Raw genomic sequence first — 70,976 nt, 5'->3', positions numbered from 1 at the left:
GCAGCATCAGTACGCCACCCTAAATTATCATGCATCTCAAACCATTTCGGGTTAAGATCTTTGAGTGAAATCGAATCCTATACTGGGAGCCGATCCTGCGATAAGCCCAATTACAACATTACCGTCCCCTGATAATCCCATGATGGGCTGGTGCCCCATCCTGGGTTGTTCCTTTCCTAGCACCCCCGTAGCCTTCGGGATGGGCTCTGGACCCCCCGTGACCCTGAATAGGATGGATGGATGATGATAATCCCAAAATGTGTACAATGTGTATGTAAACAGTATGACAGTTTATACCAGTTAAACCTTTATACATATTTATTTATCGAGAATTACTGGAAAATGTATAACATACTTGATGCCATGCTGAGAGGCTTAAGCACTGGCATGTGTGGCGAAATTCGCGTTAAGGGCAGTTTCTCTGCAGTGCCTGTCGATGCCCATGTGACGCCCAAGACAAGCCCAGTGTCACGTTGTTTTGGTCGGTGCACCGTGCTGTAGGGGCAGCTGTGTCCTTTGGGATTTTCAGCTGCATCATAATACTGTAATTTTCCGTAATATTGTCAATTTCCATAACACTGTAAAGTAGTCCTCAGCATAGAAAATCGTCCGTAGATTTTTTTTTATTATTTTTATTATTTTTATTTTTTTACTGGAGAGCAGGCAATCAACCTCTAATTAACAGGTTTTACCTTAAATAGTTTTGCTCTAAATTGCAAATGTGCATGTAACAAAAATATTCATTTTCATTGAAGATCTGTGGCCATGATTGTTCATAAATTACTGGTGTCACCTTAAAAGATTATGAGCTATGTGTATTTTTCTGTTTCCATTAAGATAGACTGTTATATTTGATGATGTGGATTAAGTGTATTGTTGATTTTAAAAGGTCTGTATTGTGTTTGTGTGTGATGTTCTGACGCCATTCAGGTTGTACATTTGTCTTCTGCTTACTGGAATGTACTCTGGGCCCATTGTGATTCTGTACTGGATAATGGCTTTACCTTTAACCTTATAAACTGCAGATTTAGTAAATGTGCATTGTTTCTTTAAACAGCTTTGCTTTAAATGTGAATTGGTTGTTTTGAAGTCATCAATAACTCCCTGTGGAAATTCTTGCATTGATATCAGCGACTGCGATGAACACAGTCATCAGTCTTCCATCTCTCACTCTCACTTGCTCATGGTCACTTATATATTTTTTGTTTAAACTTTTATATATCTTTTCCCATGCCATTGAAAACTTGAATGTCTAGTAATTTCAGAACAATAGCTTTTTCAATAACAAAGTCCTGCAATCTTGTTTAGTTTATAATGGGTAACCTGAATAAAGGGTTATTTGTTCTTTTTAATTCGCTATTATTTAGTTGGCTGGTGGTCAAAGGCAAATAGAACCTAATAGATAAATGTCTGAAATGAATGCTGGGCATATTTGGTTTTGCTGTTAAATCGTAATGGATTTCCAGTATAATTTCTTTTTCCATTGCTTTCTGTTGAGGGCTGTCGGGGGGGGGCACATTCTGACTAATATCAGGTAGCGGTTAAACAGCATTTGTATCCTTCCCTGAGATTGTGCAACGATCCCTCCATTCAGTGCTAACCATGTGACCTGCGGTGTGCAAAAACCGCGGTCATTTTCACAGGGTGTTCATGTGTGGAGGCTGTCAGAGAATCACGTGTCTTACTTCAGATACGTGTGGGGGAGGGGGGGGGGGGGCTTCATCAATAGCCAAGCTGTATACCTTGATAAAATCTAGTGAAAATGAGCATTTTCTAGATAAATGTGGAAAATGGCCAATCAAATGCGTTCCCTTAGTTTTACTTACCTGTTTCAGAAGCACCAATGCATGAACTCTGATTTATATGCAAATGAAGGCCCTGATATGGGATCGCTTTTCGAATGGATTTCGGCTCAGGAAATGTATCCTTCAGGTGGGTGACAGTTGGGGAGGGGGATGTTGTGGGTGAGGGGTGCAGACATACAGAGCATTTTATTCATAACAGGAGCAAGGGGTGGTAAAATTCTATCATTATCAACAACACAAGGCTGTCACCTGACTGTTAAAGAAAGAGGCTTGTCATCTTTTTGGGCCACCTCGATGGCAGGAACGTACACAGTAGTATTATGGGGTGTTCACCAGAAGGCACCTTTGGAAATCTTCAGTTTGAAACGGCTGATGGGTCACTAAGGGGAAAGCATGTCCCTCTGCGCATGAAGGGGACAGTGACACCTCAATGTGACACATTTTCCAGAAAGGAGTCCTGATACTGGTTATTATGGTATCCAGTTTCAAAGAACATTAAGTCCTTTAAAATTTTCTCATACGTCAGCTCTCCATATTTGAAAGGTTTATGGTCATTTCTGCTGGACATAGATAAGATTATGATGTTGGTCGGCTTAAATATGGGTGATAGAACATCATTGTCTTTTTAAACCAGTCACACACTTATTCATTGGGACTGTTGACTGAAAATTGTATTCTGACAAATTGTTGAAAAATAATTAGCGCACGGGGGGAAAAAATGGTGGATTTAAAATCAAATTTCCCTCAAATGTGATGTACTGTATATGCATTATAATAAATGCCGAATAAAATTTGCAAACATTCTGGGGTCTGTGACCAGTAAAAAGGCACAGAGACCGCAGTCATTATAAAAACTTTCTAATTAAATGAAACCAATTAGGGAATGATAAAATTTAAATGATGACGAATTACCGTAATCAAAATGGAAGCAGTCTAAACACCCCCCCCCCACCCCCCTTCTGGCTGTGAGCAGGTGCAGATGGAGCGGGTCGGGGGGTCAGTGAGGCAGAACGTTGTGTTTACAGTGAGAACCGGCCCACTGCAGTTATAGCACCATTCTCAGAGTATCTTTTGTATACTTTTTTTTTTATCTGCTGGGTGAGCTATTAGAGGAGAGCGGGGAGCCACACAGGGTCAGGCTGGGCTTTGGCGAAAGTGGAGAGGGGAGTGGAAGAGAGAAACCTGCCCTTGATCCAACACCTCTCACACCTTGAGATCATCTTTTATCCTTGATGTTCTTCAAACTGAATTTGGCATGACTTCCAGGAGAGGATTAAATAAGTGTTCCTTAGTCAATGGATGTTTCCAGAGAGACCTGTGTGTCTAGAAATGTAACGGGATACTTACATCATGGCCTGAAGCCGAATGATCAGCTGAAGGGTTAGATGGGCAGTTTATTGACAGTTAAAGAGCTGCTCTGCTTGATGAAGTAAACAAATCAGGGGGCATGTGGGACACAGCAGAAAGATGATAACTTCGCTTTAAGCAGGTTTGGGGCAGCCATTTTCCAAGAGAGATGGTGTGGATGCTGGGCTGGTAGATGCATCCAGAGTCATCCAGCTGTGATCAGACTGGCCGTATTAATAAACAGAGAGTCCCCACATGCAGGGTCGTGTGTCCCATGTTCAATATAGCGCAGAAAATCAGAAACAGTGGGCTTTACACATTTAGGAAACAATAAACTCATTCATATCTTTAAACTCTGAAGCGATGTGAGCTTGTTATATTGACAGGCGGCCGGTTAGATGGAAGTTTGAGAGATATTCAACCAATAGCTGATGACACTGGTTTTTCTGGGCGCCTTATGTCTCTCTTCTCTTCTCTTTCATATCCAGCCTGTTTTTTGTCCCTTTAAACAAACGCTGTTTGCTAAACAAAAAACACCCTGCTCAGAAAGCATGTACAGTAGCAGTGATGCCTTGTTATTGGGACATTGGAACCAGAAAGAAAGTTCTGGAAAATGTCTTGCCTGGATGCTTCTGGTCAGGATGCTCTTGATGGTGCAAGTGTAGAACAGAATCTTGGCAGCCAATTTGAACATCTGAAGCATCCGGAGCTAGTGGAGGCGTTGATGTGTCTTTTTAACAAGGGCGTTGCTGTGCATCGTCCATGCCAGGTCTTCTGTAATGTGGACACCAGGTATTTGAAACTGGACACCTTCTCCACAGGCTCCCTGTTGATTGCGAGTGGGTTGTACTGCCTCACCTGTTTCATTCCCTGGTACACAATCAGCTCTTCCATCATGCTGAGGTTCAGGAGGAAATTGTTTTCGTGACACCAGCTTCCTGTTGTCCACCTCCTTCTGGTAGGCGGTCCCATCATTATTGAAGATCCCGACCCTCGAGGACAGTATTGTCATCAAACTCGACAGTGGTGTTGTGGCCGAATGCTGCCAATGTACAAGGAGTAGAGCAGGGAGTTGAGGAGATAATCTGTCCCCTCATTTTCTCCTCCGTCCTGCCATCCATAATCCTGTTAACAAGTGTCCAATTTATGAGGGGACAGCGTTGCATGTATTTTGCATGCCACATTCACGATAGTACTTTTCTTTAACGGCAACACCTCAGTCACCATCCATTAAACTGAAACAAGCTTCAGGATCAGCCCACGTACCAGTAGTGTGTTCAGGAAGTCTGTAAAATTACTGGCTTGTATCAATTTCAGGGGTAGCAGGATCCTGTTGCTGTGGACCAGCTTTCCTCCAAGGTTTACTGCCTGACCTGAGAAGCCACCAGTCAGGACTGATTTACTCGGCATTGCAAAGCCAGAGCTGTGGCCTCGTTATCCTCTAACGACCTCCTGAGTTTGCTTTATTTGAATTTGAAGTTCTTTTTCTCAACACCCCCACCCCTCCACCTCCCTGAATGCAAGCACGAACTCGCAAGAATATATCGCTGTCTCAAGGCAAGAAGATCAATACTAATTCACCACTAGTTTTGTTAAAGTCTCGCAGGGGAAGAGGAATTAAATCAATTTTTATTTTGAGTGAGGCGAGCTCTCCCGTGTTTCCCCGGAAGGCTCACTAACGCTTACGTTTGTGTATAAGAATCCCTATCGTATTAATCACTGACTGGGTTCATTTGCATGTCTACACGTGTGATTTGTTTAGGGGCCTGTGCATATTCTGCGTCTACAATCTGTACCATCCTCACCCTTCCCTGCAGTAAAGTGGCTGGTACTGAATCCGGAAAGCAGGGCGCACATTTAAGGGCTTTTATTCATAGAAGTTTAGGGGAGAGAGCTGTCTGAAAGAAATGCACAGCCAGGCAATAATTTAGTCAAAATATAAAAAACAGCCTTTTTGCAAATTGCCTGAGTATGAATTGGAGGCTAAATAATGATGTCTAATGATTATTTAATATGGAATACTTTCATTTTGAAATACATGCTTTAGCGAGTTTGTTGCTGGTTTTGAAATTCTTCAGAGTGACTGTAGCTTCGCTGTTTATCTCCCGATCTTCGACTGAGCGAATATCCCGGCGTCACGGTGTCAAGCCGGCCGTCTCCCCGCGTCCTTGTGGGGTCTCACGCAGCGTGTGTGGCTGCCCGGTCGTGTGTTATCTCTGACCCCCGTTGTGTCACATGCCGCTCACATGCCTCTGTGACAGCGGAGTCCCCCCGCATGCTGAAATGCACTTTGTAAAGATGGTCGTCACTGCTCTTCTCTGGTGGTGCGGGTGGGATCTGTGACTCTGCATTCCCAGGAAATCGCTGCTGATCTGCTGGATCTCGCGTGCTTTGGTGTGGTCTGTGAGCTGAGTGGATATAGTGGTAGGGGCTCAGTTGTCTCAGAAAGAGAGACTTGTCTTAAAGAAGTGCAGGATGATGCATCTCCCTGGGCTGCAGTATTGTGGGGAGATCACACATTCACACACATATTTGTATTCATATATTAATGGGGTCCGTCCATTCATTTCTATAGCCATAACACTAATCCCAACTATGACAACCTTAACCCCTACCCAGCCCTAACCTGAGCCATAGGTAACCAAATACAGTACAAGACTTTTGGCATTTTTCTTTTTTTTTTTGATTGCAATCACAGATTTTTATAAAATTGAGTTTCCCATGTGAGGACAGAGAAAATGCTCCCACAAGGTAAAAAGTTACATGATTTGGGGAAATCAGGTCCCCATAATGTATTTATTATAACAATGCTTAGAATTGTTTTGTTTCCTGATCTACAACACATAAAAATTTTTGAAATATCTTTCCTTGGAGAATGGGCTGCTGGCCACCAGGTGGCAGAGCGGTTAACGGGATGGTTGTCCTCTCCCTTCAGGCTCTGCTCTCTCGACTGCCCAGCAACAGGCTCCAAAACCCGCCCATTCCAGGTGAGAACAGCTTGGGTTCGAAGGCGCCCCCTTGGCCTCTGGTGTCAAGGCTTTCGAAGAGACCTCATAAAAAGACCTAATAGGTTTCAGGCGCTTGCTTGAAGCCTCAACACTGTGCTAACAGCTACAGACAGCCCATATATTGCCGTGGGCAGTGATGTTCAACATGAACCTTCAGCTTGGGTTTGACTGCACATCACCAAGAGAGTAGATCTGCTTTTACAAGCCACGGGGGACTTTGTCTGAGCAGTCAGTCACATGGCGAACAGCATTCTCACAGGGGCCTCCTCCCTTAACATAATCAATGTCCATGGTGTCATCTATTCAGACAGTGATTAAAGGCAGTGATTATTCTGCCTCTCGTTCACAGACAATGGTACAGAGAAAAGTTTAGCGTTGAACAAATGAAGCCGAACAGAGCAACTTCTCCCAAAGTTATACGAAGCTATTAAAACTGCAAGTACTAGAATATGACCAAGCATAGTGTCTGTGAATAATGACACTTGTAGGGGTGAATGCTGGCTGATAGCAGTGTGCCGTAGAGAGTTGGATTGAAGTAATCCATTCAAATTATGTTTACTGTTTACAGTGGATTTTGGAAATGAAGCAGGATTGTGGAATGAGACCGGAAGGAGGTCTATCAGTGCAAGGAACAGGTGGTACGCCCCAGGTCACAGGGGCCCGGGGAAGGTCACCATGCCAACTCACCCTGCATGAGGTCTAAGATGTGCTCCTGCAGGAAATGGGCTTTAAAATGTTTTTCAGCCACAGGACTGGAACATTAAGATGTGTGATTACATTCCTGCTGTTGGACGTGTTCAGAATAATAATATCATCACATGTGGGCTCACAGATTAAGAGTCCTGCTGTGCCCCACGCCTGTCTGTGACGTTGGATTCCTGCTGTAGGACTTTCGCTCTCAAGTGTGACATTAACTACAGTATCTTACTGTTTTTTTTTTTTTTTTATAAAGGCAAACTACTCGTTAATAAAGACTCTCTTCCCTTGAAGGAGCTGTTTAACGGTGACGTATGAATTGATATTTTGTCACACCTAGTTAAACATGGCTAATTTAAAAGTCTGCTACAGCAGTGAGTGTATGAATATTTCATGGGGGCAGAGCTGAAATACGCAGCTGTATGCAGAGACATACGATTTGGTCCCCACTTCTTTTGCTCATTCCGTCACTTGTGCTTGATTTGTTATCAGGTTTTGGGTTTTATGGTGTCATACTCCAGGTGAAGCAACATGAATCAGACACGTCCCTCCTCTCTTCCCTAAAGGACACCTGCAGAGTTTGACAGGCTCCAGGCAGCTGGGAAAATCACGTCTGTAACAGTACATCTGGCAGACTGATGTCACTGTGAACCTCCGGAGCCTCGCGGACTTTGAATTAACACCCTGTACTTATCGGGCTCCATGGGCACCGGGGGATTATTCCAGCCTGTGCGAGACGTATGAGTTTAGGGTGTAGCTGTCGGCTCTGTGTGGATAAGCTAGTGGACGCTTCTGAAAATCTAACAGCCTGGAGCCCAAAATATTAAGAACGGACACGGATCCATTGCTGATTGAGACGTGGTGAGTCCTGAGATGTGGCACCGGTTCTGCTGGGGCGACTGTCAGGTGGCTCAGCGGTGATGGACCTACGCATGTGACCTGAATGCTGTTCTGTTGTTGGACTGTTGGGTGGGAAACTCGACCCTGATTGAATCTGCGAAACACAAACAGGAATATAAATGATGCGGTGAGCTGCTCCCTCCTCAGCAGATGCCATCTTTCGTGGTTTATCCTCCTTTTTCCTCCTGTTTTCCGTTTGCTGAGGCCTTCAGGCTTCTTCACCAGAAGGATGAGTACCGTAGTAATAATACCATGCTGTCATGCGGTAAAATGTGGCTGACTGTACGCTTTCTTTATGGGTGATAAATATGAAACAGCCAGGCCCAGAAAACAAGATTAGGGAATTTGGAGGCCAAGTCAACACCTCGAACAACCTTCTTCCATTGTTGCCATTGCTCCATGGTGCAGTTCTCACACTTGCCCATTGTAGGTGTTTTCAGTGGTGGACGGGGATCAGTATTGGCACCCATACGCTATGTGACACCTTTCTGTTACCTACTCTATCACGTTTTTCAGCAATTTGTGCTACAGTAGCCGTGCTGTGGGATGTAGGACCAGACAGACTAGCCTTCGCTTCTTAAACGCAGTGGTAAACCTTGGGAGCCCATGACACAGTCACCAGTGCACCGGTTGGCTTTCCTCAGACCACGTCTGCTAAGTACTGACTGCATACTGGCAATACCCCACAAGATGCTCTGACCCAGTCATCTAGCCATCAAATTTAGCCCTTATCAAAGTCAATCAGATCCTTATATTTGCCCATTTTTCCAACTTCCAACACAACAACCTAAAGAACCGACTGTTCCCTTGACTAATTTATAATGGCACCCTTGACAGGTGCTATTGTAACGAGATAATCAATGTTATTCACTTCAACAGTCAGTGGTTTTAATTTTATGGCTGATCAGTGTAAGCAGAACTCCCCAAACATGGCAACCCCGCCCCCTGGAGTCACAGCAAGGGATTAATCTCTCTGCTCAGTGGCCCAGGACACGGTTTTGATCCCAGGTTGGTGGTAGAGCTGACCATGGCATGCAAGATCAGAGAAGCAAAGGCTTGTGGGTATTCACCGCCTCTTTCTCCATGGGGAAATGGCCGGGGTCTCTCCCCTATTACCCTTTCTGTGGTTTCATTATTATCTGGCTTATTGCTTAGAAGAAAAGTAGTGATTCTTGGGGACATAAAATTACTTGTCGAGGAGCTGGTTCTGAGCTCCTGGAGCTGAATCTGCTAGATTCACCATGTTAGACCTGGCCATCCACCTCACAGACCTGTGATCCAGTTCAAGCAAACAATCTCTCTTTGTCACCTCCTGTTAGTCCGTCCATCCATCTTGAGGCTGTGTAGGGTTATCTGGAGCCTAGGGCATTAGGCGAAGTTCACCCCGAATGGGATGCTGGTCCATTGCAGGGTGAGAACACAGGAGGCAGTTTGGAGACCAAAATCAACATTACAGTGTGACTTTGGATTGGGGAAAGTAGTGTAAGAAAAGCCACAACAAACAGTTAGGGAGGATGTAGACCTTGCATACAACACAGGGGTGAGAGCCAAGACCGTCCCCATGGAGATTCGAGCACATTGGCTAGATCAGTTTAATTATCTTAATCACCTGCTACTTCGTAAGGTTCTTGTGTGTGTGTTGAAGAGCACTGCATTCTGGGAAACCCAATCAAAAAAAGGCTAACTGCCAAATCCGTTACGTGGCTTCAGTGACCCGATGTTTATGGTTCACTTTTGCATTTTCCTGCTGGTCAGTGTCAGAAGAGGCTAGTTTGATTTTGCTTTCGAACCGGCTGTGATAAGGAAGCTTCTGTCCTCGGAATCCAGGAAATATTTGTGCAACGCTGCAACATTTACCTTAAAAACAAGCGTGTGAGTTTTATAATGCGGAACAGCCATCGTGGCTTTTCCAGGTGAAACAAGACACTTTTGCCTGATGTTACTTCAAGTCTCTGCTTGGTCAACAGCTTTTTTTTTTTTTGCTGTAAAAGCCCCTAAGAGATTAGCGCTTCATACGGAAATCTTCATTACTCAGGTCATAGCTAGAAACTCTCCTTCTAAGAAACACTGCATAAGGCTGCAGAATTTATGGCGTGACTTTAGTGCGGCCGTGTACAGTATGTGAATTGGTCATTTTTCTTAATATATATTTTTATTTTTCCGTAAGATTTCAGCATTGCAGCCTGGACTCATGCATGAAGCCTAAGCAGGTTCACTGGAGTGAGGCAGCAGGAAGTCGGCTTTAATGGCAGCCCTCCGTCACACCCCCGCCCCAGTGCACCCTCGCCAAGCAAGTTTGATATATGTTCTCTGGTTTGCCTGAGCCCAGTGAGCTCTTACACAGTGTGATCTGGAACTCTATTTGGGAGTTATATATGAGTTTTTCATACAATCAATATATGATTCATACAATCAATCAATATATTTTTAACAATGTTCTCAAGACTTGAGGAAAACCTGGCTGAAACTATATAATTTATTAATGATATAATCTAGTGGTTAGAGGGTACCAACCTTCCCTCCTCTCTGCCGTGCCCCCCCGGCCTCCCTCCTCTCTGCCGTGCCCCCCTGCCCCTTCCTCCTAAGCCAAAGCCTAATGAATTTCCTGCCTGTCAAATAACTTAAATTATGGGGGACCCTGGAGCTGGTGGATCCCAGTGACTCCACTCACCACCAGCGCAGACCCCCTGCTCCCCGGCTGGGATTTCGGCATACAGGTGGTGCCATTATTCTGCCTGGACATCCGCTATGCAGGACCATGAAGTCTGAGATATGGGCCTCGGTGCCTGTTATCCCGGAAACGGTTTATTGGCAGCGTGTGGTCGGAGGCCCTCTGCTGGTCAGTCAGATTTATGCCACAGGTGGAGCTTGGATTCCCCCCCCCCAGGAAGGAAGTCAGACGCCATTCGTCCCTCAGAGCTAAGCGAGCTCCCGCCTCAGTAAACTGAGCCCCTGCTGAGGAAGGCGAGCTCATTAGAGTACATAATCAAAGATGCAGGGTGATCAAAGTAGCAGGGGTGCGGGGGGGGGGGGGGGGGGGGGTTTGGACGGTGGCCCTGGAAACCCAGAGACCTGCCTCTGATCAAGTGGCCTTGCAGGGTGGAACTGAATGAACGATGCTTTCGATTTTAGGAAAAAGCCACAGATTACAAAGGCTTTCCGATTCGGCCTGGAAACCTTCCGTTTGCTTTCACAAGCAAGCTGTTGGGGAGGGGAGAGAAAAGTTACAGGTTCCCCTTTGTTTGGTGATTATGTATGTGATGCAGTATGTGTATGGGATCCTGAGAAGAGCAGGCACATCGCTATTCAGCCTGTAGTGTCTGACCCTGGATGTGGTTCCTGTTTATGCCAGTGACTCTCTATCCTCCGGTTTTTATACGCACTGCCTGAAATGTTTATAGATGAAGCAACTTGCATGCACATGGTTAATTCTGTCACATTTGCCATAAGTCAAGGAATTTATTTGCAAAATAACCCCGTGGCAAAAAAAAAAAAAACAACGATATAGGCATAAAGAACTAAAGAAAAAACGTTTCTTTCCAGAAACCGGTCTATCGAAAGCATTCGATTAAATTTCTCTTACAAGGTCTGTGTCAAGGTGAAGTTTCTGCCCCCTAATGACAAAGGAAAGAATATTCCGGTGGGTGAAGGCAGCGAGCGAGCATGCTGGGGGTGGAGCTGGGGAGTGGGTCAGTCCACATCGTGCCATGAAAGATTACGTTAGGGTGTGGGCATCAGGCCTGGAGAATCCTCAGGGTGACACGGTCAGACCTTTCAAAAATGATGTATTTCGTACTGATTCAACGATTTCAAGATACCAGTAATAAAGGACTAAATGGGTTTTCTGAGTACTTATACATACACATCAGAAGAGCATCAGCAGATGCTGCACACACTTTTGCTGCAGTACAGATTATTATTATTATTATTGAGTCCATAAAATTGACACTCATCCTCTTTTAACTTCAAATTTTCCAAGCATTATGATCTTTTATAAATGAACCAGGGGACTCTTCCACAAAGCAGGATTTCCCAGTTAACGGGATAACTTAAGCCAAACCTGAGAACTGTCCAATAGGAGGAGAGGTAAGTAACATTCTCGTTGGACTGTCCTTACATTTCGCTTAAGTTATCTGGCTAATGCAGGAATCCTGAAATACCCCCTATGTCTTCCCATAATAAGCCCAAAATTAGATGGCTTCAATCTACCTATTTTTGCTTTGAATAAAGGTTCAGGGTTAATTTGATCAGGAATCCGGCCGTTTTTTCTTCTTGTCCTTGTCAGCACCAGAATTAAAAGGCAGACTGTCCTACTTCTTTATAGCCCAGCTTTCACATCAATGAAAAGTCGCACTTATGATTTTAGTTCATTAAGCTGTCAGCAGATTTTTCTTCTAGATTGTCCATAACAGCTCTGTCAGGTACTAGTCTGCAACATTTTTCTTAACTCCTGGATCATTTGTTCTTGACCTTCACTAAAGTAAAGTTAGCTGTCCATCTCCTGGTTGTAACCTTTGTTTTCTTCCCATTTACCTGCTGTGCCATCTTTTTGCTTTGTTCTTTAACTCCGTTACCCATCCCAGTCCTGGAGGATCCACATTTTTGCTCCTGCCGAGCTCTGTACCAGAGCAAAAAAAAAGTGGTAGGGAGCTGGAATGGAGCATGGAGTGGAATGGAGTGTCTTGATCCTCCAAGATCAGATTCTCTAGGAGGCGAAGATGCAGGATGTCAGTCATCTATCAGCGAGCCCAGATCGCCTCCTTAAGCCTAAGCCTAAGCCTAAACCTAGCCATAAACATAACCCTTCTCATGTTAGCATATTGATCCCGCCTATATGCAGTACAGAGTAATCAGTGACTGATGGAGGCCGGGGAGACAGTGTCTGCAGGGAGCCTGCCGGCAGTATCAGTCACCACAAATGTGCTTCTGGAAGTTCAGTCGTATTGTGAAAAGCAGCCTGAGGTTTTATGAGGTGTGAACAGTAATTGGCAGCTTTGCCATTCATTTGAATGTGATGCAGTTAAGTTTGCATCTTTAGTTATTGTGGTTTGTGAAAGGGGTCCATAACTTCAGCACCAGTCAAAATGTTTATATTTTATGATGGGGGTCCCGGTGCTGCGTCCTGCCTTATGCGCTGCCCAGCCCCTATTCTTTCTGGGAAAGACTGTAAACCCCCATGACCAAGGAAAGGAAAAGTGGTACAGAAAATGAATGAATGAATTAATGAACTTTATGACGGGTTATTAATTTCTAATCTGCCATAAAAATATAGTCCACAGGTACTGTAGCTCTGAATGCTGCATAGTTCAATTCACCATCCTGTCCTGCAGAAAGGAATAAAAAAAATCGACGGAGGGAAGGCTGAACTTTTATCCTGCGAAAACCACAAGCAGCACTGAGGGAAGGTCGATTGTCCGTCTTTAAAGCTAAGACTTCTGGTAACTTGGGAAAGCGCTTGGCACTCATTTGTCCGAATGTATCGTTGCCGAGTTACAGTAGCTTCTTGCTGTGCTCTGGAAGGGGATACGAGTCTCTGAGTTTAGCGGAGAGCTGCACGGACTGTGTGTCGTTATTATACAGTAGGTCACTACAAGGAAAAGTAGTATCAGTAAATGCTCATTATCCCAAAACTGCCTTCAACACCCAGCACACAAGCAGAGAGACTCCCACTGCATGCATACGGCGGCGTACTGCCGTCCGGCATCTGATTCGTCATTTGATAGGGCTGATGGTTTTCGCCTCTTTCTTCCTTGGGCTGTGTGTATCGTTGAGAAATCATTGTTCTTTTTAGTTCATTATATTCATACTTTGCTCGCAGATTTCCTGCTCCTTGGTAACTTCCCTATTAAATGGGCTAATGCTCTTTGTCTTGGGGGAGAATGCTGGATTGAACTGCAACTGTCAGCACTGGCTTTCGGATCCTTGAATCGCAGTGAGGGACAGTAGAGGGTACGACAGGACTGTCGGATTGATATATGAGACCCTCCTTAAAAAAGACCAGAAGGCACAAATATATGAAATTAACAAATGATAAATGTTTAGCAGTCTGTGTGTTTCTCATTTTATTACTTTTCAAAGGTAAACATGCTTAGATATCAGCTCTAATGTTCAAAACTCCAGTGGGGAGGGAGGGGGTGTAATTAAAAGAGTCACATGAGAGAGATGGACTGCACAGCGGTGGGAGGGGTCCAGCTTTTCCCAGAGGCCTCTGGGTAGAGGCGATAGCACGGTTGGCTCTAACTGGCATGGCGCTGTGATTGCCGGTATCATTTGCAGGGACACGCTACATAAATCATCGGGGGGGTGGACCCTGTCATCGGTCATCTTCAGACCCTGTCGCGTGTAGATGCCGCATCTCGCTGCTTTGTCTGTAAGTGGGTTCAAAGATTGCAGGCCACACACCCAGGTGGCAGCTTGCTGGTGCCAGCTGTTAGCCTAATGCCCCTGGACCCCTATTAAAAGGGGGGGGGGAATCTGAGAAATACATACACATCTGTGTAAGATCTGCGGTGGAACTTTAGTTTGGGACAAGATGAGGGGAATCTGCAACAGGGTGTTGGATAGTGTTTACTGAGGGGGGGGGGGTCAGACCTCATTTTAACCCCCCCCCCCCCCCCGGACATTCACAGTACCCGTCTCCCACGGGGCATCCAAGACCACGTCACTCTCTCTGTCTGTTACAATATGAACAGAGGATTATCCATCAAACTTTCTACATCGATCTTCCAAAGTCAGAACTGCTTTGCACTGTTGGACGTGTCAGGGCAAGATGCCGAGATCCAATGGGCGCCATCTTTTCAGGAGTGTCATAGTGGATGATACTGCCTTAGGCGTTATGCTTCGTAACCCCGCCAAGGAATGGGCGCGGTGACAGTGAGTGGATAAGCGATGGCCTACGATGGATGGATGAGATGAATTCTGCCACTGAGTGATGAATATCAAGGGACAGATCCTTCTCCTCTGTCTCCCTCAATAAGGGAGGAGTTCATCACTTACTGATCACGCCTTAAAACTCTGTTAAGATGCATTTTAAACGGGGGAAATTAATTTTGCATAGGATGCGTTTTCATTGACCTCTACAGTATATTCTGTTGCGGAAGCAGGCTTGGGGGGTGTGCGTGTCTGAAAGTGTCTTTTCAGGGGGCGGGTGTGGGTAACCTGCGTTTCTACACATCTTTGTGCAGAGTTTTGTGTTTCCGGGAAACATATGAAAGTGTGAAACAGTCTGTTGTCGTTCTTTGGCCGCACAGGTGACACTGCTTAAGTCAGCATGACACTCTTACTTGTTGACACATCTGAGGATCTTCAGGAAGGAGTTGAGTGTAACTGGTCACCAACCACAGAAAAAACGTTTTCTACCGGAAGCTAATGTCTGCAAGCTGAGTCATTTGTTCGGCAGTGTGGTGATTTGTTTGGATCCTGTGACCATAAGAACAAACGTGTCCCTGGACAAATGTTTAGCTCGAGGGAAAAAAAAACTATGTTGACTAAGCTTTTAATTATTATATCTGCTGTAAAAATGAATTTGATCAAAATGTCTATCAGAATTGACCATGGTGACGAGGCCTGGTGATTTTACATGTTTTGTCTAGAGGATTCAGAAATGAAACAGCATGTTATTCGTCTTGCCCGTTCCATGCTCACAAATAGACAGGCACAGGTTGATATTTTTCTTTATCTTGTTTGGCACTCTTGGTATGTCTATAGACACAATATAGTTTATATTAGCATATATAGTTTTTGGCGATCAGGAGGGCAGGGTCACTAGTTAAAGGACCCGAGCCTATGTGGCTACTGGGTAATGTAGTTTGGGTGGCCTGCTCAGTAGTAATGGGATTTCCCATATGACATTTTGACAGATGGGGGGGAAAGGTTGAATTTGTATTAAGGCATTATTCATTGTGAATTTATTATGATTATGATAAAAGTGTGTGCATCTGATCCTGTCTTGCGGCCCTTGGGCCAATATCCAACACAGCAAAATCTCAGAGTTTCTCCAACGAGGCCTGAAGTCCATTTCCTGCTAAGCCGTCTGCTTTCCTGTCCGGCTGGCACCGGTGAATCGGGTCAGAGGTGGAACAGCGATACAGAGTCTTGAGATACCGGTGGTGCCGTCTAGGGCCAGGGGCTTTAAAAATGCATTAGGCCTTTCCCCTACGCCTGCACTTTCTAAACTAGATAATTCTCCCCCTGAACGAGTGAAAAATGACTTTAGAGCAAAGGCTGGGCGTGGCTCTTCCCAAAGGGGGACGTGAGAAATGAGGCCCGGTTCCGTGAGCCGTGACAAACAGGGGCCCCTCCGTTGGCCCAGTGCTGATGGCAACGTCTCCCGGGCCTCAGCCTGGGTGTGTTTTGGTCACGGCAGCGAGCGCACTGGGGTGCGAGAAGCGGCGTCTAACCTTCTGGGGGCCGTCTGGAGATTCAGTCGCAGTGTTATTAGCATTTAATGACTCCCTGCTCTCTGCTCTCATTTATTTTCCAGAGCTGACGGTTTGAAGGTACAAGCTCACCGGCCGTATATGCGGGGAAAGGAAACGTGAGCCGGGTAACCGTGACATGCATACAGTTCTGGCGCGATGGAGTCATCTCACCACAGCCAAGTGGAAGCTGAGATGCCAGTGAAATGTCTTGGCCAGAGATCCAGCATTTCCCTGTTTTAGTGGCTGGAGTGGCATGGTGTCTCTCCAGGGCCGTGGGATCGATACCTGCCGTGGGTGACGGGTTCGATACCCGCCGTGGGTGACGGGTTCGATACCCTCAGTGGGTGACGGGTTCGATACCCTCAGTGGGTGACGGGTTCGATACCCGCAGTGGGTGACGGGTTCGATACCCGCCATGGTTGTGCTGCACACCCTCGCTGTGCGTCTGTGGTCCCACTCCAAAGATACGTGATTTAGTGTGATTTTTGCGTCTGTGTCCTGGACTGACTTTGTATTTTTGCAGGCTGTTAACTCTGCTCCCTGGGATGGTTAAAGCTAAATACCGTAATGCACTGGCTGCATGACCTGAGGCCAGCAACCCCCAGCACCCTGGGCTCTGGCAGCTGGGGGGAGGCATGGCGTATGATATGGGTCAAATCACATCCTGTATTGATATAATATGGGACGATCCTGTATTTTACAGGATGGATGGCAACTCTCCAACAGCCCCCAGATCCCTTTGCTCCCCCCCCCAAGACTGAACCGTACTGACTCAGCATTGCATCCTAACCTGAGCATACAGCCTTAACTAAATGTACCTTTATTTCTGATTGCACCAGTTATAAGGGAAATAGACGCGGTGTTTGTATGATCAGCACGGGGTGATTCCACATCAGCGCCTGCAGCCCGAGCGAATATTCCCAAAGCAAAGACCTCTGCTGCGGTGCTCAAGGCTAATGTGCATTAATGAATGTAGTACTACCATTTTACCTCATTTTATTAAAATAATGCAGTGTCAGGGTTTTAAAATTAAACGATTTAACAACGGCATGCTTTAGGTTAATATGGGGCGTGTTTATTTCTAATGGAAAGTAGACGATTCCTTGCGGCTGGTTTCCAAAATAAATATATAATGTTGCTAAATTTGAAATGTTTTTTAAATGGCTTTTATAATTGGTGATTTGAGACACAGAGGTGGAATTGATTTGACCCAAAACCGTGCTCTTCGACATCAAAAAATAGTTCAGATGTATCAAAAACGAACCAGTAGAATGGCCAACAGAACAGGGGTTTGTGGATGTACACTGCCCTCTTGCGAAGTACTGTGTCATTGCATGGGGTCGCTTTTCAGTATACATTTTGGCGGCTACTTTAATAAGCCCAATAGAAAGGCATTTGACCTCGGGACTGAAAGTACTAAGAAAAGAAACTTCAGCAGCGGGTAACTGATTTCGCTGAGACTATTGTGTTTGTGTTGAGGCCAAAAAATGCTTGATTTTACAGTGTTTACCCAGAATTTACAATGCAACGTGCATTGTCCTGTGCTTTTTTTGCGGAAAATAAATTAGATACGTTGGCAAAATTGCAAGTTCGGGATTTTTAAAAAACTACTACCAGTAAAGAAAGAGACGTATAATTACTTTCTTTGTGTATTTCATTTTGTATCACATCATTTATGTGAACCATTTATATGAAATGGTTCAATGGAGAACTTAGTTGTATCTAAGGGAAAAACCCCATATGCTTTTATTGTAAAAGCTTTATTGGATAAATTACCGCAGCATATATCTAGTTTGCTGACATATTGCCCCAGTAGCTATAATACTAGATCATCTCCTGGTTCCAACCATCCGAACGGAAGCGGGCAAAGCTGCCTTTTGTGTTCATGCGCTGAAAGCTTGGAATGATGTTTGATAGGTTTAAAAGTATTTTTAAATCACTTGTCATAGAACAGGTGCAGTAGTTTGTTTTTACTCTTGTTATTCATTCCCATGCCTCTTAATTACTGATCTTTATATGCTATTATGTGTGAATGTATTTTATTTCCCATGATGCATTTTAGCTCCCTGCTCATTGGATATTTGTTTCAACATGTTTTATGGTGCCGTTTCCGTTTGTACTTTTAAGTAAATTTTTATTTTGCTGCCCATCTGTATCTGTGAATGAAATCAAAAAACAAAAAAATATGGTCGTATTTGTTTAGTTACTTATGGTTAAGGTTTTGGGATTATAGTTTTCCCCATAGAAATTAAAGGAGAGTCCCCACAAAGATATAATTACAAACCTTTGTGTTTGTCTGTGTGTGTGAACATTTGCAGATAATTAAATCAGAAGCTAGTGATCTCTTGGGTTTTTTATGGTACAGGTTCGTGTGTGACGTTATGTTATGTCTAGCCTTCTGCCGGTTTTCGCCCGGTTACTGTATTGTTCCCCCGAGCCACGGCTGTGTGGCTGCATTATTGAAGGCTGGTTGTTATGGAAGGACGTGTGCCCGTGTATTAATCCAACTTCTGGAGAAGTCAAATACATTAACAGAAAAATGTATCATTTTATTTCCAAAGTACCCATTGTACTGTTTTATGCAGACTATGTTCGTATGTGCTCTCTATTATGCCTTAACAATATTAAGTCGGCAATTTTTGGAAAATACGTGCTGTCTGTGCTCATCTTTCTCGCAGCGGAGCCTAGCAGAAAACACATGAATGCGCGCTGCGATGGCGGGCAGGGCGTGTCATGGTCCAAATACAAGCGCTCCGCTGATTTGGCCATTTCTTAATAAACTATACCATAGCTTAAAAATGGAAAGCTCGCGAAAATATCACGAAGTTTGCTTGGTTTTGCGTTAATTCCTTCGATCGCAGAATCGCAAAATCCCGGAGGGACTGAATAACAAGAAGGCAGACGGACCTCTTTGTCCACCAGAGGGAGACAAAGGCCACTTTTTAAGATTCGTTTCGCTGACTGTCAATTTGTTGTTTCTATGCTGTGTATCGACACTGACTGCAAGTGTACACAAGTGACTACAATTCACTGAGTGAATTACTTGTCTTTATTCTGGTCTTTGGTTTTGAAGATTTGTAATACTTGATTTTATTGTATTAACAAAAATACAATCTAAAAAAATCTCAGAGAAAAAAGTTTAAATAGAATGAAATAAAGATGGATAATGGCACAGAAAAAAATCTTAAAGGGGGTGAATTTAGCTTTACTTTCTGTAGGGTAAGGAGTACATTAATTAACCAAATTATTTGGTCATATCAGCAGATTAAAATTGTCTTTAAAATATCCAATGTTACCATGAAAATGCCTGGATGTTAATGCAGGGGGTCTAAGTATGAGAGTGAGAGTAACGTTCTGAACTCTAACCCCAGGACTGCAGGGACCATATTTATAGGGCGACGGCTTAATTCTGAGCCAGAGAAAATGTAAATGACTGTATTTAGATCCTGCAATAAGTGAAAAGTGTGCTATTAGGTCACGTCTTCCGGGGTGTAGATCTGAAGTCTTTATGAGGAGGGCATTGGGAATCCGGCAGCAGGCTGTCGGTATGGCCTGTCCTGTGAAGGGCTTCAGCACCACTACACTTACAGGCCTGTTAGCCAAGCCACAGAATTCACAGGCTGAGAGGATTCTGTCGTTTTTCATGCAATGTCTCAGACAAGCTTTTGAACTCCACATGTTAGAAATCAGCTGTGATTCCTGCAAGGTAGAGATTGCTGAAACTGACTGAGACTCAGCTTCTGATTGGTCGGTGCTGTTTCCTCTGGCTCTCCCTGCTTAACACAGTGGAGTAGCTTCTAACTCCCATTAAGTGGCAGTGATTCTGACGTGCCTCACGTGTATCAGGCTATACCCAATACCGCCCGTTCTCTCTGGAGACAGCATTAGAAGATGCTTCCTGGCGGAAGGATTCATCCTGGCCTGCTCTGATTTCAGTGCTATCTCCATTATCGGAATGATCATCCATAACACAGAGTTACTGTCTAGTGACTGGGCTGTTTATGGACCACAGAGTTCTCAGAGCTGAGGCCAGGCAGGGCTGGCCTGCTGTGGAAATACTGCCGTACCTCCATCCCATAGACCATGAAGACCAGGCCTGGGCTTTTAAGCCTAGACCTGTTTTTTGGTGGTCAGATTCTATTCTCCGTTTCATGCATCACAATTTCATATATTTTTATGCATCTTCTGCTTAATTGTCATGTGCATAAATAAAAAAGATGGACTTCTAACAGCATATTTAGGTTTTTATTATTTTATATGAATACATGGGAGACAAAGTTATACATTTTTAATTATAGAACCATTTTGGACATACAAGAATTGTTTGTCAGCATAGCACTTAAAAGATGCACGTCCCCACACTGCCTCCTGGTGTCCGAGGGAAGTAACAATCAGCACTGATTAATAATTACAGCAGGACAAGCTGCTGATGGTTGCCATCACTCCCCATCCCCCTGAGTGCTACTGACCCAGATCAAGTTGACCTACATCACTTCTTCCAGTGTCCCTGGGCAGGGGTGGGCTGTGTGGGAGCCGAAAGACACAGAGAGATGGTGGCTGGGATCTGTCCCACGCTTCACCTGCCAACAGCCCCCCCCCCCCCCCCCCCCAACAGCCAGAACAAAAACAAGGCAAGTGCACAGCCAATCATCCGGACCTACAGCAGGAATGCACTCTAGCTAGGTTCCTGCCAAGGTTCCTGCCAAGGCTTGCCAAGGTTCCTGCCAAGGCTTGCCAAGGCTCCTGCCAAGGCTTGCTAAGGTTCCTGCCAAGGCTTGCTAAGGTTCCTGCCCAGGCTTGCCCCTGTATGACTGGATGGAGTGTCGTATAGTGCTGGTTATTAGGTACAAATGATAGCTGCAGGGTCGTTAACTTCAGATTAAGGAAAGCTCATCATGCCAGCAGTTTGCTTGTGTTTAAATACACTTCCTTTATATGCGTCACGCGTAACTGAAGACAAGGAGCAAGTTCATATTGATATTGAGCTGAATACTAAAATGAAGCATTGTAGGTCTTAAAGCCTCTGTAACCCAGAGGACATACTGTTTGGTGGCTGGCAAGGAGCTCGGTGCCAGAAAGCGGGGAAGAAAAGCTATGACCGGGTCACACAGACAGAGAAATAGACGGGGGGGAGGGGTGACTCAACTGACTGCAGACGGGTCTCTTTGCACGGCACGTCACAAAAACGAAAATGGCTGAATTCCAGCTGCTTGGCAGTAAGTTTTGACACCATGTATGCACGTCTCTCTCTCCACGAGTTCCTCCTTCCTCGCCAGTTGAATTAGGAATCAGTATCTGGAAAAGAGGAGGGAGAACACAGATTGGCCCAGCTATCGGTGAGGATGCACTCACTCCTGCTTTGTTGCCCTGACTGGCGTGCCTGCCGCTGTCCCGGAATAATTCGGCTTGAAGCAGTTCTGATGCACATCAGCTCTCTCCTACAAACAGCTTGCATTTTACTCAGGAGCTGAAATAGTTTGTCTTGTCAGTCCTGCTTTCCTCAGATTCTCAAATACATATCAATCATTTTCCCACCCTGGGTCAAACACATTTGATTAATGAATAACTCAGCTGTACCTTCTCGCTTACTGAACGCAGACAATCGCAGTCAGGGATTTTTCACGAGCTTTACTTTTCTTTTGGCTCTTGAAAACAAAACTATTTCTAATAAGCTGTCCTGAGTAAATACAGAGCAATGCAAGCAAAGCAGCCTTCCTTGGCAATTCCAAGTCAAACCTTCTGACTGTACAGACTCCTTCAAAGAATGAAGTTCACTTAGGTAGTGCAAGTCGTTTCTTACGTAATGTACAACTGAATGTGTACTACAGTGTGTAGGACGCTCTACAGAGAGACGGCTGTATTCTTCTGCATATCAAAGAGGAACAGACAATAATTGTTTTGTTGTCCTGGTGGCTGCGGTGTAGCATAGCAAAGTATGAGTCTGTATCAGTCAAAGATTTTATTTGTCACATAAGACCAAATATCTCCCAAATGGACTTTTGCTGTGTGGAGTGATGTGATGATTCAAAGGTCCAACTAATTAACTCTCCGTTTCAGTAGGGAAGTGACTTCTCAGGCCCCGGGCCCACAATGTCTCGGAATTCCAGCCATAGCAAATTCGGAACTGGAATACGAGAGTCTAGACAAAATAAGACACGACAGCAGGCATGAGCAGCGAGACGGAGCCTCTTTGCATACTCACTCCTGGAGCCCATCAGACTTCTTTGGCTGTTCACACAAAATTACATGCAAAGACCTTGCCTGCATCAACTCCCTTCTCATTTGAATGACTCTCGCTCAGGGGTGTTAATCATATTGGCAGTCGGTAAAAAAGCGAATCACAGGGAGGAAGAGGGGGCTCACTGCACAGAGGGGGCATGTAGATGAGCTGGCGGGTGAGATGGCGGGATGTGAGAGCCAATGAGCTGGTTAGGCACACACACGATGGACGGGGGAAGGCACACTCAGAAGGAAGTGCAAAATACCGTTTCTGTGTGAGATAATCACTTTTATTCCATTACTGGAGCACCCGGGTTCTCTCTATTTTCAGATGGGATGGCTAGGTAGTCTGTCCTGTGGGTAAACGGGCAAAAGAGAGGCAGATCTAAGCAGGAGTGGGCCGTGTGTGGAGCTCCACCTGCCCGCAGCGTCCCAGGTAACGTGGCATTTGGGGAAGCACAGCCGTCAGATTGGACGGCGGAAGCGGTGGGTGGGTCGGTAGCGAGGGGGGAGGGGGGAAGGGTTCCCACTTCACATTGGGCTTGGGAACTTTATCGTGGTGTTGATTGAGCAAGGGGCCTGAGGAAGAACATCCATAACGGAACACATTCCAGACAGACCGAGTTGCCAAGAAGGGCGGAGCACATGGCACAGGAACAACGACGATGTTGGAAGGAGGTGGGTCGAGACCTCTGCTGGCTTGCGTGCGGACACTGAACCCCAGAATTTTGGGCTGCTTTCCAAGGCCTATGGCATCGACCCAATATCCGTTCAGATTGGCCATGGACAGATTTAACCTGAGCAGAAGCTTCTAGACATATATGTGTGTAATGGAGCCTAGTTTGGTTCCACCTATGTCTCCCACACTAAGAGTCTACTGACCCTGACTGCTGTGTGGTGGTATATCAGACAGTAAAGGGTGTTTTATAGCAGACAGGAAACTCCTTTTAATGTCTAGTGGTTTACATAGTCATCAACCATCACTTCCGTTTGCTGGACATGCAGCAGAATATTAAAATACTGGTGTTTAACTGGAAAGGCTATAAACACAGCTGCTATGTACATGACTGTATCGTAGAAGGTGCTTCTACGTCGTCCCACGCTGCCTGAAATGGGCAGATTTTCATATCTAAATCCTCTTTGCGAGATGCTCTCAGGTGTCTCTGCTCCCCACCACATCCGGACCAAAAACAATTTCTTAACAAGAGACCATCAGTGGATCAGGTTGAGTGGACTGCGGGAAACTCACGCGTTGTCCTGCGTCTGCTCGTCGGACTTGGATATCTTCCTGTAGCAGTAGATCATCTCCACCAACAGCCAGAAGGTTAGGAAGACCAGCAGGACATACATCATGATCTCGGAGTACAAAGCAGTAGTGTCTTGGATAGCTGCGCAACAACAAGACGTGGCAAACCAAAGTCAACGACTGCTAGCAGAACTCCTCTCTTCAGTTTGACAATTTTTAAGGGCACCTTCCAAACTAAGGGACAACTGCAAGACCCGGTGCCATTCAGTCCTATAGTAAGTGTAATTCATAAATCAGAGAACTGTTGGAAAGCCATTGTGTGACTCAGTCATGGCTGTTCCTCTATCCATAGATATCTTGTAAATCATGCAATTTCTCGCATAACATCATGCTCTGCACTGAAGGCTAAACAGCTTGTTTTTCATACACTTGCTTGCTTCACATTGCTGTTATTAAGCATTTACTAAATAGTTTTGCTACCCATTTCTAATCCACGACTGGTCAAGTACTGAGCTGTAGGGTTTAAAAGATAGTATCCTTGTTACTAGGCTATGTAGCGACAGATTACCTGGGTGTGCTGAGGGGAAAATGTGAAGGAGAAGCACTGAAATGACTTGAGTATAAGGTGGAGAACCATAACGAAACATTCAGCGTTAAAGTGGCCCTTTAACCGGAAAGGCTGCCCGTTACGTCAGCTGTCCTGTTTTCTCTCTCTGTGCCAATCGTAACTCTTTGGGTGTCGTTTAAGCAGTTGGGTGACACCAAGGGGCAGAACCCAACAGGGGACAATCACTGATTGGCTTATCCTGTCTTCCCAACTGCAGAGACATATGGTTGGGCACTGCTGGGGCAGCTTTCAGGAAGTGGAACCAAAACCATTTGCCTACCAGCATCTTCACTGTGCTTAAAGGTCAGGACCATGGTCCTCATCGTGCTAAGTATTCCATAGCCCCATAATGCTGGGACCATCTGGATGGTATTTAGGCTTAAATTCACACTGATACAGCAGAGAGGAGCACTTACAGCTGAACGGGACACGGTCCGCATGCCACATGTCCTTATGAGAGATTTTTTTTGGCACATGCTCGAGAAATATTTAGACGTGAGTTCTCCAATCAGCATTCCTCGCATAAGGGGGCGTTGCACAAATTTTTCAGCAATGAATTTGGGAGTAGACCAAGAAGGTCCAGCTTTGCGTGAGACTGACCAAAAAAAATCATTGTATTCATTCAAATGTGTGACATGCACTGTGCATTCATCGGCTGAATGGGAAGCCGGTGTGTGGTTAGAGGTAGTAAGTGGGTGACAATGCATCTACATATTGCAGCACAGGCTCCCTGGAGCCCCCCCCCCCCCCCCCCCACCTCCGTGAAGCTAAACTGACCAATTGCTGTGTCAGGTTTGAGCCAGCTGACCTCGATATACCTGTTTATGTTCTCTGAAGACTGACTTCCACCATAATTTCTTTGTCAGAACTTGTACTGGGCTGTCAATGGATAATTCTAGGAAATGCTAATCAATTAGTCTAATAACATGCAAAATATTCCTCCTCAGAAATTAATATTTACCAAAAGATGTATCCATCTTTCCATCATTCTTATTCTCTCCGTCTTGTCTCTGCCTCTCCCTATCCTCCTCTTCCTGTCTTTGCTTCTCTCTTGCTTGCTCTCACTCTCTCACTCCATCCCCTTTTCAGTCACTCGTACACATACATAACCACTTACAGCTACAGCCCCGAATGACCTGCAGATATACATACGGGCAGAAGCGCCCCTGATTGCTACAATAGATAGACGGTTAGTCTAATGGGATAGTGTGACCACAGGGGTTCTCGAGTGACCCTGACCCTAACCCTCACTCTCACACCCAGGCCCTGGGTGTGCACCACACCCCGGAGAGATCACACGCCGCATGGCAGATGGGCCACCACCTGAAGCACCGGCGTTAATTGGCATCCGACCTGAATCTGACTTCAAAGTGATGCCACAGTGCTCGAAATCTCAGTGATCTCGGTGCACCCCGGGGTGTAAGAGGGAACACTGGCATTCCCTGTGTGACCTTCAATTAGTCCACTTGTTGTTCTAGCGGCAGGTTCTAGTACCCTCTCTAACCTCCGACCTATAATCAGGCTTGGAGAACCTCTGTGCGTCGTTCAGGTGTCAAACTCTGTAGCACAAAGGCCATAAAATGATTTGAATTTGCTTCTATTTTCAAATTTATACTGGTTATTATTATTATTTATTTCCAGTCATTAACCAAATCCAATTATTGTGGACCTGGTTAATAAGTGATGTTTTACTAGTTAAATACCCCAGATGCATTAGCCAGTGGGCCATTAGACCATTAAGACCAATTTACAGGCCTCAAGAGCTGAGAGTCTGACACCCCTATGACTGGAGATGCTGTAAATGGCTCTTAAGTTCTGTGACGTAAGAGAACTAAAACCATCGGGCTGTGATATCTGTCATACATGAGGAAATGCACATAACCGTACAGCACGACACAACTGGTTTGGTCTTCCTGCCCAGCTGCTGCCGATGGAGTTGCCATGGATCAGCGATTGCAAATATACGCGTAGGGCGGTATATTCGATCAAGCCAACGGAGAGATTACAAGAAGCAGTCACCAAGACAGGCATTCAGAGAGATGAAGTCAACTGCAGTGTGTACATTACCGCGTAAAAAAGAGAGTTAGGGGTGGAGGACAAGTAAACCCTCCAGCCCACCAAAAAACAAATCTCCATTTAGCAGTAAGCTTCAACGACAACAAAACAAAAACAGACAATTATTCAAACAATACAAGATGAGAAATATTTACATACCAACTAAATGATCTTTAAAAGAATCAGGTTCCTATGTCTGTGCAGTAATAACGTTGTGAATAAACAGTGTTGTAAAAGAACTTTAGTATTATACAAAGGAAAGAGACAACAAGCATGTGAAATAGCATTAGAACACACAAAAGACACGCTACATGTGACTGCACTAATCTCTATGTCGCCGTTACAGAAAGACAACTTTGTGGAGCCTCACCTTTCTCTCTCACCTCCAGCTTGATTGTCTTACTTTTCGTGAAGGAGGGCACGTAGAAGTCAAACACAAACTGTCGCAGCACTTCGCATTTGTAGATGCCCGAGTCGTTGAGCGTGACGTTGGTGATGCTGATGGACACATCCTGGAGGTCTTTGCTTCCGTTCCATCTCAGGCGGCCCTTCCATGGGGTGTCCAGCTCCTGAGGCTGTCCGTCATATTGGAAGATCTGCCGATCACACACGCATGGGGATTCGTTACGGTGACTTCTTCCACCCCAATGCCTGAGGAGTGCCCTTTTCAAAACCGCGGTGTGCATTTGAGCGGGACCCCACAGATGCGGAGATACCCACCTGGATCGGCTCATCATCAGGCTTGATGTAGTACCAGGAGACAAATGTTGCAGTGTTCACCTCCTCTCTCCTCAAGCAGGAGATGCACGTGAGCTTCATGGAGGTGCCGACAACGGCCTCTGTCCCTGATGGTACCTCAACGCACACGGGCCTGCAGAGCTGCACTGGGGACATGCCCAATGGCCACAGTGAACAGTGAGTCCTGCTCTTTCCCCTGCCTCTAATCTCCCTGAACCCGTGACCACAGACCCGAGTCCTGTCATTCTGTGATGTCGTGCAGGATACGGACCAGGGAAGCAGGAGAGGGACACGCAGGATCGGGGAAAGAGAACTTTAATTGGTAGACGATGAAATTCTGCTACCTCCCTTATGACTATAATGCTACATTGTGATTCTTTTCCCTGCCACTTGTAATAATACGTTCTGGGAGTTTCTAAAAGATACATTCATTAGCTAGTTATAGGATGTGAAAAATTAGTACGTTCACTGGTGGAGGTGCGACGAGATTCCAAGCAGGGATAAGATTACTGTCGAAGACGCTGAGTATATGTATGTCTGTACCGGTGACTTTTAAACCGCTGGTTGTCATCAGTTTAGGATTCTAACAAAGTACCATGTGGCTTTCCAGACACTGAAGTACACTTCTGCTTTCTGTGTTAAATACTTTTATTTCTTCTCAGCTCATAGTTTGTTGCTGTGTTTTTTCTGAAAGTGAACATGTGTATTTGAAGCCACCTGTTGACAAATTAAAACGTATGGCATTGTCTATTCGACAAAAGAGTAAAGGTCTTTTAAATTATACCATGAAACCGGTATGCAACATAATGGGTAGTACGATAAGTTATCTATAAATATTTTTCAAAACATTATCAAATTTGCCTTTAAACAACACTTTAAAAACTGTTGTGAAACAGCCTAAATAACTGTCGATTATATATATATTTGTATAAAAATAAGTCGAGTGGTTCTCTGATTTCCGGGTTAAACTGACAAACTGCGTTTCCTCCACCTTGTTTCATGCATTTCAGACGGGATTTTGTTTCAGTGAGTCCTTACCGCCTGCTTTTTTTGATGTAATACCAAATACAGTATGTAACTTAAGCAACTATATAATTTAATCCTGTACTATACTTCATACTATACTTCATGCTTTGTAACAAATTTTCGGGTGATTCAGATTCAGAAAGCATAGTGTGCGTTTATATAAATAAAAATCTCGGAGGACTGTGTACGTGTGCAATTTAAACTTCTACGTCATTCCTTTTCATTTTTTAACACTCAAATATGCTAAAATGCGTACATGCATTCTCTGACCAACGCTATTTTTCTATGTGGAATTAATACATTTAAAATAATTTTCTTAAACCGCAATTTTAACATGCATTTTCAGGTGCATTATTCGTAACTCGATCCAAAAAGTCAGATAGATGCAAAAAAAGACCAATACAAATTTAAGCTTTACTAAGTATAAGGAAACTAAATCTATATCAGTGACCACGCCTCCCATGAGTATAAAGTAAACAAATACTTAAATTTCAGGAATAATAATTGTTTTTGTTTTAGTGTATATGGCACATGTTAAAGGTGTATATGGCACATGTTATAGCATATATGAACATAGCTTTATGAACAAAGCACTTACCCGCTAAGAGGAAAACGACGAGAGCGCACAAGACAGCCCGGGTCTCTATCATTTTCGCGGTTCTGCTGGGAAAGAAGCGTCGCGGTCAGACTCTCCCTGTTTGCGGAATAAGAAGCGCAAAAGCTGATCTCTCGACTGTAGGTTTTGTGGTGCTGCTCACGGACGATACGTTTGACTGTAAAACTCGGCTTTAGTTAAAATATTTGCTTAACAGTCGTCTGAAAAAGTCTACTGATCAAATCAACAGGAGAGCGCAGTTTCTCCTTCAGCACCACGGAGAGCGCCTTCAGCTGCTCGTTACTTGTTGGGAAAATAAAAATAACCTAAAAGTACAAGTTCGGGAGACTTCTAGTCTTCTACTCTGTTTTTAAATCAAATGATAATTCAATCAGAGTGGTACGATGCCATAATTATTTAAAATAAAGCCGTCGTTCACTGACGAATCAATATCACCGTTTTTCCTTTATTTAGAATTTTGCATTAAATTCGCCAGTGCTTCGTTGTTGAACTTCTATTTTCATAGCAGTTTTTTCAGGTTATATTGGCACACTGTTTCCATGGCGAATGGAAAAACGACATCTATGCACTTCAAGTACGCAACAGCAATTAGAAATGTAGTGATTATAGAGAATAGAGCACTCGCGTTCAAACTGAACAAAAGCCGATCTCCGTTCATGAAAAGAAAAGCAAGATTTATTTAGAAATAATGTAGAATAATAAGCAAAAAAACGTAGCGGCTATAAAATTTCACCAATTTAAATGAAAAAGAAAAACAAATCCGAAGAGTAAGTCTCCCACTGAACAGTTCGCTCTTTGTCTCTGGTGTAAGCGCTCAGCCACTTAACGTGTCCAGAATGTTCTCCTTGTGCGCATGCGTCCTCGGCGCGGCCACTTGTACATACTCCAAATGACGGACGCAGACCTATTGTTTTGCACAGAGGGATCCTTGTCTGTTTTTTTCTTACTGTCTACTTAACTCATGTTTCTGAAAAAAAAAATGTAACCGGGACGGCTGAAAATGGCCGCTGTTCTTGAGTTAATTGCTTCAAAAATGAATTTTTATGATATATATATATATGTTTATAGTATTTAGAAAAAAAAACTAAACGTATGATGTTTTCATTTCAAATTGGCTATTTGAGTCGGACATCTGTCCTCAGTAGTCCGTTAATTGCAAATAGTAATACTTAGATTTACCGAATAAATACCTCAGCTGCATATAATCACAGGAATCAGCATGGATCTAAAATCTAACAGTTCTGTGCCGTTGGACTCTGAGTGCTGTTACTGTCAGTCACACGGATTTCTGCGTGGACCTAATCCTACATTGAAACTGGAACCTAAACTACAGTTCTGGAAAGAAATGTTTAAAACAAGGCTTTGGTCTAAATGCTCATAAAATGAAATGGCATGTATAAGTGGAAACTTCACATAACATGGCCTGCACTTTACTTGCTATATACATCTATAAATAGGAACAAAGCTGTAACATGTACAAATGGGTACTTCAGTTTGCACTCCACTTGTTTCTGGCCATCCCACTGTTGGCTCATATGCATTTTAAACACTACAGAATGAACTGGTGTTACTGGTGGGATGGTAGCTTTTAGCAAAGTGCTACTTATTGATTGTTGATGTGATCATTCTCCAGATTTGTCCAACCAGCTTTGGGATCTTTCATGGGGAAAGCACTATTCAGTGATCCAATCACGTCGCATGGCAGTGAGGGAACGAGTAAACAAAACGAGGGGCAGAGTGAAGGGGGGGTGGGGGTGGCTGGGAGTCATTTACAGTGCACCCACCCCCCCCCCCCTTGCCCAGGCGGATGGTTGCGTAACCCTGTTAGCGACAGAACAGGAGCAGCCTAAGTGCCTGAGCATTCACCATGTCTCTGTGAGATCCACTTCCCTCAGGTCAGCGAGGCTTCACTATTGACGTAAAGTGATGTGCATGACATTTAACTGAACATCCATTTGAGGCGGCAGATTTTGGATGCATTTATATGTCAGGCATGTAAATGTGAGGGCAGACTTCCGTGTGCATGCTGTTGGCGCTCAGGCTCGGGAGGGGGGCGGCGGGGGCAGGGGGGGTTCAGACTCTCTGCTGATCGCAGGTTTGAAAGCCTGCATGGTGTCTTTCCTGTTGTTTGTGCTAAGTTTTGTACGGAGGTGGCAGATCTCCTGTGTAACCAGACACTCCAAGGCTGGCCTGCCATTTCAAATCCCCCCTTAATCCTGGAAATGTTAGAATGAATACAAGAAGGAACCCTGATGGATTATTCCTTCATTTTGAGGGTGGTTATATAATATTGATCTTATAGAAAACAAGCTAGCCTCGATGGAGATGCGATGTATTGTTTGATATTAGTATGTTTTGTGTGGCTATTATGAACAGGAAAAAGCATGAATTATAAGGAGGGGGTGGCCAAGATGCCCCCACTCCGCTAGCCGGGCCATATGCCATGCCCCTGGTGACCACCGTGTCCAGAAACTGAGGGCTCCATGGCAACCGCATCATGCAGTGACAGGTGGATTAGACCCAAACAGGACTGAGGCCCCGGACTGAGGTGGGCAGGAGGGTAGAACAACGCGCTCGCAGAGAGCGCGCCTGCTGGCAGGGTCTCGCCGCCGTGCTCTGAGACGTGTGGGCGTGCAAACGCTTTGGAGGGTGAAGCGACGACTGGGGGGGGGGCTCATCTGGTGTCTGATCTACATATATGACCAAGAGAGAGTGAGATAAACAAAGCAGGGTGTCTTGGACACATTGAGCTCCTCCTTAGGAAGTGGACCCTCTGGACAGGATCTAAAATTAACCTCTGAATCACCGCTCCCTGCAGTCATAAGGCTTTGGGTAATTGCATTTGATGCTTTTCTAAGTTACTGCAGCATAACGTAATGCAGTTGGTAGCACTACATACATTTACAATGAAAGTGAAGGTTTATGGGAACAGTGCGCCCATATGCCAAGAAAAACGATTTCCCATCGTTTTGTGGAACGTAATGGCGCAAGAGCCAATTACTGTGATGCAAGAGCCTTTTGTGATGATGTCAGAGCTTTCTCTGATGATGTAAGTGCCAGTCATGGCGTGTACAGTGTAGAATGTGATGATGTAAACTGCAGCAAAGTGTCGCCAGCAATGTGCTGGCATCAGTGTTTAAGAGTTCCCTCAGGTTGCCGTGTCAGCAGTCAGAAAAGAGCAGGCATGTTGTCATCCCTTTCTGGATAATTGGAAGAGCTGTAGCTCATTTGCCGAGCTACAGTATTGGGATGAACAGCACAGCCAATGATGATTCAGTGACCAGTCACAAAAGAACACTATTAGGAAAAATCCTCATCAGTCTTGAAGAAACAACAAAATAACTTTGAATAACAAACAATGTGGATTCCTGGTGTCGGTTACTGCAGCTCTGAAGTGTAGGACAGTTATTTCAGCACCTGTGACACCCATATAGCGCACACAGCAATTTGGCCGTCCCCGTAAGGACGCCTGTGAAGATGAAGGGGTGTTATTTTTACAGGAAGCAGTTTGTTAATCCACTGCAGATGGAAAGTTAGACCACCAGTGGGAATGAAAATGGATAGGAGAAACCTAATTGATTCAAGTTAATAATGCCACATCATTTCATTGCCTTCCATTAGTCGCTGGCCTGAATTACGTTATAAACCTTATCCAAGTATAAGGACCATTATGCAGGGACTTTTGGTCCTTATTGGAAGCTTGGTGAATCTCTCTGATCTGTTCCACCTTAATTCTTGTTACCATACATAAACAAAAAGCTCTTAAAAGCGTTACACTAACTGCACGTTTTCAGAGAGCAAAGAAGCATCATCAATCATTCAGTCCAGGCTTGCATTCTCTGGATCCTGAACTGATAAATACTTGCATGGTTGCATCAGATTTTTTTTAAACAAACAATAAGAAACTTTTGAAGTGTAATATCGGGAACTCTGTAGCTTAACCACATATGCTAAATGTAAATATTCTTTTCCTACTAGCTGGTAGAGATGGACAATTTAATGGCTGTTGCTTAAACACAATGCTATCCGCTGAAGAAAAAGTTTAATTAACAGAAGGATGAGGCCTGCAGAAGTGATTGTGACAGATGCATGAAGTCCTCACTCTGATCCATCCCAGCCGGTGCTTTAACACACACCTCCCACCCTTTTCGTGCTGAAGGTGGTAAGACTCTGGGTATTTCGAAAGTAAAACTGAAAGGCTGTGTACTGTCTGTCGCTGTGACGAGCAGATCCCAGTGACAGGACATAGCAGGGAATGAAGTGTGAGGCTCCAGTGAAGGCAGAGCCACAACTACATAGGCATCCAGTGAAGTTAAAGCTATATACCAAGAATCAATATAGTGAAGTTAAAGCCATATACTCTGAATCTATATACTGTACTTGCTGTTATGTTATTTAATTTAGTTAAAGGCTGCTTCAGGGAACTGGAGGGATTATGGCAGCTTACTGCAGTAATGGGAAGATTACTGAACGATAACAGCTTGGTTACAGCAAAGTTATAACGTATACAGTATATAGCATTAATGTATCATAATTCCAGCATGATGATTGAAACACACTTACAGCATAGCATGATTACTACCTGTCAAAAACATAGTGTTTAGTAACTCAGTACAACACAGTTACAGCTTGGTTACAGCAAGGTTATAGCACAGTTACAGCAGATATATGTTTGGAATCGTGACGCATTTATATATAGCGTATAGCATTAATGCGTCACAATTCTAGTATGATGATTGAAACAGTTACAGCATAGCATGATTACAACATGTCAAAAACACAGTGTTTAGTAACTCAGTACAACACAGTTACAACATGATTACTAAATAATTACTGAGCAGTTGCAGTGTGGTCACCAAACAATCACAAAACAAGCTCTGCATGAGCTTGAGAAATCAAAACTCCTCTGGTGAAAAGTGATTACACACTCTCCATGCCGCTATTGTTTCCATAGCGATAGTTTATTGAAAATAACTCCTGAACGTCACAAGCATCCCTCTTTGGAGTGTTAATGGTGGCCAGGTGGGGGGGGGGGAACAAGTGTTCAGGCCCCACCAGACTAACGTCTATGATGACAAACGTGTGCAGCTTGTCTTACCCTCATACATATCGGACTGAGCCGTACAGAAATGTAGTAAATGTAGTGTTCCGGAAATGTGTTGCAAACTGTTTTGGAATCAGTATTTTTAATAAGCAAAAATAAAGCATATGCAAGACTATACAGCAAAATACAATCATGCAAATAAAATCTGCAGTGCACTTTGTATGCAAGTTAATTTAAAGTCTGTTTTATAAAATTTTACGTTAATTGTGCTGTACATGTTTATTACATACACCTGCTCCTCGATTCAGCAAATCATGTGGCTGCAGCAGAATTCTTGAAGCACACAGACAGGGCCAAGAGGTTCGATTACTGTTCAGCTGAGCTGGGACACCTGATCTAAGGGATTCTGAGCGTGATGTGATTGTTAGTGCCTAGTGTGGTAGCTCAGGAATGTCAGTGACAGCCACTCTACGAGGGACTGTAATGCGCTAGAGTGTCAAGAGTTACCAGAGAAGAGAGTGATGAACAAAGTGGATCCAGTCAATGGCATTTCTGTGGTTGAAAACACCTTGTTAATGAGAGAGGTCAGAGAAGAATAGCCAGACTTGTTAAAGCTAACAGGAAGGACACAAGTGCAAAAACAGCAGCTGAGTACTACAGTGCAGAAAGGCTTCTCTGAATGCATATTCACCCACCACCAAAGCAGTTCTGGGTCTAACCCAGTGCCAGCTACGTGTCCATAGTAAGGTGGCCATTTAGTGCATCTTAATGTGCTATTTTCTGTGTTCATACCAGTCCTCCCAGTACATATAAAGTCAATAAATTAGCTGATTTGTGAATCTACTCGTCAGCAGTGCAAAGTAAATGTAACACCCCCACAACCCCCCCCCCCACGCCCCCCACCACCGAAACCGGCATCAACGTGGACTTACCGCGACAGGTCTCGAGGACTCTGCGCCATGTATGCATGTGCGTTCTTATCCTAGCCCGGATTCGGGAGCGGCTCTGGGATCCAACCTTCTCACAGGCTGTCATGTGACCTGCCAGCCATCTCGGGTGTTACAGCTGTCTGTTTATCTCGGGGGGGTACAAATAATGTGACAGGAGCAGCTGTGCCACCAGCTGTCCTGCCAACAGGTAGATGTCAACAGCTATATTTACAATGCATTGATTGTGACATCATCACGTATATCTCAGTCCACATTCCATAGGCTCAGGCCGATTAAATCTTTTTTGGTTCTTTTTTTTAGTAAAGGTACTAAAATTGAGTTGAAAGTCTTCTTGTCTCTGTTCCACAGGCCAGCTGAGTGTCAGGGGTAGATAGTGTCTAATCTGAGTTATAGGAGTCGTAAAGTCCACTTCAGCACAGAGCACATAAATACAGTTCCAGACTGTGACCCCCCTGCCCCCACCCCGATGCAGGCAGGTCCCCTGATAGCTCGAGGGACACTGACTCCTCTGTCACCAGACTACTGTGACCTGGCATGACCCGAAACACCAGCCCCTCTCAAAGGCTTCAGTGGGGAGACACACCCTTATGGTTTAGTGAGCAGAGCAGAGTTATGCTGGGGGGGTTATTATTCTCGTGATTTTTGACACCCACCCCCATCATCTGGAAAAGGGGAGAGACTGCTGGCCCATGACCTGGAAAGTGTTGGGTGACCATATCCCCTGTCATACCATTTATCTCTAAGGTATGTCTGTGCGTCTCCAAATGGCAGGCGATGGCGCGTGAAACTGAGCGAGACGTAAGAGGCGAAACGTTCTGGGAAGTTCTGAGGGTCACGCTGTGTGACACACAGCACTGTTCAGCACCACGAGCTCCGTGTCTCTCTGCCTTATTAAACTGAGGAATTTCCTGCAGGCCTGTGTTGGGCGAAGGGAGACAAAGGAGAGTCTTTGCTGTAGCATGACAAAAGGGACATTCACAACTTATTTTGGTTTTTGTGAATAATCGCTGGAATTTTAATATCTTGCTTGTTGCTGGGCAGCTGGTGCTTTGAGCTTCGGCGGCTGCTGTGGGACCCTCTCTCTCTCTCTCTCTCTCTCTCTCTCTCTCTCTCTGTCTCTCTCTCTCTCTGTCTCTCTCTCTCTCTCTCTCTCTCTCTCTCTCTTTTTTGGATTTCTGTTGTTTTTTCCAAAATTCCTTTTGACTGGTTATGTACTTTCCATCCATCCATTTTCTGTATCTGCTTGTTCTATTCAGGGTCATGGAGGGGGGTGTCTGGAGCCTGGAGGCTATGGGTGCAAGGAAGGGAACAACTAAGGATGGGGGGCCAGCCCATCGCTGGGCACACTCACACATGCACACCTAGGGGAAATTTAGTAACTCCAATTAAGATGAGCATGTTTTTGAACCATGGGGGTGGGGGGGAAACATGCATGGAGCCACAGCGGAGACTCGAACCCCAGCCTCAGCCCCCAGCCTGTGTATGGGGGGTCGGGGGAGTCAGCTCTCTGGAGCTGCTCTGTTGTGCTCCCCCCCTGTCTGGAGCTCTTGTGTGGGGTCACCAGGGATTTGAAGCTCCTGCATGGGGCCATGTGATGCGTGGAGCCCCGGTCTGTGGCCACCCGCTTTTGGGGTGCCACCTATGTGCTCATCTTGCTCCTGGGTGCCAGCTTCCTGGCCTCTCTGCTGAAGGGTGCTGTCCTGGGAAAGCCTGATCTGGGTCAGCCGGCGGTGCATGTCGCCAAGCCTCCGAGCCACACAGTGGCGCCGGAGCGTCAGCAGCAGGGTGCTGCCCCGACTGAGGCCAGACTCCGCCCCCGCCTGTACCAAAAATGGGGAAGCCGCAGTGAGGCTAACGATCCTCAACTAATATAGTGGGATGCAGCTTTTCACTGTTATCATTATTACCATGATCATCAATATTCAATTCCCACTCACCCAAAAGGGCCCCCCTGCCTGCCTCGAGTTCTTCCCAGCTTCCTCCTGCTCCTGTGTCCTTCTGCTCGTCTCCCCTCCTTCCAGGAGACGGGCACTCAAGTACAAGAAGAGGCTGTTCAGGCGATCTATCTCCTGCTCCACGTTACACTCCTGCGGCAAGGTGGCAAAGCTTGAAGCTCAGAACATGGAACCTGAGACCTGGACCTACTATTCAGAACACCCAAAACCAAACTGCGAGGCTAGACCCTCAGTACCTGTTCTTGGACATCCAGCCCTTTGGGTCCAGATTCTGTCACAGAAAAACAAAAACATGTTTAGAACAGAGTTTTAGTTTCATGCCAAGCAATAGGAAGTTCTCTCAGTCTGTTTGGAACAACCGGAAGTACTCTTAGTCTGGAAGTCATCGCCTTCATTGTCTTATGAGCAACAGAAAGTCTTCTCCCTCTCTCATTTTCAGGAAAAAAGTAAAGAACACGCACCATCTCCGACACCGTTTGTCGCCTGAGATTTTAGGTCTCTCAGGTGCTGCCGTAGCTGGAAATACTTGAATTTCTGCAGCCTGTAAGATGAGATGAATTAATGTTAACAGGCTAATGTAGAAAAAGCTGGATCATGTTTACTAGCATGGATGGTTTTGGTATTGCCAGGCCCCGTCTGACGGGGCAGTACACTCACCTCTCTGCCAGAAGCTGTTCCGTGAAGTGCGTTTCCACAGGAATGGTCAGGCTGAGAATGTCGTCGAACACCGACCCGATCGCTCCCTCCTCGGTCTCTCCTTCCTGTGGAAGTCATACTCATGGCTGAATCCATCGCAGCGCGGCAGAGTTGGGGCCGCTCGATTTCGGCAGCGGTGAACCCCTTACCGTATGGTCATGTCTTTTGGTGAATGAGGCGTAGAAGAGCGGCAGGCCGAGTGCAGAAACGGCACGGTGTAGAGCCTCCATGAAGCTCGACGTCGAATCTGCTGCATACAGCAAGAATGTTAGTAAAGTGAGCATTTACACTGTAATGGCACCTGCAGTACCTCCCTCTCAGAATTTAAGTTGTGATGGTTTAGATACTTATATGTTTCCAGTGACCTATGACCTGTAATATAATTTTGAATGAAAATCACTATTCAGTGATCTTTCAAGTGCTTTATTGATCTTCCGAGTGATCTTGCAAGTCCTTATCCTGATTAGGGCCATGGGGATTTAATGAAAATAAAATGATAAAATATATGAATGTATTCACATAACATTTTTTTAGGCTGATCTACAAAACCTTACACAAAACCATGCATGAGTACTTCCTGTAGCGACAATAAAATAGTACAGTAGAAGTTTTGTTACCAGAGCCAATGTAAGCCATAGAATGCAAGAGAGTGGCAGTGAACTGGCCCACATCCTCCAGCGTGGCCTTGCAGAGATAGAGGATCTGATTGTCTGGGTCGTAGTGGAAATCTGGGCAGCAGGGTCCTTGTGGGCCTGGCCGACGAGAGACAGGAACCGTTTGGGCCAGGAGCAGCGTTACCCGGGGGAAGCCATGGCTGTCGCACAGCCGGCGCACAATGTCACAACCAAACAGGAAGACGGCAAAGTGCTGAGGGGAGAGCCTGTCCAGAGCCCACGGGACAAGCTGTCCTTTTGGGCTTTCCCCCGAGTCATCTGAAGTATCTGCAATGTTTAGAAATATATGGAAATTTATTTTACTATAAAGACATAGTTTAGATGTGTGTTTTCATCAAATGTTAACAAAGATTTCGAGGATTGGATCCAAGACTCCAAAAACCTTTTTCTGGACGTGGGAGGTTCTGGAGGGACTCCTGTATCTCCTGAAGCGTTCTGGAAAGAGGGGTCAGTGCCACAAACCTGGAGAAGTCGTTCTCACTCAGGCCAGGAGCTATGCATGGCAGGTTTGCTGAGGAAACAGTCAGTGTGTTCAGTCTCCCGCTACACATGAACACAGCCATGTGAGATCCACACCTTCAGAGGGAAGCCCCACCTGAATCCGACTTCATCTCCTCCGCTGGTTTATGCCCGGTCATATTAGTTACAGACAGCTGCAAAGGATTGTGTAAGTCCTGTGGAATTTCATGACATTTTCAAACCTGTGAGGAGGTACCGAACTACGCAGGGTCCCCAGGTTGTAACTGGTTGTAGCAGAAGGTATCCCCGGACAGGAGGGTTGTGGTTACCTGTGTGGGCCTGACGTGCCCTGCGCTCCCACCTATATGCAGAGCCGCATCCTGCGGGGGCCAGCACTCGCTGGTGCCTCGGGACAGCAGCGCCCCCAGAGCTCTCAAGAACACCCCCAGCACTGGCACAGCTGGGTCTGGAGGGAGGCCACACAGCAGTCAGAAAACTGCAGGAAGGGTAAGATACTACGGCCACAGTCTTGACTTCAAAATAAAAATACTGGAGGATAAATCAGCCTGCCAGTAATTCTGAAGATCGCTTACCTTCCATTTCCTCCCCGTGGGCGGGGTCGTCCCGCTCTGCCGTCCAATCACCACTAGTGTCACTGCACGCCGTGTTCAGAGCAAGCATGTCTTTCATATGACCCACCTTAACGGCATCCATATTCAGGATGAGGCCCTACACAGAACATTCAGTATGAACCAGAGATGTTGTTGATGTTACGGCCTTATTGTCAACTGATTGACATCATACTTTTTGGAGAATATGATGTTATGTTGTGTCTATACCGCCCTCTCAGCACCTCCCCCTTCCTACTTTTAGAGCGTCAGCCTGCTGGTGGATGTTCTTGTAGAACTCTTGGGTCTCTTTGCGGTAGCAAGCCAGCTGTGAAGCCAGATGCAGGCTCTGGTCCTCCAGCTTGTCGTACAGAGTCCTTACATTGAACTCCTCCAGGTCCAGACGGCCCACCTTGTATCCTGTTACACAGTGACCAGATTGCAGTATTATTCAGCTCCCTACCATGAGAACAACCAAAGCTTCTATGAATGAAATATCAACCAGAACTTAAAACACTTTACAGCAGTGTTTCCCAGTCTGGTCCTTGGGGACCCACAGACAGTCCACGTTTTTGCTCCAGGAGCTGAGGGGGAGCAAAAATGTGGAATGTCTGGCAGGGAGCTGGGAGGAAGCAAAAACATGGACCGACTGTGGGTCCCTGAGGGCCGGGTTGGAAAACGCTGCTCTTCAGATCCCATTTGATAACTAATTTGAAGCCATCGATGCTGTTTACGCTAATGCTAATGGAATTAAGAAGCTGGTGAAGGTAACAAACTGCTGCGTCACCTCCCCTGCAGATAAGTGTCTCCTCAGCCTCTGCCCCCTCTGCAGCTCCTCGACACCCCAGTAGAGCTGGGCTGTTATGGCAAGGACGAAAAAAACAGACAAAATTTAGACAATTGCAGCAAAGTTGCTAAAGGGCAAGAACTCTGGTTTTCAGACCTACTGACCCACGCTGACTGTACTCTGCATGGATCCTCGGTTCCCCTAGACTTCGCCATCTAGGTTTATATTGGGCTAAGATGACCGTACCGCGGCGGCGGAAGTCCAGGAACAGAGCCGACGCTATCAGCACCGCGATCAGCAGTCCCACAGAGCCCAGCACTCCTGAGGACGACAGAAAATCCAAAAGTCCCTCCCATTTCTCCCGATGTTGTGGAATGTTTCCAAGGTAGACTGGCTTACCTGCAATGGTGGCCCGGTCGGGCAGTAAGTTGGGTCGCCGCTGCCATTTCACACCGAGACGGACCAGCTGCTCTGGGGAGGACGGCCTGAAGGGGGCAGGGTCGCATTCCACTCCTCGGTCACTCACAACCACCACCAGGCTCCAGGCTGGCATGCCATTATCCAGGAATACGTAGGTCCCCGGCTCAGAGAACACATGGGCGAACCTTGGCCAAAGTATAGGTGGGTAGGGAGGTCTGGTTAGTCTGGTGATTTTCTTCACTCATGCAAATCTTTTTGGGGAAGGTTTCAAATAAATGAAGTATATCAGAATGGGATTGCTGACCTACACAGACTAGGGCTACCAGCAACCGTACCATGTGATGTTGAAATGACTGTGCTTAATAAGCTGTCCTAGACGTCTGAAGGCCCCGAAGTCCCAGGCAGGGTTGGTGCTGAACAGGTGGTCCTTCTGGTATACTGGGAAGTGACTGAGATGGCGGTCTGAGAACAAAGAGACACCGCTGGAGTCTTCTACCCATCTACAGACCTCAACAGCTGCATCATGGAGTGATGGTTACCAGAAAAGGTGATGGTGAGCTGGAAGATGAGCATGTCATTGGGCGAGAGGCAGGTGAGAGGGTTGGGGACACGGGGCAGATGGCTGGAAGGAGATAAGCCTCCAAACTTTGTGTCTATCCTCCATGAAGACTCTCTGAAGACATTTTTGACTGATCCTTCAGGTAAACAGTAAAGGAAGGTAGTCAAAGCCACCCTAAAAGATATCAAAGGTATAACATCTTTCCTGATATAAAGGGTCAACCTGAAAGCAAGGTGTCAATTAGCTTCTCGTTGGTCATAATCCACCCAAACACTCCATCTGTGTCAAACTGGGCAAAGTAGACATTCCCTGTGGTCTTCTTGTGGACATCAGGGCCCAAGATGTTTTGTATCATCTGGGGAAATTGGGACAAAGTATCAGAGATTATTTTCCCCTTCAATAACTGGAATGAAATTTGCTGCTTGGCTCTGGAGTGAAAATACAATGCTTCAAATTAACACCCAAGAGGAGAGCAATCGCCCCTCCCCAGAAAACACACACATATCAATGCCAAGTTTATAATTACTTATAATTACAATGCCAAATTATTTTTAGCCTGAATAGCACTTTCCTTGGCTGAGGTTCTGCCCATTTCAAAAGCATACCTCTCCCCCATTAGCGCAAGCTAATGCGGACCAAAGTTGCGGGGAGCCCCATTGATGTATCCTCCCTGCAGCTCACCATTGTATGGCCGCGGCGCCTATCTCTGCCCCCCAGCATCAGCATGAGCTGTCCATCCACAACCGGCCTGGCAGACACATGTGGGAGCTCCGAAATGCAAGAAGCATTGCACAGCTCCTCGGTTGACACGTAGTGTTCGCAATGGCAGCTGGGAACCAATATGAGAGAAGTCAAATGACTCAGCTCAGCCAACCTAGACAACCAAAAGGAGAAAGGTCACATGGCTCAGCTCAGCCAACCCAGACGACCAATAAGAAAAAGGTCACACGGCTTGGCTCAATTAACCCAGACGACCGATAAGAAAAAGGTTACATTGCTCAACTCAGCCAACCCAGATGACTGTGGTTCCAAGTGAAGTTATTGCGGATAGAGGGGGTGACATCTTGTCCATCTCATTTTGTGAGCTTTAACTTGAGGGGCATGATTTGTAGTTGTCATAATAGAGCCACTTACATGCCTAGTTGTACATCAACATTGCCTCCTTGTGATCCACATGTGGCATCGCACAGGTCGAGGGAGAGCGTCACGCATTCACGTGTGCTGGCAAGGCGTGCCTGTCCAGTGGCACAGCGTTCATTTACCTGGGTAGAGGTGGGGGAGGGACACTCGGTATTGCAGCAGATAGGGAGTGTGCAGTCACACTCTGCGGGAATCACCCCCCCCTCCCTTCCACCTTACCCCAGGCCCCGACCCTGACCTCAGGCTGGCAATCCAGCTGGCTGTCACTCTCTCTAATCCGGTGGTCCAGCGTGTTATAGAACACAAAACCCGTCAAACACAAACATGACCCGTCCGAGTGCTGGAAGGCCCGGTTTTGGCCAAAGCAGGTACAAGAAGCAGCCCCTGAAAGTGAAACTATTTTGTCAGCATGGAAAGAATCTTTTACCACTGACATTGCATCTTAATATACATCCTTCATTACTGACTTGTCATTTATGCTTAAGGTGCTGAAAGCCCCACCTGGGAGGGAGAAGGAAGAGCTTCCACAGGGGAAACATGCCCTCTGTCCAGAGAGGTGGTTAAAGGTGCCGGCTGGGCAGGACTGGCACTCACTCGGGGCTTCTGCTTTGGTGCTGTTCCCATAGAAACCTGGGGGGCAAGGAAAGGGGGTTGCAGAACCCAGGGGGCAAACATACCCAAGGGGGCAGGGGAAAGTCCAGTAGTACTCTGTTCCTGGAAGAAAAATATAAAAATTGTAAAATAATACATTTTATTGCTCTGTATTTATACACAAATCGTATAAAAGTTTTTATTATAGACTGCAGAGAGAGACGTGAGTCAGCATTTGTAACCTGGGGGGCAGTGATAGCCAGCTGGGCAGGGCAGGCAGCGTATGGCAGCAGACAGGCCGGGCCGGTGGGTCCCAGCCTCACACGGAGCACAGCTGCCATCCCGGGAGCTGCGCAGGCCACTGGTATTGAGAGGCCAGAACCCCCCGTCGCAGAGCCGCGCTAGTGGACTTCTGGGGGGGCAGTAAAACGGGAACCTGCAGCTGAGGGACCGGGCGGGGAGGACAGGAGGAACGCGGTCACCAGGAAATGCAGCCCCAGAGCAGGTCATGATGTACAGGATTCTCAGACTGAGAAGATGGCTGAGCTAAACAAATCACATGGGGCTCGGGCTCGTTCGAATTCAGTCGGGAGACCTGAATATCAGCACCTGCATATCACCGCCAGTGTGAGTCTATGGTTAGCCTAGTGTGGGAAAAGCAGATTAATTCCTCCAGGGATATTATGGTAAAACATTAGCCGGCAGCATAAATGACCCCTTTCCTTTCCACACACCGGCGCTCAAACGTACACTTGGTCCGTTTTAGCGTAGCTGTCCGAGCCCTCAGGGCAGAAGTAGCCAGCGGGACACTCCATGGGCTCGTCTGTCCCCGGACCGCAGAAGAACCCCGCCTTGCAGGGTATCTCAGCCACGGCACCTGCAGCAGGACAGGCCCGGGTCGGACAGCACTGACTCACCACTGACCCACCTTGATCCCACCTTAAACCTCTCAAACCAGAAGACTGCTGCATGTTAGTCCATTTTTACATTTGTATTTTTATTGTTATGTGATTTGTGTGCCCCTTTCAGTAAGGAATAATATTGTATAAAATAGTGAAATATAGTGAATATTATGTGCTGATTATGCAGTACAGTGATAAGGTGGCAGGCCATGTCGGTATACCTGGGGGGCAGTGGTATGAGGCGCGGCAAGGCACCCCTTGAACGTTGGGCCATCCGGTGTGGCGAGGGTCGGGGCAGTAATTTCCGGGGGTACATGCCTGGCACTGGGCGGGGGTGGCGGCACCGGATTGGGGCCGCATGCTGCCCGCAGGGCATGGGACTGGTGGGCCCACTCCGCTGCACCAGAAACCCGGGGGGCAGGGAAGGAGTCTGTAGTCCACAAGCCCTGCAGCCCAATGGACTGGGTCATCAGACAGGGCCCACCTACTTCCTGCTCAAGGGGCTGCCTCTCCCCTGTGGGCAGTTTTTCGTAATGATCTTCCTCGCCAGTACACCATACCAGAACCTTTCTGGGTTTTTTTTTTTATTTTATTTTTGTCCCTCCTTTAAATTTTTTTAAATAAATGACTTGTTCAGGCAGCTACATTATGCAAATGTTTTCGAATCTTTAGGGCTGTAAATCTGAAATGCTGAAAATATGATCATCACTCTGACTAGTCAGCTTTACTGCTTCCCTGTGTGGCTTGAGCAGCCACAGCCTCCAGCAGAGTAAATCTGAAAATCTGCATGTAGGTTCCAATGAATAAAACTGAGAATGTTATTGGAATCAGATCAGTACTTTTCTGAAGGGTACCTCATGGGAGTTTTACTTACACAGAAATGTTCTGAGGGGAGGGACGAAAAATGATTGGTTCAGAGAGAAAACCAATCAGATTGTAGAGTCGGTGGTCCAGGCAACTAGAGGAGGAATCACCAAGACATCTGATTGGATGGTCCAGCCTCTTCTAGTTGCTTGATCCCACCTCCTCTATAATCTGATTAAGTGTAAGTAAAACTCCCATTGGCTGAAGGGTATTAGAGGTAGGCTTTTCCTGTGATGCGGACCTTCCAAACTCTTAATCCGTTATGATGTCTTGCCCTCCTGCAACTTAAGTGTCTTTCAAAAAGGACACCATAATGCTCATGACCTCTGACCTGTGGAATTGCAGAGGTACCCTGGGGGGCAGGGCTGGCACTCGCCCTTGCTGCCTGCTCTGAGGGTAGATCTGTAGGTGAAGGTGGGGCATTCCTTTGGCCCCGCCCCTTCCTGTCCATCACTCCCGGTCAGTCCATCACAGTAGTGACCAGCAGGGCAAGGATGTGGAGTGGAGTCACCTGTAATGGGAGGGGCCGCACCTGTGCCTGAGCATGCACTGGATGCACTGCGTTCATACACTGGCATTTCCCCCCCTCTTTCCCCCTCTGTTTTTTGCTTGTTTCTGCGGATTTTTCACATGACTGGGTTTGCTCCGTGAGAACGTTCTCACTTCATTTTCACTTTCGCGCCGAATGCTAACGCGCCCAGCGTTACCACGGCAGCACATCGCTCACCTTCTCTGCACCAGTGCTGGGGGGGGCAGGAGAGGCAGTGCTGCCTGCTGCTGGCCCCAGGGAAGATGCGCAGGGTGTGGGGGGGGCATGGTCGGGGCTCCTCAGCGCCCTCTTCGCAGTAATACCCTACAGTTTAAAATGGTAGCAGAAAGAATGCACCGGCATCGAATTAAACAGCGAAACATAACGGAGATTTAGCCACCGCTAATAAATAAAGTGTGTATTAGCCTGCTAAAGGTGTTAGCATACATTCTTGCCTCCTTTTTCTTCGGCTTGGGCGTACCTGCTGGACATGGGCCGGCACACTCCGCCTTCCCTCGGCAGTCATGTGGGGGCGCCCCCCGGGGTGCAAACTCAGAACTACCAGACAGGCAGAGGTACCCAGCAGCGCAAAGCCCCTGGATCCTACCAACCCTGCAGGAAAAGGATGAGCTGCCGTGTGTGTTTGCCATCGGGGTGAGCGGCGTTACCCCTGAGTCAGAATACCTGCAGAATCTTCCTGGGGGGCACGGCAAACACTCATCATCATCCTGCAGCCCCTCCAGGCCAGGGGGGGTGAAGGTGCCATTTGGGCAAAGCTGGGGCACCTCAGTCCCTGAAAATAACGACATGCTCCTAAATAGAGCACCATGCCCGCAGGCATTGCATGCTGGATAATTGTTTTTCTACCTGCCCTATTTACCTGCCGGACAGTATGAGTGGGGAGGGCAGGGCAGGGGGTCTTCTGTGATTGCCGTGGGGCAGTAGAACCTATGTGGACACGTGGAACAGCTGTCGGAGGTGGGATTGGGCTGGTATGTTCCTGCCGGGCACGGCAGGGCGAAGGCGATGCCCTCGGGGCAGTAGTGACCCTGCGCGAGGAATCAGGCAGTGTTCTTATTTCAGCTAAAACCCACTGAAGGCATGGATGAGATGATGTGGGGAGGAGCGAGAGAGGCAGAATGGACCTGGGGGCAGGGGAGAGCCTCGGGACTGACAGAGGAGTAGCCCATAGGACAATAGAAGCCAGCAGAGCAGGGGCCACTGGGGGAGTGCTGCCCTTCACTGGTGCAGTAGTACCCTGGGGGGCAGGGCATGCAGCTCTCTAAGGAGGACCCCCCTGCGAAGTAAAGATCATTAGCATTAGCATCATGGTGCCATTTAAAGCTATAGCAGTGACATTATCATCCACAACTACACTAGGATTATTTTTAGCATTAGCACTGTATGGTAAGAGTGCAGAGCCTTCCCTCCAGGGGGCAGCACTGTTTATTTAAACTGGAAGCTTGTGGCATGAGTAACCCAGAGAGATCTTACGCCCTTTGGCAGAAGGTGGTTCCCACCTGTGAGGTTTCGGATGCTCCCAGCAGGACAGGGCACAGGAGTCAGGGTCCCAGCTGGGCAATAGTGTCCCAGGGGGCAGGGCCCGTTTCCGGGGAAGCTGGCTGAGCTCTCGGGGGCAGGGCTACTTGCTCCACCATGGCAGAAGTAGCCTTGCTGGCACTGGCCTGCTCACAAACAAAGAAGAGCAAATTAGGTGTGTTGATGGGTATCTGTGGCTGGTAACAGGGGAGCTTCCAGCACTCAGTCATTCCTCTGTCACTCCTGAGGGTCCTACTGCTCTGGAGCGCTAATGTCACAAAACAGGACACACAAGACACGTTTCAGCATCTGAAGATCTTTCCATTTTATAGTTCAAAGGTTTGCACCCTCTAGTTTTTGGGAAAGGCTTCAGGATCCGGCTGACCCTGTTCTGGTAAAGGAGATATAGAACATGGATGAATGAACGGAAGGGTGGACATTTTCTCATTGAACGTGAGGCCCTCTGGTTGTACCTTGTGGCTCGGAGCTTCCAGGCGACCGGCAATACAGGCCAGTGGGGCAGGGAACACAGGTGGAGCTGCCTTGGGCTCCGGTCGACCGGCTGGTGGTTCCAGATGGGCATGGCAGGGCTGAGGCTGTCCCGCTGGGGCAATAGTGTCCTGCAGACCACACTTTAGTTACCTACCGAGTCTCGCAGGTAAAAGATATTTTCTTGACACAATGTAGGTCTCGCTCCTCAACCACAGCGCCACCTGCTGCATCCATGTGTAATTTGAAAGCAAAAGGAGGAGGAAGAAGCAAATCCAGGGATGGGGGTCACCTGCGGGGCATGGAGTGGGCAGCTGTGTGCCAGGGGAGCCACACACAGTGCCCGCTGGGCAGGTCAGGCAGCGGGCGAGGCCGGGGGCAGGGCTGAAGGAGCCGGGCTCACAGGGCACCTCCAGAGGAGTGCCGAACGGACAGCTGTAGCCACTGGGGCAGAGGTAACCCTGGCGGCCATCGGTGGGGCGGGGGCCTACGCTGCCCTCCAAACACACGTACCTGCAAGGTCAAGCAAAAGCTACAGCGAGATGAATCTGGGATCGTCTGCACAGGCATCTATGGTCACGATGAGGAAAGGAGGACTAGTGGGAAAGATGGAAACAGGCAGAGAGCCCTGCAGGTGTGGTGAAGGATCACTGTGTGTGTGTGTGTGTGTGTGTGTGTGTGTGTGTGTGTGTGTGTGTGTGTGTGTGTGTGTGTGTGTGTGTGTGTCTGCTGCTAGAGAAATGCCTGCATAGCAACCAGCAGAGTAACAATGGGGTTCGGAGAGGCCTCTAAGTCCAGGGCTTTCAGAGAGAGGCTGGGCGAAACTGCTGCCTGAGAAACCAGCAAGTGTGTGTGTGTGTGTGTGTGTGTGTGTGTATGTGTGGCGGGGGGGGGGTGCAAAATCCAACACAGAGATTTTTCTTGACCTGAATTAGCCCCCATTTATTTAGCAGCCTCTATAATATGGATCCTCTGTACGAAATGGCTTTTATAAAAAGTCTAGTTGACTTTATGGGCCCCAGCCTGAAGTCGGAAATGCTTCCAAAAAAAACGCATTATATTGCCTGGCAATCTTCTAGATTATATCATTGTTAAATTGATGTTAAATTAATTTGTCATTTACCAAAATCAAATCAGAGTGAAATTTTTTTGAAAGATCTGGTATCAGTAGATCTTCTCAGATCTTCTCTAGCAGGACTTCTCTAAGGGATTAAATAAGTCATGTGACCATAAGGAGCTGAGTGAGTGCATGACATACAGTATGATGCAATAAAGGAAGGTCATGTGCTACCCGGCATCACAGAGAATGGCCTCTGAGACGTCGACCAGCGCGGGACGGTCACAGAAGTATCCAGTGGGGCAGAGCTGGCACTGCTCCTCCCGGCTCAGTCCGGGCGAGCTGGAGTAGGAGCCGGGGGGGCACGGGACAGGGTGGGGGGAGCCGGTCGGGCAGTAGTGGCCTGGTGGACACAGATCGGTGCCAGCAGGTGTCACCTGGAAGATGGAAAGCGGGCAGCACAGTGAGGCTGCTGTGACTCAGGCCTGATACGTCGACAGGTGATACGTCAGGCCTGAGCACTGGGATCCGGACATCACACTGGAGTGCGTGCTTGTGGCGTATAAGGGCTCTGTCCACTCTCAGACACTTGTACTCTGTGTTCGATACCACAAATCCATCAGTTACTCTAATGTTACTCCAATGCTGACTTTAAACCTGTAACCCATCAAAACAATAACACAGACATAAGGCAGTCAGTTACTTTCATAACATTTGATATCTGGTTTCCTGAAACCACCAGAATGGGACCTTTTCTCTCCGTTAACCATCTGTAGTGCAGCCTGTGGTTCGCACTGAAACGAAAGCTGCAGTCAGTATATAAACCTGGCAGGATCACACTGGATTTGGTGGCTTTCCTCCTGCTTTTATCATCTCTCTGTTCCCTTCCCGTTTTCGAAGGCTGTGATGCAGGGCCCTGCACTGACCGAGTTTCCCGTGCTGTTGGCGCTGCGGGCCCCGCCAGAGCAGTAGTAGCCGGACTGGCAGGGTCCTGTGGGCGTGGCCTGTCCAGGCAGGGCACAGAACATCCCTGTGTACATATAAACACAGACACTCACACACAGGAGCTCACGGGGATTTCTAACCCCTCCCAGAGCATTGTCTCACTCTCTCTTTTTATAGTCAGTGCTGCCTGCAGCGCTAGCCAATAAGGGCTCACGAAAGCCTAAGGCCCTGTCACATGACCTGAGCCACCTTGTATCTCCACATAGTACAGCAGATCTGCGAGGAGCCAAAAGGACCCAGCAAGGTCTGGGAAGGGAAGCTCACCTGCTGGGCAGGGCTTACATTCCTCCTGGCTGCTGGCTCCTGGATCTGCCCTCACCGTGCCAGGCGGGCAAGGCAACGCAGCACCCCCTGCTGTTCCCGGAGGGCAATAGTGCCCCAGAGGGCAGGCCGAAGGCTGAACCTCTCCAATACCTGTATTACCCAAAGATTTGTGTAACTTATTCATTTTATGTTCTTTATTGTGATTGATCAGGGAGAAAAGGCTGTCTTACCCACCATGGCAAATGCTCCCTGCAGGGCATGGATCACAGTCCCCCTGGTGGCGGTTGCCCAGCTGAGAGCTGAACATCCCTGTGGGACAGGGTACAGGCCAGTCGGTACCGCTGGGGCAATAGAACCCAGCGGGACACAGGTTCTGCTCGGGGCTACTCGATCCCCAATCACAGTAGTACCCTGGAGAGCAGCTACCTGTAACAGATGCTAATGCTAAAGGCATCAGAATGCAATTTCTTACCTCCAGCCACCAGTGAAGCCATATAGTGGATTGCAGTGTCTTGCATTGTCCAGTTGTTGGAGCGGGTGGTACCTACCTGCCACAACCCCTAGCTGACAATAAGCCCCACGCGGGCAGGCTGAGCCAGTGAGGTTGTCTGTGGGGTTGGATACCTGTGATGCCATGACACAGAGGAAACCCGGTGAGCAGGGCCCAGTGGGACGGACCAGCCCTGCCGAGCCACAAAAGAATCCCTCTGGACACGGCAGGCACTCCTCTGTGGGTGGGGAGGTCGGGGGCAGAGTGGAGATTAAAGTGCCGAGTGGAGATTTTTATGCTGTATATATAATATACATTTCACAAGGCAGTTAAGGGGGTGTTGGCTAACCTGCAGAGGTAAGACCCCGAGCTGGACTGTAGTAGCCCCTGGGACAGGGACTAATACCCCTCTGACAGAAGTGCCCGGCCGGGCAGAGCAGCGGTGCTGTAGTGGAACCAGGGCAGTGGTGCCTGGGAGGACAGGGCTGGCATTTCGTCTGGCCCTCCTGGGCCTGGAACCAGCCTGCGGTCAACACGAAAACCCCATGAGTGTGACCCATTTGCAGGAATTGCGAAGGGGTTCTGCTGACATGGGTTCTACAGCAGAGGAGATGTTGAGAAACCTACTGTGGCCACGTGGGTGCATGTGCTCTTGTTAGCCTGACTGGACTGGTTCAGACCAATTGTATCCTGATAAAGACTATTTAAAGAGACTGTAAAGCACTGAAAATTCGAGATGAGTGAATAGGGTGCTGTTTGTTTCTTATAGGTTAACCATTCTCTCCTAGTCCCATGGAGCAAGTTATAACTTGATAATATAGGACAGTGATTCCCAGGCATGAGCTGTGATATTGTACTGAGCATGGCCACGTAAGATCCCTAAACCTGCACTGTACCAGTGAGACTACACTCCATGGAAGCAGTGTGGAATTTCAGCAAGGATACCGTCAGGGCATGGTTCACAGTCACCGCTGTCCTGTCCTCCCTCCTTTGCCCGATGGGTGCCAGCAGGGCAGGGCTTGGGGATGGCACTGCCGGCTTTGCAGTAGTAGCCTGCACTGCAAACTCCTGCCACTGGGGTGGCACTCTTTGACCCTTCCAGGCAAAAGAACCCTAAAAATCATTTTCAAAGGGTGAACCACTGTAACTGGAACACAGTCAGCGTGGAATTGGTGCAGTACCTTAATAATTAAATGCAACAATAATAAAAATCATAATTAACGTTAATAAGCTCATCTCAAGGGGGAGCTGTTGCAGAAGCCCTCAGGAGTTCTCAGTTCTCACCTGGAAGACAAGGTCCACTCACTGTTGTCAGACCCACTTCTGCGCAGTAGAATCCAGGACTGCAGTTTCGGCACTGTGAGGCACGAGTTAGCCCAGGTTGCTCACTGCAATGAAACAGTCCCCATCACTATGCAAAACTAACACTGCAATGAAACAGCCCCCATTACTATGCAGCACTAATACTGCAATGACACAGCCCCCATCACTATGCAGCACTGACACAATAATGAGACAATGCCAATTACTCAGCAGCACTGACACTGCAATGAGACAATCCCAAATATAATGCAGCACTGACAGTGCAGTGTGACAGTCCCCCATTACTACACAGCACTCACACTGCAGTAAGACAGTACTCAATACTGTGCAGCACTGGCACTATAGTGTAACAACCCCCAATAACTCAGCAACACTGACTCGGCAATGAGACAATCCCCATTATTAAGCAGCACTGACACTGCAATGAGACATAACTCAGCCACTGTAATGTCCCTGTCACTATGTATTTTCCTGCTATAAGACATACAGCTAACAGACTTTGCAAGACAGTCCCCATTTTCTGATACTTCAGCATACAGCCAACTTTGTACCTAAAGGTGCCTTTGGGGCAGGGACTGGGCACTGAGCTGCCCGCGGGGCAGTAGAAGCCAGAGGGGCACTGGGCACCGGCAAGACCATCAGTGGGGGCTGGTAGAGAGGCTCCCCCAAAACACAAGAATCCTGCAGTGCATGCTCCAGTGGGGGCCGTGCTCCCTACAGACACAAGTTCATTAGTATATCACTTTAACAACATAGATGGGCAGTTTGTGCCCATGAGTACTTTCATTTTAATTCAGAATAACCATCTCGTACCAGAACCTTTACAGTACATCCCAGGCACGCATGGGGTGCAATCAGAAGAGTCAGTCAGCCCAGAGTGGTTGCCATAGCTACCCGGAGGACACAGATGCTGATTGGCCGTTCCAGGGGGGCAGTAGAATCCTTTGTGACAGGGGATGGGGTGAGTCATAGCTGGAAAAAGAGGCAAAAGATGTAAGTGATGTGACTCACTGGGAAATAGCACCTGAGTGGGTTGGAGGGTGTCAGCAGGGGGCGTCCACCTTGCTCCGGGCAGAAGTAACCGGCAGGGCACATGTCACATGCGCTCTGGCCCTTACTGGCCTGGTAGCTGCCTGGTCCACAGAGCTTCTCACCAGGGCTGCCCTATAAAACAGACATTATGCTCACTTGAGGATAGAAACGACGTGCAGAAATGCTGAGGGGAGGCAGGAGGGTGATTCTGACCTTGACACAAAAGCGGCCCGCTCCGCAAACATGTTCTGGGGGTCTCGCAGTACGCTGCCCCTCCGGACAGTAATAACCCGGGGCACACAGACCGCTGGGCTGTGCCAGCCCACTCTGGGCACAGTAATGACCATGGGGACAGGGCAAACAGTCCTGCTCAGCTGATCCGCCCATGGAGTCTTTCAGAAGAATGCAGAAAGGTCAGCAAGCATAAGCATGAAGCGAGCCAGGCGGGTCAAGGCTCACTATAAACACAATAACACAGCAAGCAGCAGGAGCGTCCAGGCAATCATTACCCCTCAGAGTGCCATGGGGGCAGGGCAGGGGGTGAGAGCTGCCTGAGGGACAGTAGTGGCCCTTGGGACAGAGAGAGGCTTGAGGTCCTATGCTGCCCTGAGGACAGAAATAGCCAGCAGCACAAGATCCTGCAGGGCTGGAGAGTCCTGTCCAATCGCAGTACAGGCCCTGGTCACAGGGGTGGGGGAAGGCGGAGCCTCTGCGGCAATAAAATCCTAAGTACAAGACATGTAACAAAATGAAATGAAAGGCAGCCAGCTCTGACAGAAATCGAGGTCAGCTTCTTATTCCTCTTGAAGGATTAGTCTGACATTTTACATTTTAAAATGTAAAGGTCTCGTGGTAATAAGCAAATTAGATTTCCGTTTGTCTTTTTTTAAACAAAGATAGAAAACTAAATCTGATTAAAGTTTTATGATACGGTCATAAAATAGGATCTGTCTGTGTGTTGCAATGTACCTTTGGGGCAGATGTCTCCTTCGAAACCGGTACACGTGGCATCCGTGGTGTTCTGAGGAGTAACAGTGCCCCCTTCTGTACCAGCAGGAGAAGTGTGAGAAAATGCTCTTCTTTAACAGGCGTTATACTCAGTTAGCAGTGCTAGCAGTCTGTCAGCTTCCATGCAGAATCCTTATGTTATTTACCTGGGTTCTCCAAACTTAGGCTAAGCTAATGACAGTACCCACGTCTACACACTGGGTGACATTGGGGGATGGGAGAGGGCAGTGTACCTGTAATCCCAAAAGTGAATGTGCAGTTGTATCCCCAGGTGCACTGCTCGTGCTTAGTGGCTAAGTTATAAAGACAATGGGCCTGCCTGGGGCTGGCTTGTGGTGTGGAGGTGGATGAGGAGCCTGGACAGTAGTAACCATGAGAGCACGGTCCTAGCAAAGAAGCAAAGACCATGAAGAGCATGCAAATACCCTCCACAAGTGGAGTGAACAGGTAAGGATGTAACCCAGGCGTCCCCTTACCTGAGGGCAGCTGGGAGCCAGGCTGCTGGCAGTATTGTCCAGGGGGACAGGGTGAGCAGTAGGACCATGAGGGAGCGCCCTTCTCTGCAAGATAGGTACCAGCAGGGCAGGGTAGAGGAGCACTGCTGCCCTCAGGGCAGAAGTGTCCCGGAGGGCAAAGGTCCCCAAAATCCTGAGATATCGGCTTTGGTTCCGTTGCCCCGAAAGAGCAATAATGTCCTTTAAAGAACAGAGAGAGATGCATTCACAACATGCCGTGCTTACAGGGGAGTCATGGGTCAGTGACTGAGATCTAGAGTCTTAAAAACGTACAGTCCTGATGAGGCACAGGTGAGCACTGACCTGCGGTGCAGGGACCGGTGGGCAGGATGAGGGCGTGGCCCCTGCAGAAGGACCCAGGTGGGCAAGGGGAGCATGCGTGGAGAGTGCCTAGGCCAGCGATTGCCCCTAGGGTGCCCATTGGGCAAGGCTTGGGGGTGGATGAGCCCTCCACACAAAAATACCCTGAAGGGAAATGAGGGTAAACACACTGGGATTCTGGAAGCTGTACAGTATGGAAATGCTGGTATTTACATGCATAAATATTCAGCAGTTGCTGATAAAAGTAGTATTATAAGTGCTTTGCTTTTCATACATAAATATCCAGTGTTTCTTTACAGACTCTGCCAGTGAAATGCTGTCAGGAAAAAGTAGTGATGACCACATGAAGCTTCGTGAACCATTTGCTGTATGTACTCTCAGTTCAAAAAAAGGGCTCAAAGCCATGCCCCAAAGCAAGCAAACAGCACCATCTAGTGGGATAAAAAAATACAGCAAATGGTTCATGAAGCTTCACTTTGGAAGCTTAATTTGGAAAAAGCTGCTGCCCTAGACTGAGGTACCTGGAGGGCAGGGTCTGCAGGCTGGCTGGGCAGCCAGCGGCTGATAGAAGCCCGAGGGGCAGAAGGTGGGTGCCGCACTGCCGGATGGACAGGCGTGTCCCTGGGGGCACTGGTGACCTAAGCCAGACATGGGGAAACAGCTCACTGATGAACAGGGCATGAGGCCTCAGATCTGCACACACATAAAACCCCCCTGGTGTGGGGTGACGTACCTGACTGCCCCTCTAACCCAGATCCCCCGGGGCAGTACCAGCCCTCAGGGCAGGTATGGGAGGCTGAACTCTGACCCCAGTGAGGGCAGTAGAATCCTGGGCTGCAGGGCTCACATTCTGCCACAGACTTAGCACCATATTTATCAAGAAAGGTGCCTGAAAGAAAGCAAATGTTCAAGGCAGTGTTAAGGACACGTGAAACAGGACCTGAGCAGTACTACACTTTCAGAACCTGGAGGACAGGCTTTTGGGTCAGGGCTTTCCCTGGGACAGTAGTGGCCCCTGGGGCAGACATCTCCTCCTGCTTGGCGCCAGAAAGGGGTGATATTGTTCGAAAAGTTGAACTTTGGCGAGTTTCTCCCTGAAAAGAAACAGATGATCACACATCCTGTGCAAAAGAGAGTCCCCCAGTATGGCAATCAAGCAGCAGCCAGAGGTGGCCATACTGGCACAGTACCTGTGTTGTTGAGCTCAGGCACAGGGGACTGGGCCCCCAGAATGCAGTAGTGCCCCGGTCTGCAGCCTCCGGAGGGTGAGTCCAGCCCAAAACCAGCACAGTAACGGCCTGGCGGACAGGGTATGCAGGAATCTGCAGATGGAGCCCCTGGCAGCAGAGACATCACAACATGCGTACTGAAACTGTGTTATATCATACAGCTTTTATATTAGTATGAATTGGTAACAACATTGTGGCCAAGCCCATTTTAGAGTAAGGCTACAGCCATTTTCGAGTAAGGCCACACCCATTATAGAGTAAGGCCACACCCATTTTAGAGTAAGGCCACAGCCATTTTAGAATAAGGCCACACCCATCATAGAGTAAGGCCACACCCATTATAGAGTAAGGCCACACCCATTTTAGAGTAAGGCCACAGCCATTTTAGAATAAGGCCACACCCATCATAGAGTAAGGCCACACCCATTTTAGAGGAAGGCCACACTCATTTTCTGTACCTTCAGAAGGGTTGAATGTTCCAGGCGGGCAAGGTAGCATGTGACTTGTTCCTTGAGGGCAGAAGAACCCAGGGGAGCAGATTCTACCAGTTGCGCCCCCTGCTGGCTGAGATGAAACAGCACCTTGGATACACAGATACCTGTAAAGAGAGATTACTTTTTTTCAATGTACCTTCTTTTCTCTCAGTGACAGAGCATACTGGTTCACAGATGAGAGTCCTGGGGTGGGGGACCTCACCCAGGCGAGCATTCCCCCATGGGGGCGGAAAGTCCTGCAGCGCTGCAGTATTTGCCTGGGGGGCAGGGTTCGCAGGCCTCGCTGCTGGCCAGGCCGGCCCGGGTGCCGAGAGTGCCTGGGGGACACGGGAACTCCACAGCAGAGCTTGAGCCTACATGGGCATGACAAAAAGGTGAAACAGCCTGTCCCCTTCAGAGGTCGTGTAGCCTGTCACAGCAGCAGACGCACCTGCAGGGCAGTAGTGTCCTTTGGGACAAGGGGCTGGGGGCCGTGCCCCCATCCTCTCTCCTAGGACACTGTCCACTTGTCCCACACAGAAATGCCCTGCAGGGCAGCGGAGGCACTCAGCCTGAGGAAGGGAAGAAAGGAACCATGTCTGCCAGCAGGTGGCACTGTGATTAGGAAACTAGGATGGTTTAAAAACACTAATAAGGATCAATGGTTAGAAATATAACTGTACCATGGCGCAGCAAGGCATGATGGGATACAGGGGGAGTACAGGATCAATGACCCCTTTACCTGTGCTGGCCGATCCTGGTAGGTGCCAGGAGCACAGGGAGTCTCAGTAGAACTGCCCAGGGGGCACATATACCCTGGGGAACAGGGCTGGGAGGCAGTTTGGCCTGAGGGGCAGTAATGCCCGGCCTGGCAGGCGTGGGAAGGGAGGGTCTGCCCCAGGCCCACACAGGAGAACCCTAGAAAAGGAGCCATTTACTAACATTCAAAAAAGCTCACATGACTAACCCATTACTGACTAACTACTAATGCGGTACTGATATATTATTACCCAAATTTTAGTTTGAGGGAGGGTTAGAAGCCAGAGTTCTGTGCTTTTGTTGTCAAGACATATCTTAGTATCCTTAATACTCTTACTGACATTAGCTGTCATGAAATAAAATATTTTATTTTAAAATGGTCAGTCTTATGCAGGGGTGTCATAAAGGAGGGGAAGTTAGGACGATTCCTAGGACCCTGGATTGGCAGGGGCCCTAAAAAATAACTGGATTGGTCTGGACCTGGAAGGGTGAGGCATGCTCACCTGAGGGGCAGGGCAGGCAGTTTGAGGCTGCTGAGTTGCCGCTTGTGTTGCTGTAGCTGCCTGGGGGGCAGGGCCTGGCCGAAGCAGAGCCCTCGGGACAGTAATGTCCTGGGGGGCACAGACCCTCAGGACTAGGAGCGGAGCTCCCAGCCTGGCAGAGATATCCTGCAGCACACGGGCCAGAGGGAGCAGACAGCCCCGGAGAGCCGCAGAACAAACCTACAAGGAGCATGGCCATGGTAGCTCTCGTTTACACTCAGTACAGAGCAGTGACACTCAGCCACACCGGAAAGGGATTCACGTTAACTGCCAACAGCACCCTCTGGTGGCCAAACAGCTTAATTTCAAGCTGCTGCATTCAAGCATGAACTGTTTAAAATAAGAACAAGCTGTCTGTCATTACCTGGAGTACAGACTAAGCAATCATGGAGGCCCCCCGCCCTCATATGAGGGTTAAATGTTCCAGCTGGACAGGGATACTGGTACTTGGAGCTGGTTCCTGTGGGACAGTAGTATCCAGCAGGGCATTCATGACTCTCGTAGGAAGAGCTGTTCCTGGGACAGTAGTAACTGGGTGGATGGGGATTGTGAAAATGTCAAAAGCTGATAAGATCTGTATGTGTATGTGTGAATACCCCCGAACCAGTAACAGGTTAAGGTACCCTTTAGTACAGGGGCTGCAGTGGGCCTGGCCTTCCTCCGTGCTGATTGAGCCCTCAGGGCAGGGCTGTGGATACGCTGACCCCCGGGGACAGAAGTGACCTGAGTGAAGCACACAGAGAATTATTTCATCTGAGGCTGTCTAGCTCAGTGCCTGAATGACCCTATTCACACAGCCTTTAATTTAAGGTATATTTAAGGCCACAGGTATTTCTCAATATGCGTACTTGACCATATTTGTGTTCTCATGTACCCACTTTACGTCATCTTCCATCGCCGAAGACCAATTCCAATACTTAAGGACAGAAGTGCAGGGGACAATAAAAATCCTGGGATGTCATTCTTGCCCCATGCCAAATATCAAGGATTGCATCCTCACTAAATGAGACCAATCCCATGATGCATTGCACCCCAAGTTTGTTCTTGGAAGGCAACTTAGCAAGTACGATCTTTGCGTTCTTGGCATAGAAAAACACCCCTTGTCTCATAACCACAATGTAATGATTAAATCATTTAATATTATAAGTTTTAAATCTATTTTATAATAAGAGGAATAAAATGTTACCTGCAGGACAGGCCCCACCTCTGCTGTCTCTGATTGGACTGTTAGGAATCATCGCCCCCTGCTGGCAGTAAAAACCTTCCCAGCATTCCCCACTGGGCATGGTGAGCCCAACCGTGAGGCAGTAGTGACCCAGAGGGCAGAGCACGCAGTCCTCCTGCGGGAGAGCAGGACAGGGTGACAAGGCAGCTGCCTCTCAGGTGCTAACATCCAGCATTACTGAGCGTGGTTGGATACCTGCTTCAGGACCACGCTGAAGGACAACCGAGATGGGATTTAAATATGCAATGGTCTGACCACAGTTCCTTAAACACTACGCCACCTTGTTTCAAAGAAGGAAAGTTCAGGTTCAGAAAGAACAACTCCAGACCAAGATTTTGTTTCAACCAACCAGTTGAGCATAAACAGTCGCACTCACAGAGCGCTCACCAGTTGGTTGAAACAAAACCTTGGTCTGGATTTGTACTTTATGGGCCTGAACTTTCTGTCTCTGCCCTGTTTTACTTCCTCGTGTTAGTAGAGGAACCAGACAGGCTTTGACAGACTGTATTAATGTATCATCTATGTGGGCTCTGACAAGCAGCATTGATGCATGAACTGTGGAGGTTCTGATAGACTATTAATGGAGTACCTGTGGAGGCTTTTGACAGACAGCAATAATAGATGACCTACTGGGGTTCTCACAGGCAGTGCTAATGGAGGGCCAATGGAGACTTTGAAAGACAGTGTTAATGGATTTCCTGTGGGGGTTCTGACAGACAGCGTTAGCGGAATGCCTATGGAGGCACTGACCGACCGTGCTAATGGAAAAGCTATGGAAGTGCCGAGAAACATTACAGATGTAGTGACTGTTATCTACCCGTGAGGTTCTCTTGGTCAAATTACTGAAGGTTCCTCCTGGGCAGGGCAGGGGGTCAGTGGTACCCTGATGGCAGTAGTACCCGGCTGGACATGGACCTCCCACTCCTGCAGGTAAACATCCACACTGGGTGATGCATGACCTCTTACTGCATGGTCTGGATTTGATCTTCTCAGAAGAAACATGTTGCTTCCAACCAAGAATATAAAACTCACAGAATACTGATCACTGTCTGTGGCTCTTCAGGTGCATGTTTGTCTGTGCGGGTGAGTTACCTGGCTTGTGTGGGTGGGGCTGGGGAGAGGTGTTCCCTCTCACACAGTAGTGCCCGGCACAGCACAGCCCTGCAGGTGCAGTAGCATTCCTGTGGGGGCAGTAGTGGCCTCCATCACACTGCCGGCACTGAGAGACTGTGATTAGGCCCTGGTCAGGACTGTAGGTCCCCTCCGGGCACGCTTTCCAGTCATAACCAACAGCCTCTGGACAGTAGAAGCCTTCAGGTGAAAGACGCCATCAAGCAGAAGGATGTTTAGTGTCACATTCAAGGTAAGGAAACTATCTATCTATCTATCTATCTATCTATCTATCTATCTATCTATCTATCTATCTATCTATCTATCTATCTATCTATCTATCTATCTGTCTGTCTGTCTGTCTGTATGTCTGTCTGTCTGTCTGTCTGTCTGTATGTCTGTCTATATCTATATTTACATCTATATCTATATCAATCTATATAGAGTAACCTACACTGGGTAAAGCTTAAACATTAATGAGGCTAAATGAGGTGGTATGTTGTTACCCAGCCTTACTTAAGACAGACAGACAGACAGACAGACAGACAGACAGATAGATAGATAGATAGATAGATAGATAGATAGATAGATAGATAGATAGATAGATAGATAGATAGATAGATAGATAGATAAAAAAGGAACAAATAATGGATGGACACTGTGATTATTTCTGAGTCTCTAATTCTTTTTTTGTCCAGGAGATGGCACTGTAAGCTCAGTTTCCAGTTCATCACATGCTCTAAGGAATACAGTGCTATTCTTGTGGCCCAGCTGTAGGGGATACAGAGTGGTACAGGGAACAAGACAAGGTGGAAAGAAACTGCAACTTCAATTGTTAGCTTTATATGTAGTTGTTGTAGTTGTGAAGTTTCTTGCGTTAAGCTGTAGCTTTGCCACTGACCTGCTGGGCACAGAAGCACCGTCCCATTCAGACAATACATGCCAGGGGGACAAGGCCGGCACTGTGTGGCGTGTGTCGCAGCCATGAAGGTCCCCGGCTCACATGGCACAGGCAGAGAAGTTCCTACAGGGCAGTAGTGTTCCCTTGGACAAGGTCCTCCGGTGGCGCCATCTGTTGGGTTTGGGGTTACAGCCCCCTCCAGGCAATAAAAACTGGTGAAGACAAGATCCACAATACATTTGGTTAAGGGCTCCATATAAGGGTAATTCCCTACAACATAAGCTTAAATCTTCTGGTCATAGCTCTACTATGCCCTCTACTGGCCTGTCGTGCACCCGACAGCTGTCCAGTGGCTTTTAAAAAACAAGCAGACAGCAGGAGCAGGTGGGTCAGCCCTGCAGTTCAGTTCTAGCAGCACTTAGCCCTCCGCTCAGACACACCCTTCAGTGCAGGGTCCCGAAGGAGTGAGCAGCCCAGCAGAGCCGCAGTAGAAGCCCCCAGGGCAGGCCTGACACTCCGCCTGGCTTTTGTGCCCAGTGCTGTTTGACCAGGAGCCGAGGGGGCAGGGCCGGGGGGATGCGGTGCCTGGAAAATGCAAGATGCGGCTCAGTAAAACTCAAAAAGGCTGCGTATATTAATACTGACATTAATCTTTGTACTGAAAGTGTAATAAGAACTAGCAGGAATTCTGTGTCATCACACAAACAGAAACATGATGAGGGTGCCCTCCCACTAGGGGGCACTAGGGGACACAATCAGTTTCTCATCCAGACCACAAGCACCTGACTGGCGATGTCTATGTGTTTTGTAAAAAATTTGTACAAAAAGTTACCTACCCCGGGGGCAGTAGTGTGCCACAGGGCAGGGTTCTCCTGCCTCTCCACCCATGGGAGTTGGGGTGATAGATGCCTTCCGGCACCAGAATCCAGCGTGGCAGTCTCCTAGCAACAACATGACACCACGATTCACACTTAATGAAGTACACTTAATGATAGATATGTGCCAACTGTTGTCAAATGTGCATGAAATACACACAAAATGCGTCAATAACATGTAAGACACTATCATGGTGGCTGGACGCTCCTCGGTTTACCTGCAGGCTCAGCAAGGCCTTTGCCAGGGCAGAACTTCCCTGCTGAGCATAAAAGGCAGCTAGAAATGCCGTCTGCACCCTCTCTGGGGTTGAAAGTGCCTGGGGGGCACTTATACTGCTGTGGCAAGCCAGTCCCCTGGGGGCAGTAGTGTCCCCTTGGACAGGGCCGGAGGCTGGATGTGTTGGCTGGGCCCAGTCCAGTGTCACAGTAGTATCCTTGGGGGGGGTGGGGGGATATATATACAAAGGTCATCATTCCTGTGTCGCAGTAACACTAAATTATGCAAAAAGATTTCTCCTTCAGAAGCTGCTTGTCCAGGAGACACAGAAATAGAAAAATACCTGCAAAACATGACTGGGTGACACTGTTAGTAGTGGAACACAAGTTAATAGATAAACCAGCTAATCTATTAACTAAGAATGTTAAGTAGCTGTGCTGCTAACTAGGCATGTTGTCACACCTGGCTCACAGGGCTTGCAGGTGGCCTGCTTCTCCCTGTCCTGGTACGAGCTCACTGGGCAGGGCACAGGGGCGGGGCTACCTGGAGGGCAGTGGTGTCCCACTGGGCACGCCACTGCTATCCCACTGGTCTGACCGGCTGGACACCAGTACCCTAGTGAACAGACAATGTGAGAGTCGTTACTCTGTTATGTGCTGATAACTCATGTGCGATCCCATCATTATCATCATCATCATCATCATCATCATCATCATCATCATCATCCCTACATTAACGGCAAGAATTGCTACTTGCGCTAATGCTAATGTTAACCACAGCATGCACTCAAACTGCATAACAGGCTACGTTGGGTGCCAGCAGGCCCATGGTCCCACATTAAAACCCTAATGTTAACCACAGCCACTCACCTGGATAGCAGGCTGCTGTGGGTACCAGGAGGCCTGCAGTCCCACATTAAAACCCTAATGTTAATCACAGCCACTCACCTGGATAGCAGGCTGCTGTGGGTACCAGGAGGCCTGCAGTCCCACATTAAAACCCTAATGTTAACCACAGTCACTCACCTGGATAGCAGGCTGCTGTGGGTGCCAGGAGGCCTGCAGTCCCACAGTAGAACCCAGGCGTGCAGGGCCAGCAGTGGGTTTTGCTTGGAAGACCCATCATTGGGGAAAATGTCCCAGCCGGACATAGTTTGGGTTCTGTAGAACCTTCACCTGATACACAGAGACAGAACACAAACCCCATGCAACATCTACTTTTACAGGTATCTGAGTCTTTTATCCAAAGTGACTTAAAATAAAGGGAAGGTTTACAGTTTATGTGCTTCTTGGGCTTCAGACCCACAACTTTTGCATTGTGAGCACAATGCTCTACATGTTGAGCTAAGATGAGTTGTTCTGGGTTATAATATTCTAGCACCAAATTAAGAAGGTTAACATATAGCCAGATAGCACCATGTTATTGTTTCAATGTTGAATTATAGTTAAATGCATTGAATTATGGTCAGTGTTAAATTATCAACGTTGAAACTGAATTGATTTTTGGTCAGATTTTCAGTATTGAAAAAAATCGATGGTGGCAAAACCTTGATTCAATATTGATATAAAGTGAAACACTGAAGATCAAAGTTGTTTCAACATTTTTGTCTGATATGGAATCAATCAGATGTTATTTCAACATATGTGTGCTTTCTGGGATATACCCTATACCATACTGTAAGTCAACCATGCATGCAGTTACCACAATATGCCCCTGGGGGGCATATGTCTCCAGTGATCCCATCTGTGGGTTTTGGATGAGTAGCACTTCCAGTGCAGTAATACCCTGGGGCGCATGGCCCAGCAGGTTGAGCCAAACCTATAAGAACAACTTCTGTCACTGAGCAAATACCTGAACACCTGTGCCAATACAATCTGTTACAGTACTAAGAAATTTTCACCTTTGTAAACTCAATCTGTCACTGTACAAATGCCTGCACACCTAAACCTGTGTAAACACAATCTGTAAAGGTTCTAATACCTGCATGCCTGAACCTGTGTAAACACAATATGAAAGGGTTCTAATACCTGCACACCTGAACCTGTGTAAACACAATATGTAAGGGTTCTAATACCTGCACCCTTGAACCTGTGTAAACACACCCTGTTACTGTCTAAATACTTGCACACCTGAGTCGGTTTAAAACCACCCTGTCCAAATACCTGCGTCCCAGGTTATGTGTGAACACAATCTGTTACTGTTCAAAAATCTACACACCCGAGTCTGTGTAAACATACCCTATCACTATTCAAATATATGCACCCCTGAGTCTGTGTGAACACAATCTGTCAGTGTTTAGTTACCTGCACACTTGAGTCTCTGTAAACATACCTTATCATTATTCAAATACCTGCACCCCTAGGTGTCTGTGAATACAACCTTTCAATGTTCAAATGCCTGCACCCCGTGTCTGTGTGAACAGTCTATCAGTGTTCAATTAGCTGCATACCTGAGTCAATGTAAACACCCTGTCGCTGTCCAAACACTTGCATCCAGTCAGCAAGTGCAACATACCTGATGAATTGCAGAAGGCCCCAGGAAGGCAGGGCTGGGGTTCAGAGCTGCCTGTAGGGCAAAAATACCCTTCCTGGCATTTTCCCCCAGTGGAGGTAGCTGGACACAAACAGTTGGCGTTAGTGTAGTTGTCCAGATCAAAGGGTTGGGAGCTCCAGGCCGCAGATACACAAAACCAGCCTGTGTGGGGTGGAACCTCCATCAGTATGCATCAGAACCCTCTCCCAACAGTGCAGAGCACATCATCAACCCCCAGTATTCCCACTGACCTGCCTTGCATTTTCCCGACACAGACGTGAGCCTCTCCTTCTCACAGTAGTGCCCTGGGGGGCAAGGCAGGCAGCTGTCCAAACTCTGGGTCATGGGCTCAGGGTTGTAGTAACCACGGGGGCAGGGGTACTGCGTGGAGTGCTTGGTGCCTGGAGACACAACAGCCCAGGACCACAGGTTTCACAATGGGCCACCGGTACTGCCCAGATCCATTTGGGGGAGGGAAGCAGGGTTAAGTTAACCTGGGTTGTAAAATGTCAAACCACCACATAAATATCAGTATTTCTGAAGCATTTTGACATAGAGATGTTAAGACCATGAAGATGTATTTTAAGATTGACATGACAAAGAGGGGTGGTGACCATTCCACACCGTCAGGGCAGTAAAATCCAGGCAGGCAGGGGAACCGGGTGTAGTTGCTGGTTTTTTCGGGGCAGTAGTAGCCGGCGGGGCAGCGGAAGCACTCAGCCTGACCACTGAGATTGGTGTAAGTCCCGGCGGGGCATGGTGTGGGTATGGCGCTCCCCACTGGGCAGTAGTGAGCCACAGGACAGAGCCCCGCCTCTTCTGCGGATCCCACCCTCAGCAAAAGTCCCAACTGAGTTCCACGCTCCGCCCCCACCTCGGGTCCTGCGATGGAGGAGGAGAGGCGGATCAGTTGACGTGCTGCGCACACGTGTTCCCATCCTGGCTGGCTCACATTTCCACCCAACCTCTTTAAGAGTCAGGAAGCCCAGAAATCAAGTCCTGTGTCAGCTAACACTTCAGGACAGCGGATTACTCTGTTCTGGTCCTGAATTAGTAATGTCCAAGGAAAGTGTCCTGTTTGGCAATGCCAGCATTACCGGTGGGTGAGGAGTCGCTCCCTGGACAGTAGAATCCCTCCCTGCAGAGTCCAGTCGGCCTGACCAGGCCCACAGATCCACAGAACCACCCCGGAGGACAGGGCCGACACCCAGGCAGCTCGGTCACATGGAGACTGCTCAGGGGGGACAGAGAAGCAGTGCTTCACAGGTATCTGTCTTCATTGTTGTGTCATTTACCACCTAATGTAAATCTTAATATATGAGACGGATTATGATACCTGTGTGAAAAGTGCCCCAGTGGGCAGGGCACCGGAAGGCTGGTGCCAGCAGGGCAGTAATGTCCCTGAGGACAGGGCCCCCCCACACCAGTACTGATGTTCCCATCCGGGTTCCGGAAGTTTATCCCTGAAACGGAGAGAGAGGAGCAGAGAGAGGGCAGGTCAGACACGGAGATGCCGTACCACGTGATGCGGCAGGCGAGGCGAGGCGGGGCGGAGGAGCGGTTTTGCACCTGCTAGGCAGAAGTATCCGGCTTGGCAGGGACCCGTGGGTTCAGCCTGCCCCCAGTCCTCACAGAACATCCCTTTGACAGGAGGACAGGGTGTCAAAAATGAGCTTGCGGGACCCTCTAGGATCCTCATCAGTGTAACGGCACAGTGAATGCTACTACGTACTGGCTAGGGAGACCACAGCATACCACAAAGAAAAATGTTATCACTGCTTAAATACACAGGGGGCTACTTTCAGAGACCAGCACACTCCTTCACAGAATTTGGAGAAAGTGTTTAGATGGAATTCAGCTTCTCTGAATGCTGTTAACATCAGTTCTGTGCTGTCGAATTGACCAGTCATTCACTTTGTGTTTTTAGAGAGAAATGAGGTCCTGCTGTCGATCCACCTGGGTATCGTGTAGGTTGACCACAAATTATTGTTATACACCGTTTTAAGCTGATCGGTAGGAAGTGCAAAGGCAGTAGCAGAGGGCCATGGATACTGGGGCTCAGCTGACCCGTGGTGACCTTCAGGACAGGAGCTCAGAGAAATGCCACCGCAAACAGGAGGTTGGCATTGCCATGCCAGCATTCTCACCGGCTGGGCACAGCCGGCACTGCTCCGGCTGACTCGCCCCTGGCACAGGGCTGTAGGTACCGGGCGGGCAGGGCAAGACATCTTCTTCCCTGCTGCCCCCCAGGCAGTAGTGTCCTGCTGGGCACAGTCGCACCTCCACCCCTAGGGGGCAGTATCTCCCCGCAGGACAGTCTAAGCACTCTGCAGCACCTGTATGCACGCGCACATACACACACGCGCACAGACACGTATGAGCCAGGAAACTAAGCGTCCGTGTGTCAGAAAGACGGACACCACTCCGTTTGCACATGTTCCACGTTTATTGCACCACGTGCTGCGTGTGAGCGTACAGGAGTCACCACAGTTCTGCACAGTATACATATAGCACTAGCATTAGCTTTGGCAGTGAGACGCACGTGCCCAACATGCCTGTGGTGTTGGAGTATGTGCCATCCTGGCAGTTGAGTGGGGAGGTGGAGCCCTGAGGACAGTGATACCCCACTGGACACCTGTTCCCCGTCACACCATCAACTGGCCTGGAGGACTTCGCTCCACCGGAGCAGTAAAACCCTGTAGGAATGGAGTAGCCATTGAGATCCAGTGAGCCGCAGTGGAGCTACAGTACTAGCCATACTTATTCTCCAAAGAGCAAAAATCCAGACCGAGATTTTGTTTCAACCAACCAGTTGAGTTTAAAGAGTCACCATCACTGAGTACTCAACTGGTTGGTTGAAAAAAAACCCCAGGCTGTATTTTTACTTTCTTGACCAGAACTATCCACAGCTGAGTACCAGTATGAACAAAGTACAAATGTGACCCATCACCACGAAATGAGTCTTATGGGTGCAGTTCTACCAGTGCGACTTAAGACTCATTTCGTGGCGACGGGTCACAAATACTTGCAGTACTGGCAACACACAAATGGGAACAATACCAGTTATAATAAGTTAACAATAATGCTAAATTCTTAATAATCCAGCATCACTCCAGCATTCAATACCTGAAGGATAAATATGAGTGGGATATACCTGGTGCACAAAGACCAGAAGGCTGGATGAGGCCACTCCCATTGCAGAAGAACCCGGCAGGGCAGAGCCAGCAGGACGCAGCGTCCCGCGCCCCCGTGGCACTGCTCCACGTCCCAGGGGGACACGGGTTTTCCCGGGGGTGCCTGGTACCCGACGGGCAATAATATCCCACAGGGCAAACGTCGCCAGCACTAGAGTTCACCTGAACAAGATGCCACCATCAGTCAGCCAATGGTAGGGACTATGGCAGGTCACGTGATGGGTCATGTGACAGGCCACAAGCATGCAACAATGTTCAGTGACCCAGTTTGCTATTTCCATGCTGAAGAACAGTGACAATGAAATGTGCCTGACTTCACCCACACTGTGCAGTTTCTAACAGAAGATCTGGTGGGTTTGGTTGCATTTTATTCTTGCAAGATGAGTGGGTGCAGCGCTGAACTGTTTTAAAGGCCCATTTATTTAAAAACAAGGCAAAAGTTGTTATATAACCAAGATTTCTGGAGTCTGTAATTGTTTTTCACTTTCTTTTTTGTAGCTCTTGCGGAGACGGGAGGGGTGTTACCGGTGTGGCTGTGCTGGCACCCCCCAGGCAAAAGAAGCCAGGACTGCAGGCGCCCTGAGGAGTGAGCAACCCAGGATTTCGACAGAACATTCCGGCGTCACAGGGCCCACAGTGTTGGACGCTTTCGCCACCGGCCTGCCCTAAGTATGTGCCCTTTGTCCCGTAGGCACAGACACAAAAGGGTAGTGAGGTTGTTGGGAAGGGGTGGGGGAGCATGCTTCATTGTGATTTAAAAACTTTACAAATATCACGTGAACTGAATTCACTTAGAGGATTAGCGATTAGCTGCTAATGGTTTTATTCAGTGAAGTGCAGCAGACAGCACTCAGCACACACTCTACCCTGAAAATGGTGTCCAACTGCAATGTTGCTAAGCAACAAGGAAGAGGAAAGGCAGGACTAATCGACGGGTGTGTGTTTGCTCGTTGACTTACCGGGGGGCAGGGGTGGGGAAGGGTGGACCCAGAGGGACAGAAGTATCCCGGGGGACAGAGTGGAGGCCGAGCCAGACCTGTCTGGTTGCAGAGACGTCCTCGCTGGCACTCCAGACATGAACTCTGGGCGCGGGCCTATACGAGAGAGGGCAACCTGTTAGAATAAGGGCATGCATGTGTGTGTGTGTCCAGTGTTGGCTTACCGGCTGGAAGGAGCCAAACGAACAAGGCTCGGCCTTCGCTGCCCCAGCTTGTGTGTAGTGTCCCTCTGTCGCCTCATGCTGGAGAGGAGACACAGAGCCTCCAGTGCAGTAGTAGCCTGGGGCACACTGGCCAGTGGGGGCGCTGTTGTTGGAGCCAGAGCAGTAGAAGCTGGTGGGAAAACAGAAAGCTAGTGTAAACATAACACTCAGAGCTGTAGGTGGAGTTCATTGGCTATTATATAGGTCACCTGACCGATGATTGACCCAATGGCGTAAAAGTTGTTATAAAATGGCCAGAGTGATACAGGCACTCTGTGTTCGCCAGTGTGATGCAGGCGTACCCTGGGGGGCAGTCCCCACACTGCTTGATGCTCCCCAGACCAGTCCTATTATTAAAGGTGCCTGAGGGACAAGGGGACGGCACAGAAGATCCCACAGGGCAGAAGCTGCCGGGGGGGCATGGGCCTCCTGTGGGCCCCCCAGCTGGGGTCTGTGGAAGGAGCGCGACAGAAATCTCAACTGGCAGACGCCCGCTTCATACCGTAAATGAATATTTATATGGGCATTTTACATTATTTACTGCAGTCCAAGAAAACATTACAAACCCATGAAAGAACATTTGTTACTATATTGTGAAGTATCCTTCTCATACTGGAGTACCAAAAATAAAATATTTACATACCGTTTACTCTTCGCTATTAAACTATTTTAATTTAATGCGGTGATTTAATGTAGATTGCAACAGGAACAGTACCATCTTTACTCTATTTTATATTCAGGTCAGAGGAAGAGGTCTTACAGGTGATCGCGCTCTGCCCCTACAGAAGAACCCCTCTTCACAATCCCCTGAGGGCTCCGACCTGCCCACACCTCTGCAGTACCTTCCCCCTCCACAAGGGGTGCACTCAAATGCACTGTGGAAGGCTTGTCTGCTGCCAAAGGTGCCTTCCTCACAGGGCAGTGGGGAAACGCTGCCCTTCATGCAAAAAAACCCCTGTGAGATAAGAAATAACCAGTGACATTCAGGTTGAAGGTGTCCCCGGTTATGTACTTTGGTAAATACTACTAAAGCTTAACACAGAGGAGATGTTCCTACCTTTGGGCAGACAGTGGGGGTGTGCGTAGCCAGGCTGGCACAGTAGTGTCCAGATGGGCAGGGCATGCATATCTCACCAGGGTGTCTCTGAGACTCATTCCTGTAAAAGCCAGCCTGGCAAGGCAAGGAGTACGGGTTTCCAGTGCCCGCTGGGCAGTAGTACCCATCCAGACAGCTCCCTGTCTGAAACACAGTGATTATGGGCACAGACTTGGGTAATTCAGGTCCAGAGATTAAAAGTACAGACCGGGATTTTGTTTCAAACAACCAGTACTCTGTGACTCTTTATGCTCAACTGGTTGGTTGAAACAAAATACAGACGGATCAGCCAAAACACCACGATGGCAGGGAGTTATAACCGTGATATTATCCAGGTCATGGGTAGGGTAGAACCTACCGGCTCCATGAGGGGGTGACCCTGGGGCTGCAGGGAGAAACAGAAGTGGCCAGCGGGGCAGGTAGTACACTCCTCTAGCTTACGTAGGCCGGCCTGACTGCCATATGTCCCGTTTGGACAAGGGATAGGGTTGGGGTCCTGCCGGTGAAATGGGGGAGAACTGAAGTAGAGGAACCTCTAAGAGAGACAATGTGCTCTGTGATCTACCACGGTTGTGCCGGAGAAATGGACTTGACAAGCTCCGTGAACCAAAGGTAGTTTAGATGATGACTAGAGGAGAGAGATCAAGAGCATGACTATTGGGGAACTCACAACGCTGCCCCCAGGGCAGTAGAATCCCTTGGGACAGAGGGTAGATGAGCGCTGGGGCTCACGATCCAGGCCTTGAGAGCAGAGCAGGCCGGCAGGGCAGACCATCTGACTTAGCATGGCCTCCTGACTGGTGGCGTCGTTGCTGCAGTAGTGCCCCCTCTGGCAGGGCAGGCACACTGTGGAGCCCTCAGCCTATATTGGTGGATACGCAAAAATCTGTTAAATCAGATTAATTCTTATGATAATCAGGAAAAGCATATAAATGGAACTAAGCATAAAAACCTAATATCTTCCGTAATCTTTAATAGCATAGTGCCTGTTCTTGGAAATGCTGCGGGAAAAATGCACTGGCTTCCATGGAAGTTGTTCGTTTGCCAGAATAAGACACTGGGGCCCAGTATGGTTATAATTTGGTGGGGTGGGGGAGAGGCTTACTGAGTAGCTGCCGGCTCCACAAGGACTGGGACGGATGGTAGAGGCATGCGGGCAAAAGTATCCAGCCGGGCAGACGCTGCAGTCCTCTGCTTGCTGCCCCCCTTTCTCTCTGCGGAAGGTGGTTCTGAATGGAAACATCATAATCAACAACATCATCATCAGCGCTGATTTCATCATAATCATCATCAGTGCTGTTATCATTATCATCATCATCATCATCATCAGTGCTGTTATCATCATCATCATCATCAGTGCTGTTATCATCATCATCAGCGCTGTTATCATCATCATCATCATCAGCGCTGTTATCAAATTAATGATCATCAGCAACATCATCATCAGCGCTGTTATCATCATCATCAGTGCTGTTATCATCATAATCATCATCAGTGCTGTTATCTTCATCAGTGCTGTTATCATCATCATCATCAGCGCTGTTATCATCATCAGTACTGTTATCATCATCATCAGCGCTGTTATCATCATAATTATCATCAGTACTGTTATCATCATCATCCTCATCAGCCCTGTTATCAGATTAATCATAATCATCATCAGGGTTGTTGTCATCATAATCATCATCAGTGCTGTTATCAGATTCATCATCATCATC

At 47.7% G+C, this 70,976-nt stretch overlaps 3 protein-coding genes across 7 annotated transcripts in view; 1 reads left to right on the top strand and 2 right to left on the bottom strand.

The window, feature by feature from the left end:
• Window positions 1-20,407: 20,407 nt before the first annotated feature.
• Window positions 20,408-34,803, bottom strand: scn3b (sodium channel, voltage-gated, type III, beta). Of its 4 annotated transcripts, none has more exons than XM_048981285.1 (7): window positions 34,660-34,803; window positions 28,666-28,730; window positions 27,024-27,187; window positions 26,674-26,899; window positions 23,645-23,783; window positions 22,662-22,749; window positions 20,408-21,471 (listed from the first exon to the last, which is right to left on the bottom strand). In XM_048981285.1, the coding sequence occupies exons 1-6, from the start codon at window positions 34,686-34,688 to the stop codon at window positions 22,686-22,688; spliced, it is 687 nt and encodes a 228-aa protein (XP_048837242.1). In that variant the 5' UTR covers window positions 34,689-34,803; the 3' UTR covers window positions 20,408-21,471; window positions 22,662-22,685. The 4 variants fall into 4 exon arrangements, with proteins under 4 accessions (XP_048837242.1, XP_048837243.1, XP_048837244.1 ...); XM_048981286.1 differs by having other exon boundaries at window positions 28,666-28,727; window positions 34,660-34,783; XM_048981287.1 differs by having other exon boundaries at window positions 28,666-28,761; window positions 34,660-34,779.
• A 1,373-nt stretch (window positions 34,804-36,176) lies between these two features.
• Window positions 36,177-46,051, bottom strand: si:ch211-286b4.4 (uncharacterized). Its single transcript, XM_048981671.1, has 31 exons — window positions 46,007-46,051; window positions 45,742-45,910; window positions 45,546-45,654; window positions 45,343-45,419; window positions 45,060-45,185; window positions 44,664-44,843; window positions 43,690-43,914; window positions 43,317-43,443; window positions 42,809-43,008; window positions 42,477-42,605; window positions 42,214-42,359; window positions 41,970-42,097; window positions 41,517-41,664; window positions 41,058-41,190; window positions 40,816-40,971; window positions 40,612-40,738; window positions 40,256-40,461; window positions 40,021-40,177; window positions 39,857-39,927; window positions 39,329-39,489; window positions 39,055-39,190; window positions 38,791-38,927; window positions 38,598-38,676; window positions 38,385-38,513; window positions 37,946-38,269; window positions 37,478-37,575; window positions 37,290-37,393; window positions 37,094-37,173; window positions 36,869-36,903; window positions 36,615-36,764; window positions 36,177-36,497 (listed from the first exon to the last, which is right to left on the bottom strand). Exons 1-31 carry the CDS (start codon window positions 46,049-46,051, stop codon window positions 36,177-36,179), a joined length of 4,413 nt encoding a protein of 1,470 aa, XP_048837628.1.
• Window positions 46,052-64,776: 18,725 nt separating this feature from the next.
• LOC125711873 (uncharacterized) overlaps window positions 64,777-70,976 on the top strand; it is a 22,544-nt gene continuing 16,344 nt past the window's right edge. Inside the window, exons 1-2 of one of the 2 annotated variants that reach the window (XM_048981284.1) lie at window positions 64,777-65,033; window positions 67,460-67,630. The gene's annotated coding sequence lies outside the window, so the exon portion shown is untranslated. The remainder of the gene's footprint in view (window positions 65,034-67,459; window positions 67,631-70,976) is intronic. The other variant, XM_048981283.1, reaches the window with a different exon arrangement.

This window comes from Brienomyrus brachyistius, chromosome 17 (assembly GCF_023856365.1).
Source record: "Brienomyrus brachyistius isolate T26 chromosome 17, BBRACH_0.4, whole genome shotgun sequence".
Classification (NCBI taxonomy): domain Eukaryota; kingdom Metazoa; phylum Chordata; class Actinopteri; order Osteoglossiformes; family Mormyridae; genus Brienomyrus; species Brienomyrus brachyistius.
The sequence above is the reverse complement of the archived record's forward strand: the minus strand, read 5'-3'. Positions and strand labels throughout refer to the sequence as shown.

What these genes read in the sequence shown, in the direction of transcription:
- scn3b (XM_048981285.1), bottom strand. Translation starts at nt 34,688, where the DNA reads ATGGCGCAGAGTCCTCGAGACCTGTCGCG. An exon ending in GCTGGAGGTGAGAGAGAAAG is followed by an intron (nt 23,784 to 26,673) that starts GTGAGGCTCCAC and finishes GTTGTTGCGCAG; the next exon opens with CTATCCAAGACACTACTGCT. An exon ending in GAGCAGACGCAGGACAACGC is followed by an intron (nt 22,750 to 23,644) that starts GTGAGTTTCCCG and finishes GTTTACCCACAG; the next exon opens with GACAGACTACCTAGCCATCC.
- si:ch211-286b4.4 (XM_048981671.1), bottom strand. Translation starts at nt 46,051, where the DNA reads ATGGGCTACTCCTCTGTCAGTCCCGAGGCTCTCCCCTGCCCCCAG. An exon ending in TGCCGGCCCATGTCCAGCAG is followed by an intron (nt 45,186 to 45,342) that starts GTACGCCCAAGC and finishes TTTAAACTGTAG; the next exon opens with GGTATTACTGCGAAGAGGGC. An exon ending in CTCATACCACTGCCCCCCAG is followed by an intron (nt 43,444 to 43,689) that starts GTATACCGACAT and finishes GTCCTGCTGCAG; the next exon opens with GTGCCGTGGCTGAGATACCC.